The 72,089-nt window shown below is 36.1% G+C and overlaps 2 protein-coding genes and 1 long non-coding RNA gene across 3 annotated transcripts; 1 reads left to right on the plus strand and 2 right to left on the minus strand.

The window, feature by feature from the left end:
• Positions 1-15,618: 15,618 nt before the first annotated feature.
• On the minus strand, positions 15,619-18,388 carry LOC145556526 (uncharacterized). Its single transcript, XM_081618185.1, has 7 exons — positions 18,184-18,388; positions 17,965-18,086; positions 17,773-17,825; positions 17,448-17,511; positions 17,296-17,338; positions 17,140-17,187; positions 15,619-16,132 (listed from the first exon to the last, which is right to left on the minus strand). The coding sequence occupies exons 1-7, from the start codon at positions 18,259-18,261 to the stop codon at positions 15,971-15,973; spliced, it is 570 nt and encodes a 189-aa protein (XP_081474311.1). The 5' UTR covers positions 18,262-18,388; the 3' UTR covers positions 15,619-15,970.
• Positions 18,389-28,011: 9,623 nt separating this feature from the next.
• LOC145642237 (receptor-like protein kinase FERONIA) lies at positions 28,012-31,802 on the minus strand. The gene is made up of 3 exons (XM_081693347.1): positions 30,963-31,802; positions 30,164-30,571; positions 28,012-29,752 (listed from the first exon to the last, which is right to left on the minus strand). The coding sequence occupies exons 1-3, from the start codon at positions 31,790-31,792 to the stop codon at positions 28,141-28,143; spliced, it is 2,850 nt and encodes a 949-aa protein (XP_081549473.1). The 5' UTR covers positions 31,793-31,802; the 3' UTR covers positions 28,012-28,140.
• Positions 31,803-38,132: 6,330 nt separating this feature from the next.
• LOC145556527 (uncharacterized) lies at positions 38,133-38,673 on the plus strand. The gene is made up of 3 exons (XR_014091887.1): positions 38,133-38,221; positions 38,304-38,378; positions 38,467-38,673. It is a non-coding gene; the product is annotated as an uncharacterized LOC145556527 (long non-coding RNA).
• The last annotated feature ends 33,416 nt before the right edge of the window (positions 38,674-72,089 follow it).

A 72,089-nucleotide genomic window follows, 5' to 3' on the forward strand; every position in this document is an offset into this window, starting at 1 on the left:
TATATCTAGTAATTGCACACGATGAAGACATAACTCCTTCAATCTCCCACTTGTCTGAGACAAGGGTGCAATATTCAAATTCCTTAAGTCAATATACGTGTCGATTTGATAATATGATTGCTTCACATGTCGAGATCATATTAATCTACAAATCGTTTCTTGAAATCTGAGTTAGAATTACAAAACCAAATGATTACTGTGTAATGCATTTGAACGCAGCCACGTATTTCTGAATTCTCCTTCTTCAAGCGGCCATGACACATTTTCTAATTTAATAGGTAGACTCTATCCAATCTTGTGGTAACATGACTCCTACTCAACTTCTGAAATAACCGGGAAACACCCTTTATAATCTCTAGTTACGGATAGACGTTTGAGTGTACCATAGTCACAACATCCATTGAATGAAATCAATGTTCCACTCATGTCAAAGGAATCCACTAATATGTACGGAAGCTCTATACTTGAACTTCAAAGTAGGTCAATAGTTCGATCATGCATCATTCATGCATATCCAAGTGATTGACCGAGCATCACTATGCCCCTATAGCCCATGAAACTGCGCTATCTAATCAATCTTACATGCTAGTTCATTTATTGAAATCATTTATGTCCACTTTAATGATCTCGAACTAGGAACTTAAATAATATATGAATTTTGTTCACCTGTGGGGTTTCAATTCACCAGGTCATCAACCTGATGAGCCCATCAATTCATAATTATTTTGGACATTTTATTTAATTTCCAAAACCATAATTAAATAAGAGAAATAATAATTTCTATTTTAAACATAATTTTGCAAATTGATGCATTTCTTATGTGATATGTTTTCTCAAAACATATACAACTTAAATTACATAACTTGCTTCAATCCTAAGACTTTAATATGACTCTCATACCTTAGTCCATGGAAGGGGTTTATTGATTTCTCACTCATAATAAAACTTTGCAGAAGACGACCTTCCGCTGGTCAATGATCTCATAATTGAGGTGATATCTCATATCCTTTTGTTTGGATTCGTGATGTGACTCTGGCTACTTTGTTTTTGGGCAAAGGTGACCTGTTAGTAACATGACACTTTAATCCGAACTTCCTCTCAAACTATCTCACTATAGTTTAATACACATATTCTGACATTGAGTATGCAACAGTGCTCTGCTTTGAACTCTTCAAGCTCACTGTCCTTTTCCATCCAGACACAAATATGCATTTAGATCATCATCTAGAATCATCTTGCCTGTTTGGAAAACTTGCATTTGTGTAACCTTTTGACAACTTTCTTAAATTACCATTTAACACAATAGCTAGAAATATTCCTTTAGTGCTTCTCAAGTACTCAAGGATCTGTTCTTGGTAATTCTCCGTATGCTTATTCTGAATTTTCTTAAAACCTGCTACATATGCACAAGTCATATGCAACATTTTGCTTTGTACATTTTATGGCACATATGATGAACCTTTTGCAGAAGCATAAGGCACACTATCCATATAACTCAACTCTATTAGCTTTTGAAGGCACCGAGTCTTACTGAGTGTATTACCATGAAACATGGGAAGATATCCTATCTTAGAGTCTTGCTTCATGAACTTGTCAAGATCCTAATCAACATAAGTCTCTCGATTCATTCCAATCATTCTTCAAGATTCACTTCATGGATCTTAATTCCCAATATGTACTCAACATCTCCTAAGTCTATCATATTGAAACAATCTTTCTAACCACTGCTTATATCATTTCATATGAACTGTATGTCAACTACATAATAGACTAAAAGACCAATTGCTCCCACTAAACTTCTTGTCTCTACAAGAATTCTTTCGTTCTACTAAGGAAATCAAACTGTTTGATTGCCTAACCAAAACGAATGGTCCAACTCCTTAATGCTTACTTCAATCCATAAATGAATTTCTGAAGTTTGCAAAACTTTCTAGGAATTTCTGGATTTCAAAACTCTTAGGATGTATCATATACATTCTCACCATCAAGAACATTTCATGAAAGTGATTTTGATATCCATTACTAGAATAATCCGAATAGGCTTACTCAACTAATAGGTTTGACCCTATTTGTAAGACTATTATGGACTAACACATCTTTACAAACATGGAGTCCATACTGGAATTCATGGCTTTAAGCCATTTCCTGAGTTGGCATTTATCCAAATCTTGCTTGTAGGCATGGGTTCCAACCATTCCAATAGGAAAATTTTAGAATCCACCTTTTCTCAGAATTTCAACAAACTGTTTGTTTTGATCCCAAGTAACCTACGATAGGTATGAGCGACAATAGAATTATTCTCTTCAACTCTTTGAAGCCTTTCATTCTAGTGGGACGATAGAAGCCTCGCTAGTGGAATTAGCTTGCTTCGACACATGTTTTATCAAATTAGCTGATTTCATATGTCTTCGTCTCTGATGTAGTGTTATCCACATCCATTTGTTGCTCGTCTCAAATCTCATCGAGATCTAACTTTACTCCCACTTGGCTTTGTAGGAAGACATTCTTTCTATAAAGACACTATCGCGAGCAACAAACACTTTGTTTCTACGCGATTGTAGGAATAATACCTCTTAGTTTCCATGAGAAAACCCATGAAAAACTACATTTCTGATTTAGGGTGCATTATGTCATCTTAGTAAACATTTTACATTGATTTCATAACCCTTAATCCTGTTTAGAAAAGATAACTTTTGGAACATTTCCAAATCATAACTCTTATGACATCTTTTCTACTGCTTTGGTTAAGTTTCTGTTTACTATATTCGCAATTGTTGTTGTACTAATGCATATCCTCAAAACAATATTTGTAAATCATTAAATTTTGGATCGAACAATGGCAAGCAAAGTTCGATTCATTCTTCATAAACATACACTTTAGTTGTAAAGTTTCTGGATTGTGAATTAATTCAACAATTCCCTCTAGATGATCATTCCTTTTTGAGTTAAATATTTATCACAACAATCATATTGTGGTGTTAAGTTGTTTATCTCAAACTGATTTTACATTTCATTTTTGGAATTTTGAACATTTCAATGTTTCCAAGCTTTACTTCATTAAGTAATTATCGATATATTTACTTAAATCGTTTGTAAAAGCAATGAAATAGTTAAATCTTTTGCTAATTTTGAACTTATTGGTTCACATACATCATATGTATGAGTACCAAAAGGTCATTTTAGCTTCTTTTACCCTTTCTACTAAAAGGCAACTTGGTGATCTTAACTTATCAAGCATGACTTCTAATTCTCAAGTGATTCATAATCATATAAGAATGAGATTCCATCCAAAACTTTGAATGTGCAAATGGTTAATGTCACCTAACCTTACTTGTTATAAGTAAGTGTATTTTGAATCATCTAAATTTTACTTTTGTGATCTACTTATATCAATGTCATAAAACAAAATTAACTCATATCTAGCAAAATGAAAACAATTTATTACCTTGGTCATGGATCAACACTTGTCCAAGCCAAGTTAACCAAATTCAGTATTCAAAACAAGAAAACCGAAATATTGTCTCATCAAAACTGAAAATTGTTCTAAACTCATGATAAATAATCAAAATTTAAAACTATGAAGCTATCTCTGGCCACTCAAATATTTAGAGTGCACCTTCAAGCTCCATTTCCATGCTAGCTTCACTTATTTACAGTTCCTGCGCAACATCACTATGTTAAGCACTGCAACTTGGTATCATATACCTAAGTGAATGTTTAAAATGTTTATAACATTATACTTGAGGTTGATGCTCCATTCTTCTTGAGGAAGTCATGGTATTTCTAGCAATTTCGCTTCCAATGCCCCTTCTTCTTGTAGTAAAAGCATTCACTTTCACTTGCAGCCTTGGGCTTTGGAGTCGTCTTTGGCTTTGCAGGAGCCTTGGCAACTTGCTTGCCCTTGCTCTTAGCACTAGCCTTTTGCCCCTTCTTCTTGAACCCCTTTCCCTTTTGAATCATAAGAACTTCCTTCTTAGGTTCCTTAGGGATTTGTTTCTCAACACTAACCAGCATTGTATGCAATTGATTCATAGTCTTTGCAGTGGCAGTCATGTTAAAATTCATGATAAACTGGTTGAAACTTTCTGTTAGTGAATGGAGAATGATGTCTGTTGCCAAATCATCACTATATGGGTACCCCAGTTTCTCCATACTTTGAATTAGGCCGATCATTTTGAAAACATGATCATGAACTGTGGCACCCTTCTCCATCCTACAATCCAGAATCTCACGATGGAGCTCATACCTTTCAACTCTAGCTTGTTTCTTAAACAAGGATTTGAGTTCTTGCATGATTGAATAGGCATCCTGGTCCTCAAAACGCTTTTGAAGACTAGGCTCCATGGTAGCAATCATTAAGCAAGTGATAGGTATAGCTCTGTCATGAGCTTCCTTGTGCTTCTTGATCTCTGCCGCAGTTGGATTTTCTGGCAGAGGTCCTGGCGATGGGGTGTCAATGATATCCTTTTTACCCTCAGATTTCAGAACAAGTCTTAGCATTCTTTTCCAAGTGGAAAAGTTATCCCCTGTCAACCTATCCTTCTCAAGGAATGGTCGAAGGTTGTAAACGTTGTTGTCATTGTGATTACGGCTACCCATCTATGTCAAAATAAGGCAAAGTTCAATAATTATGTTTAATTTAAAATTAAAGTACCATAAACGCATTCATTTGGTAACTTTAAAACACTTTATTCAATAATTAATTGATCCCAATTGAATTTTAAGTGATTCCAAGATCCTTTATTTGTGTAATAATTGACCGGACTTTGGCCCTACCATCAACCATTACATTTTCAAGATGAGTAAACTCTTTACTGATTACAACTCTTGTAACTCTTTGTTGAATAATTAATCATCACATGTTTAATTATTACCCTTAGCTTCAAGGTTCTAAACTCTTTAGGTAACCTTGTTGAGCATAACCAATTAAAAATGTAAAATTTGTTTTACCCCCACTCCCCTAAGATATAATATGACACCCAGCTTTGGCATGACCCATCATAAATATCAAAGATTTCATCGGGTTTTTAATTGGAAAAGCAATCTCAATATTACTGGGACCTAGATTTATTATGTTGTGATTATTTAGTGAACTCTAGCGCATCATCAATCAACATAAATAAAATCTAGCATGCATAATCTACTAATTCAATAAATCATGACATAGTATGTCCCCTTAGTCCTAAGAAAACTAGAAATGAAAAAGCTCCCACTTGAATCATCATGGATCTCCATCCACCTTGCTCCTTTGGGCCTTCACTTCATGGGCTTCTTTGGACTAACACTATTTAAATAACTATTCTATTTACTTTAAATAAAAGTTACAAAAATACTTAACGGTATGCAGACCGTATTTAGATTACAAAAATGCATCACGATGCGCAGATCGTATTTAGGAATCTATGGGCCATACTAGTCTATATATAGCAACATAATATCATATATTATAAAAGTGCCATATAATAAATCACTCAACATGCTTGTCTAAACTACAACATTGAATGTTCATAATAAAGTCAATGCATTTCCTAAAATATCTTATATTTTAATCATAATTAGACAATATCATATATTATTCATGACCGTTTATTAAATATCATATATTTAATTTAGTCATGAGATAGAATCAAATCATATCTTAATCTAGAAAGATAAATCATATTTAATCTTTCATGATTATCCTAACATGTTTAGGAGATTCTATCCTAATTAATAGCCAATCAAATAATTTTAAAATCAATTATATCCTATTCTAATTATGGGATAATCACATTATTCAAATCAATCATTATCCTTTTGGAATATGCTCAGAATATCCTAATCAATCTTATCCAAAATTAACCACTTTAATTAGGATAATTACCAATTTAACAACTTTAAATACGGATAATATCAAATATAACAACTTTTGAATATTTGATTTTATCCTAAAATAATAGATTTTATCCAAATAAAACCAATTTTATCTTTTAAAATAAAAGATCATATTTTCAAAATATTTTAACTTATCCAAAATAAAACTGATTTTATCCCAAAATAATTCATAATTATCCTAAAATAATTTTTAAAATAAGATAATTAAATTTTTTTTTTGAAATACCGCAAGCCACCACCGCCGGCCACCGTGGTTGGCTAGCTGAAGCTAGCCACGGTGGCTGGCTGCCATAATAGGAGCCACTGCCGCAAGGTAGCAGCGGGCAGCTGCTCTGGCAGCCGTGGTAGCAGTCGTGCAACACTTGCACGCTGCTGCCCACAGCCACCCCGACCGCCTGCCCTCCCTCTCGGACTGCCACCTGGTCGGCAGCCGTCGTGGCTGCGCCACCCAGCCGCGGTTGCCGACCAATTTTTTTTTTTTTTTGTGTTTTAATTTAATTAAAATAACACTTATTAAAATTAAATTAAATCAGTCCAAAAGATTAAAATTAAATCACATTCAACTTTAAAATTAGGGTTCTTCATAAAATTAATCCCAATTTAATTCTAACTTTTAAAATTAAGTTGGTCATCATACATAAAAAAAAAAAATTTATGCATAAATCAATCCGATTAAAATTATGAATCATAAAATAAATCGAATTAAATCAAAATCAAGCACATAAATCATATTTTAGGGCTAGGATTTTCGAAAAATTCGAAATTTAGGGTTATGGGGTTCGAAATTTTCGAACATATTAGGGCTAAAATTCGGTCTCTTCATGGCTATTTTGAGCATAATTAAATCACATTTAATCGATTCCAAAAGTTTAATCACATTAAATATAATAATTGAACCATAATTAAATTAATTTCTCCCTCTTAATTGATTATAAAATTAACGTGGACCTCAAATAATCGTATTATTATGATCTAGCGCGTTCATGCAAGAGGCTAACTGATACCACTGTAGGAATTTATAGGTACTACGCAGCGGAAAAACATGAATCATATTCAATCAAGTACCAATCCCAAGAATCATGATCACATGCATAACACACAAGACACATAATCATACCTTTGACGCGTGAATTCCACGAAGCTATTCGACAGGCAAATCAGGGAGAGAATAGAGCCCCAAGCGTTGCTCCTCTACTTAGACCACGAGATTCGAACGAGCCGTCCACCAATACTAGATTGGTCGAGTGATTGAGGAAAACCGCGATCACCACCTTTATGGACAACCGACCACCGCACGAACCACCACCACCACGACACACCACCGACGCCTGGGAGGAGGAGAGAGTCGTGTGAGAGATAGAGGACTTTTAGAGGGTTGGGTTTCGTGTTTGCTAATTAGGGATTGATCACACTGATCAGTTAATTGCTTCCTTGCATGCAAACCTAGGCACTTAGTCTATTTATATATAATCACATTATAATTAGACTAGGGCACGAAGCCCAAAACTCCTTCTAATCCACAACATGGCCGACCACCTAGAGTGATGAGGCCCGTGATGGGCCTCGTCCTTTAATGCTCGATCTAGCCCCTTTGTGTGACCTTATAGGATTCGTCCGATTGGGCTTTGGGCTATTTTACTAGTCCAAAGATCGTTAGTACCTTTAGCTATGGTAAAACGACGACCAAATGTACGAACTTAATTATCTCATATAATTTGATCCATTTATATATCTAGTAATTTCACACGACGAAGACATAACTCCTTCAATATGATCATTATGTTTTCATAAATGTTCGTGGTAGGCTTGAATTCATGAAATCGGTGCAAGTTGTAAATCGGTAAATTGGTCGTTTAAAGGTGAATTGGATGGTTCAACCGAACCAATTGGAATCCTAGAGGGTATTAGAGACCATGGTAAACATTTTGGAAATTTTTATTTCTAGGCTAAAAAAGTAAAAAATTTCCAAAATTAAAGGCTAATATCCTCGCTTTTGAGAAATTTTGTAGGTTTTGGGGCTCGGTGTCGAAAAGGCTTGAGATTTTAGGGGATACATCTTAGAGTCATATAATGCCGTTTGGAACCATATATGCTCATTATATGTTGTCATAAATGTTCGTGGTAGACTTGAATTCATGAAATCAGTGCAAGTTGTAAATCTGTAAATTGACCGTTTAAAGGCGAATTGGGTGGTTCCACCCAACCAATTGGACTCCTAGAGGTTATTAGGGACCATGGTAAACATTTCGGCAATTCTTAATTCCGGGCTAAAAAAAGTCAAAAAATTCCAAAATTGAAGGCTAATATCCACGCTTCTTTAGAAATTTTGGAGGTTTCGGGGCTTGGTGTCAAAAAGGCTTGAGATTTTAGGGGATACATCTTGGAGTCATATAATGCCGTTTGAAACCATATATGCTCATTATATGTTGTCATAAATATTCGTGGTTGGTTTGAATTCATGAAATCAATGCATGTTTCGGCTATTTAAAGATATTTAAAGATAAATTGGATGGTTCTACCCACACAATTGGAGTCCCGGAGGGTATTAGTGACCATGGTTAAAAATTCCACGCTTTTTGAGAAATTTCGACGGTTTCGGGCCTCGGTGTCGAAAAGATTTGAGATATTAGGGAGTGCATCTCGGGATCATATAATCTCGTTTGGAACCATAAATGATCATTATTTGTTGTCATAAATGTTCGAGGTAGGCTTGAGTTAATGAAACCGGTGCAAGTTGTAAACTGATAAATTGGTCGTTTAAAGACAAATTGGACAGTTTCACCCACCTATTTGGAGTCCCGGAGGGTATTAGTGACCATGGTAAACGTTTCGGCAATTTTTATTTTAGGATAAAAAAAAAATTAAAAAAAAATCCAAAATTGAATGCATTTATCCACGCTTTTTGAGAAATTTCGACGGTTTCGGTTTCCGATTTTGAAAAGACTTGAGTTATAAGGGAATACATCTTGAGATCATATAATGTCTTTTGGAACCATAAATGATCATTATATGTTGTCATAAATGTTCGTGGTAGGCTTGAGTTAATGAAATCGGTGCAAGTTGTAAACCGGTAAATTGGTCGTTTAAAGACAAATTGGATAGTTCCACCCACCCAATAGGAGTCCCGAAGGGTATTAGGGACCACGGTAAAATTTTCTAAAATTTTTATTTCCGGATGAAAAAAGTCAAAAAATTCCAAAATTGAAGGCTAATATCCACGCTTTTTGAGAAATTTCGACGGTTTCAGGCCCCGGTGTCGAAAATACTTGAGGTATTAGGGAATACATCTCGGTATTATATAATGTCGTTTGGAACCATAAATGATCATTATATGTTGTCATAAATGTTCGTGGTAGACTTGAGTTAATGAAATTGGTGCAAGTTGTAAATCGGTAAATTGGTCGTTTAAAGACAAATTGGATGGTTCCACCCACCCAATTGGAGTGATGGAGGGTATTAGGGACCATGGTAAACATTTCGGCAATTTTTATTTCCAGATGAAAAAAAGTCAAAAAATTCTAAAATTGAAGGCTAATATCCACACTTTTTAAGAAATTTAGACAGTTTCGGGGCCCGGTGTCGAAAAGACTTGATATATTAGGGAGTACATCTCGGGATCATATAATGTCGTTTGGAACCATAAATGATCATTATATGTTGTCATAAATGTTTGTGGTTGGGTTGAGTTAGTGAAATCGGCCGGTGCAAGTTGTAAACCGGTAATAAATTGGTCGTTTAAAGACAAATTGGACGGTTCCACCCGCCCAATTGGAGTCCTTGAGGGTATTAGGGACCATGGTAAACATTTCTACAATTTTTATTTCCGGGCGAAAAAAAAGTTAAAAAATTCCAAAATTGAAGGCTAATATCCGTGTTTTTGTGAAATTTTGGAGGTTTCGGGGACAAGTGTCAAAAAGGCTTGATATTTTAGGAGATACATCTTGGGGTCATAAAATACCGTTTGGAACCATATATGAACCATATATGTTGTCATAAATGTTCGTGGTAGGCTAGAATTCATGAAATCGGTGCAAGTTGTAAATCGATAAATTGGTCGTTTAAAGGCGAATTGGATGGTTCCACCCAACCAATTGGACTCCTAGAGGTTATTAGGGACCATGGTAAACTTTTCGGCAATTTTTATTTTCGGGCAAAAAAAAGACAAAAATTTCTAAAATTGAAGGCTAATATCCACGCTTTTTGAGAATTTTTGGTGTTTTCGGAGACTGGTGTCAAAAAGGCTTGAGATTTTAGGGGATATATTCTGGAGTCATATAATTCCATTTGTAACAATATATGCTCATTATATATGTTGTCATAAATGTTCGTGGTAGTCTTGAATTAATGAAATCGGTGTAAGTTGTAAATTAGTAAATTGGTCGTTTAAAGGTGAATTGGATGGTTCCATTGCACCCAACCAAGTGGACTCCCAGTGGGTATTAGATACCATGGTAAAAATTTCGGCAATTATTATTTGCGGGCGAAAAAAAGTCAAAAAATTCAAAAATTGAAGGCTAACATCCACGCTTTTTGAGAAATTTTCGAGGTTTCGGGCCTGGTGTCGAAAAGTCTTGATACTCTATTGGATATATCTCAGGGTTATATATTGCCGTTTAGAACTATATATGATCATTATTTGTTGTCATAAATGTTTGTGGTAGGGTTGAATTAATGAAATCGGTGCAAGATGTAAACCAGTAAATTGGTCGTTTAAAGGCAAATTGGATGGTTTCAACCAACCAATTGGACTCCCGGCGGGTATTAGGGAGCATGTTAAACATTTCGGTAATTTTTATTTCCAGGAGAAAAAAAGTCAAAAAAAATTCTTTAATTGAAGGCTAATATCCACGCGTTTTTTGAAATTTCTAAGGTTTCGGGGCCAGCTGTCAAAAAGAAATGAGATTTTATTAAATACATCTAGGGGTCATATAATGATGTTTGAAACCATAAATGACCAATACATGTTGTCATAAATGTTCGTGGTAGGCTTGAGTTAATGAAATCGGTGCAAGTTGTAAACCGGTAAATTGACTGTTTAAAGGCAAATTGGATGGTTCCACTCACCCAATTGGACTCTCGAAGGGTATTAGGGACCATGGTAAAAATTCCGGCAATTTTTATATTCGGGCGAAAAAAAGTTAAAAAATTCCAAAATTGAAGGCTAATATCCACGGTTTTTGTGAAATTTTGGAGGTTTCGGCGGGAACAAGTTTCGAAAAGGCTTGAGATTTTAGGAGATACAACTGGGGGTCATATAATGTCGTTTGGAACCATATATGATCATTATATGTTGTCATAAATGTTCCTGGTAGGCTTGAATTCATGAAATCGGTGAAAGTTATAAATCGGTAAATTGGCTGTTTAAAGGAGAATTGGATTCTTCTACCCAACCAATTGGAATCCTAGAGGGTATTAGGGACCATGGTAAAAATTTCGGCAATTTTTATTTTCGGGCTAAAAAAAGTTAAAAAAAAAATCCAAAATTGAAGGCTTGAGAAATTTCGGAGGTTTCGGGCCCCGGTGTCGAAAAGTTTTGAGATTTTAGGGGATACATTTCGGGATCAAATAATGTCGTTTGGAACCATATATGATCATTATATGTTGTCAGAAATGTTCGTAGTAGGTTTGAGTTGATTAAATTGGTGCAAGTTGTAAACCGGTAAATTGGTCGTTTAAAGGCAAATAGGATGATTCCACCAACCCATTTGGTCTCCCAGAGGGTATTAGGGACAATTGTAAACATTTCGGAAATTTTTATTTCCGGGCAATAAAAAGTAAAACAATTCAAAAATTGAAGGCTAATATATCCATGCTTTTTGTGAAATTTCGAAAGTTTTGGGGTTGGTGTCAAAAAGAATTGAGATTTTAGGGGATATTTCTCGGGGTCATATAATGCTGTTTGGAACCATAAATGATCATTATTTGTTGTCATAAATGTTCAAGGTAGGCTTGAGTTAATGAAATTGGTGCAAGTTGTAAACCGGTAAATTGGACGTTTAAAAGCAAATTGGTTGGTTCCACCCACCCAATTGGACTCCCGAATGGTATTAAGGACTATGGTAAACATTTCGGCAATTTGTATATCCGGGCGAAAAAAAAAGTCAAAAAAATCCAAAATTGAAATCTAAGCTTTTTGAGAAATTTGGGATGTAACGAGACCCGGTGTCGAAAAGTTTTTAGATTTAAGGGGATACATCTCGGGGTCATATAATGTCGCTTGGAACCATATATGATCATTATATGTTGTCATAAATGTTCGTAGTAGGCTTAAGTTAATTTAATTGATGCAAGTTGTAAACCAGTAAATTGGCCATTTAAAGGCAAATAGGATATTTCCACCCACCCTATTGGACTTCCAGAGGGTATTAGGGACCATGGTAAACATTTCGGCAATTTTATTCCGAGCGAAAAAAAGTAAAAAAAAAAATTCCAAAATTCAAGGCTAATATCCACGTTTGAGAAATTTTGGAGGTTTTGGAGCCTGACGTCGAAAAACCTATAGATTTTAGGGGATACATCTCGGGGTCATATAATGCCGTTTGGAACCATATATGATTATTATATGTTGTCATAAATTTTCGTAGTAGGATTGAGTTAATTTAATCATTGCAAGTTGTAAACCGGTAAATTGGTCATTTAAAGGCAAATTGGATGGTTCCACCCACCCAATTGGACTCCCAGAGAGTATTAGCACTACAAAAAAAATGAGAATAGGCAACACTTAAGATTGCAACACTTACATAAATGTTACTCTTAATAATCTAACGCAACAATACTTATTTGTTACCTTGAACTAAAGTAATAACAGAAAAAAAAAAAAAAAAAAAAAAAAAAAAAAAAAAAAGTGTTGCTCTAGACTATATAAGGCAACAGTCGCTTAAAGTGTTACCTTTTTCTTGTCTAAGACAACAAATATAATAATTGTTGCATGAAAAGATAATAATAACAAAACTATTGTTTGAAAAATGTAAATTAATATCTATGTTGCCATCTATAGCAACATTTATATTAAAATGACAACACACACACACACACACACACACACACACACACACACACACACATATATGAGCAAGTTTGGTAGAGTTGGTGGGGAACTCACCTTGTGACTCTGAGGTCACAAGTTCAAGCCCTACCAACTACTAAATGCTTGGGAGTGACAACATTTTTCATTTGTTGTCTTTGTTAAAGTGTTGTCTTATGTATCATTTTGCCTAACCTTTCAAAATTAGTGCCTTTGAATAAAAATGTGTTGCCTTATGAATAGACAATAGGGGCATAAATTACGCCTCATATGTGTTGTCTTAGCTACAAGGCAACACTTTTTTTATATTAGGCAATGGTTTTGCATTGTTACTTTTGCTTTATTTTGTTGTAGTGTAGAGATCATGGTAAATCTTTTGGCAATTTTTATTTACGGGCGAATTAAAGTCAATAATTCAAAAATTGAAGGCTATATCCAAGCTTTTAAAGAATTTTTGAAGTTTTCGGGGCTCGGTGTTGAAAAGTGTTGAAATTCTAGGGAATACATTTCGGGGTCATATAATGTAGTTTGGAACCATATATGATCCTTATTTGTTGTCATAAATTTTCGTGGTAGGCTTGAATTAATGAAATCGATGTAAGTTGTAAAACGGTAAATTGGTCGTTTAAAGTTAAATTGGATGGTTCCACCCACCCAATTGGACTCCCGAAGGGTATTAGAGATCATGGCAAACATTTCTGCAATTATATTCGGGCAAAAAAAAAAGTTAAAAAATTCCAAAATTGAAGGCTAATATCCACACTTTTTGAGAAATTTCGAATGTTTCGGGGCCAGATGTCGAAAAGCATTGAGATTTTAGGGGATACATCTCGGGGTCATAAAATGCCGTTTGGATCCATATATGATCAATATATGTTGTCATAAATGTTCGTGGTAAGCTTGAGTTGATGAAATCGGTTCAAGTTGTAAATCGGTAAAGTGGTCGTTTAAAGGCAAATTGGATGGTTCCACCCACCCAATTGTACTCTTGGAGGGTATTAAGGACCATGGTAAACATTTCAGGAATTTTTATTTTCGGGTGAAAAAAAGTCAAAAAATTCCAAAATTGAAAGGTAATATCCACGCTTTTTTTTGAAAATTTGGAGGTTTCAGATAATGCTGTCAATTCGGGTTTGTGTCGGTAAGAGTGGGTTTGGTCATCTCGGGTCGGGTCAATTCGGATTAATTCCATCACCTATGCGGGTCGGGTTTGGGTTGGGTCATGCTTGTGTCGGGTCACGTCAGGTCATACTTCTTATCGGGTTTAGGTTGGGTTAATAAAAAGTCGGGTTACATTCGGGTCTGTTGAACTATAGGTCGGGTTTAATTCAGGTTTTCACGGTTTAAAACGGGTTAGGGTAATTCTAGGGATTGAGTCAGGTTCGGTTTAAGTCAATTATTTGCGGGTTAAAATTAGGTCGGGTCATTTTCGGGTTTTAGTCAAGTTCGGTTCAAGTCAATAATTTGCGGGTTATAATCAGGTCGGGTCATTTTCAAGACTAGTCATTCTCGGGTTGAAGTCGGGTTTGGTTCAAGTTAATAACTTGTTGGTTATAATCAAGTTGGGTCATTTCCAAGTCGGGTAATTCTCGTAGTCATGTCGGGTTATGTTCAAGTCAATAATTTGCAGGTTACAATCAGGTCGGGTCATTTCCAAGTCAGGTCATATTCGGGTTCAACTAACTATAAATAGATAATTATCATTTTTATCAAGCTAATTATTTCCTTTGACTATAATATATATGACAATATAATAGGGAACTATAGTTTATAATTTAGGAAGATAATTATCTCCTTTGACCATGCAACAAATTAATTCTTAAATTTGAGGATGATGCTCTTTTCTTTTGCTGGCTGGACCGACTTGGTCTCCCAAGGCAAAATGCTTTGATCAACAATAATAAGGTGGTCTAAATTGCATTTAAGGTGATATGAAATCGGGTCAGTAACAATTTGGGTTGAATTTAGGTTAGGTCAATATCAAGTCGTGTTGATTTCGAGTCGGGTTAGTAACAGATCGGGTTGAATTTTTTGGGTCGGGTTATTAATAGGTTTGGTAAAATTCGGGTCGGGTCAATAACAAGTCAGGTTGAATTTGGGTCAGGTCAATAACAAGTCGGGTTGATTTTGGGTTGGGTTTGTAACAGGTTGGGTTTAATTCGGGTCGGGTAGGAACGGGTCGGGATGAATTCAGGGTCAGGTTAGTAACAAGTCGGTTAAATTCGGATTTTGACGGGTTAAAATGAGTTTGAGTTAATTTCGGTTCAAGTCGGGTTCGGTTCAGGTCAATAATTTACGGGTTACATTCGGGTCGGGTCATCTCCAGGTCAATTCATATTCGGGTTCGGGTCTCACATACTCGGGTCAACTCGGGTCTAGGGTTGGTTCCAGGTCAGGTCAGGTCAGGTCAGGTCGGGTTTGGGTCACCATTTTTTTCGAGTTCAGATGGGTCAGTTAATAATCGGGTTTGAGTCGAGTCAACTTTTGACAGCTCTAGCGGTGAACACTTATCTCCTTGAATTGCTTCGTTATGGGGCACTTAAAGAAATCTTGATGCAAAATCACCAGCATGATCATTGATCAGTTCCAATTGCATTATAAGTGCAATATCCCCAACACATTCTGCGTTAGGCAGCAAGTAGAGGAAAAGAGGCTCATCAACATACCCAAGGCTAAAGCAGGACATGAGTAGCAAGGTTAAATTTTTGCTCGGCAACATCTAATAGTAGAGGAACAAGATATTTTGATATGATACATTAGGTACATTCATAAAATACATGAATTGTATGCTGTCAATTCGAGAGAAGTAGGAGAGGATATAGACCGGTTTTTTTTATCACAGCAGATACGTTTGAGCTTAAACATTCTGGCCTTTGCTTGGCAAATACAGGTAGAGAGCCAGATGTGGCATCAATGTCTCTGTTGTGTGCTTGACTATGGTTTAGCTCAGGCAAAAGAATGACAAAAAAGGCCATAACTCATTGATCCATCATTAACAATGACATCGTCAAAATTTCTCACATCGCGAAAAACCACTCCAGATTCGATATTAAAGATACACTTGCCAATGGCTTAGTTACAGATCTTGACACCATCTTCACCATCACCATTGTCTTCGTCATCTCTGCTCAATTCCGCATATTCATCTAGTGACACAGCAGAAAACAATTCCTCAACTTTCCCATCCTGAACGGCCGGGGTTTTGTCTTGCCCTTTGGCTTTATCCTTGTTCATCTGTTGCAATAAGTTGGCAAATTTAATGACTCAATGAAACATACAAATTGAGCAACACCAGCACTGATGTAACAATAATATCGAGTAAAAACTTTCATCAGTCATCAGCATAGACAGTAGCCGCCCAAAACAAAGTTGACAAAACTAATAACACGGGATAAGCTTGAATACTTGATACAGTACATTGTTCTCCCATATTGTTTACCAGAAAACCTTTATGACCCAGGTGTTAAGCAATTATAGATTTTTGGCTTGAGGATTAGGGAATTTGAAAACCAATGTCATGGTAGCGATATAACTGTATGTTGTTTGTAATATTACTACCACCCATCCCTATGTATTCATATTGTATAATAATCAATAAAGGTATGCAACAAGTAGATAGCAAGCAAAGTCAAAAGCTGAATGCATAGGTTCCACTAATATTATTCAAAAATTACAATATGAAGATTATGTTTACAAACATGGTGCTCTCAACTTATTCAATAAATTCAACACAAATACATTAAGTTTACGTAAGTCAAATTAATTTGAAGAGAACACAACCTATGACCATCATTTCATGCAGCATCAGCCTATGCATTCAATCTTATAGAAAAGGCTTGGGTTTCAATCTATACTCAGCAAGCTTACATCTAAGCATTGCATTTGGTTTTCTTTGTTGCTTTAAATGGACAGCTAATTCATATTTTCTCAGTTTGTTACTATAGTTTCATAAGGACGGCACAATTGAGCAATCCGCTAAATTAAAGTAGCAATTATCCAAGGTAGTAGGCAGACACAGTTACCAGCTTACCGCCAGATGATCATAAAAGTTCTATAACCAAGTTTAAATTATACATTCACGGTAGCTTTTATGTCATTGGGCTCATCCGTACACAGGAGGAACGTTAGTGAAGGGAGTAAGTTCAATAAAGGCAAGTTTCCCTACTATTACTGAATATAGTACGAAATGACTGCCAAATAATAGGCAAAACAGCAAAAGTAACAGACTGCTGATGACTTACAGATCGCAATAGTGTCCTCCTATCTCTCTCTCGAGCATTCTTTATAGCCTGCATTATGACACAGAAATCCAAACTATCAGATATCAAACGAAAAAACAACTACAATCTTTTCTCCCCACATTATTAGCTACTTATGTTAGAAGACAATGTCATTACCTCCTCAAGCACCTTCTGCTCAGCTTCTACTTCTGCCGCGTCCCTGAATAGATTCACAAAGTTCACATATTAAACAAAACTACAATAAGTAATATAGCAATTATAACAACATAGTTTACAATCTCAAAATTTAAGGAAAGTAAGATCAAAACCTTCCAACAAGCTGACCCACGCGACTACAACACTTAGCACATACACCCTGTTCTTTAGCACAGCCTGCAACCCATTTCAAAGACAAAGAATCACACTTAAGCAATTTTTATTTATATTATTGTGGGTTGTGTAAGGAGCCGCAAAAGCAATGATGTAGACGGGATTTGATCTAAATCCTTGACTAGTTGGGTATTACAATTTAAATTGGCAATAACAATTTCAATCTTTGAACCCTAAAATTTCAACTTAGCAGCTGCATTGCATAACATAATCAATAAAATTCTAAGCATTAAAATAAGTTTAATAAAAAGGATTAAGACAAACCAGGGCAGAGATTAAGGTAAGCTTGACGAACAGCCCGCTTAGAACACTTCTGACTGAAAAATTAGCACAATAAATCACAAATTAAATCAATACCCATTATTCATTAACAAATTAAATCACAACCTATAATCAAAATTCATCAATACACCCAATTAAAAGTATCTATTTTTAGAAAGGATGAAAGAGAAAAACCATTTAGAGGGTTCAACAAGGGGTTTATATTTGCCATATTTGCGCTTCCATTCAATTTGATCTCTACAACGAGGACAAACCCCTGTAACTTCTGGAAATGGCCTGAATCTTCCTCCTGGTTCCTGAATTTGTAAACAAATATATATTCTTCAATCAATTAGAAAAAAAAGAGAGAATTTTTTTTATAATTTGTTAGTTTAATTAATTGAATTTTTGTACCGTTTCATTGATTTTGATACCAAGATGGGGTTTCCATGCGAACTTGTTCTGATGCTTAGGTGGACCTTTCTTGCTCATCTTGTTGAATTAACTCAAGATTGAAGATGAAGTAGCGCAAATGAGCTTCAATGGCGGCTAAACGCTTGGTTTTGCACTAGTAGAACAGAAAATTTGTGAATTTGTTATTCTTTTTATCTTTTGGTTCTTTTATGAATTTCTGATTTCTGATACGTAGTATTTTTATATGGGCCGTTTTATGATAGGGCATGGAAATCGGATATAATGGTCCAATAATAATATCAATGAATTTACTATTGAATAGAAGCCCAATAGATGGCCCAAATGGAATTATTGCTTAATCTTTATGGGTGCTTATGAGACGAGGCAGCTCGCGAGTTCTTCGAGTTTTCAACTCAGTCAAAACTCAAATCAAGCTTGATATTTAAATGTTAATGAGTTGAGTCAAGTCGAGTAGCTCGTGAGGAGCTCGAATTCTTTTACTACCTTCTATTTTTTTTAGTTGCAACTTTGGAGTATTATTTGAGAGACATAAAATATTTCAAAGTTGTAACTAAAAAAAATCGGAGGTAGTATATAATATTATATTTACTAAAAATTTATTTTTTTGATTAAAAAAACTTTTTTTTATTTACATTAATAATTAACAAATAAAACATTATATTTCCTTAAAAAAAAAACATTATTCATGTACTCGTATCGTCATTATATTATATTTCTCAAATGAGAATATTACATAAATGAAGCGATTGTACACTAAATAGAGAATTCTAATATGATTGCAAGCTACTCGAGATCGACTCGGGCAAATTTGATCAAAGTTGACTCGGTCAAAACTTGACTCAATTATGCTCGACTCCATATGTTAACAATACAAGTTGAGCTACCCCAAGCTCGAAAACTTAAACTCGACTCGCATCATAAGCACCCCTAGTTATCATGTTTATTATTAGGGCGGGAGATTTTTTTTTTTTTTTTTTTTTTTTAAATTAAATGTGTGACAAACGAAGTTCTTTTCATTTTTGTACATAGGTCATAAATTTATTGGTTAGTGGACTAGTTATCCTCAAGCATGTTTTGTATCTTGCTATTAGGTTCCATTCCTAGCAATTTAAATGTCCGAGGCAGGATAATAAGTTTGGGCCTCTACTAGTCATCTACATAGAGTATGTTCGGCAAAATATAGATGTGAAGGTAGCTGTAGCTGTGGAGATCGTTGTTAGCTGTGTATGTAGCTGTCAACAAGTTGTTAGCTGTGAAGATAAATAATTTAGATATGATGATTCGGTAAAGTAACAGTTGACTAGCTGTTACCTATACAAATCAACATTTTATTTTTAAAACTATAGATTAAGGGCCTGTTCTCTTACGTTGAAATTCAATTCAGTTCAGTTCAGTTCAGCTCAGCTCCTAATTTCCTTCTCTAATAAATATTCATTTTAGTTCAGTTCACTAGTAGAAAAAGGCTCATTTACGTCCTCATTTATAGTGTATTTGCGTCGCTTCTAAGAGCGACGCAACTGCTCGCGACACAAATAAGAGTCATTTGTGTCGCTCCTTTATAAAGGAGCGACGCAAATGACTCTTCTGATAAACTTCTTTTTTGTTATTTGCGTCACTCCTTTATAAAGGAGCGACGCAAATGACTCTTCTGATAAACTTCTTTTTTGTTATTTGCGTCACTCCTCTATAAAAGAGCGACGCAAATGACTCTTCTGATAAACTTCTTATTTGTTATTTGCGTCACTTGTTTATATAGGAGTGATGCAAATGACTGAGTAGACACTACAAAATTGATGTATTTGCGTCACTTGTTTATTTAATGAGTGACGCAAATGAGGTGATTTTTTTTTTTAATTATAATAATTGCCTTGTATATGTTTGTAGTACCTGTTTTCCTTACTAGTGGTATAAAGTAATATGCTAATGCTAATATAATTGAAATTAAAATGCAATATTATTGAATAATGCAAATGTAAATTTCGGCAGACTCTCCTTTGTAATTTGGCCTACCCATAAAATTGGGAATGACGGCATTATATTAACAACCTGTCCAATAAATTACATCTCAATATCATAGACGTTATACTCATCATCCCAACACCAATTAACCAAATTCATTCATTTCAAGCCTATAATCCAAAACAAGAGTCCAACATGCGCTAAGTGTAAATCTAAAGTTCAACATTACATATAAAATACTCTGCCCAAATATCTCGAATCTCATTTATCTCCTCCTCGGTGTACGGTGTAGTTCTTGAAAAATCCTATCAACACAACAAATATACAAGAGGAAAGTTTTAATTCAAGATTGTAGCTAACAACAAATTGTATTTATCAAACAAAAATGAAATATTTGACAACTCATACCTGAATAAGATCCTCATTGCTATGGTGATGTTCAAGTATTTCGTACATATAACGCATGACGTAGTAGCCACACTCACGTCCACCCAATTGTTGAGGACACTACATGTAATATATTTATAAGTTAAATTAAATTGCTATACTTAAATTATTAAGAAACTAAAAGTTAGGGTAAGAAATTAAGGTAACCTGTCCCAAATGCCATGTCAATTTACTTCCCCTAGATTGTCCACTTAATGCTTTAAAACTTCGAAAGGCACTACACATTTGAAACAAATAACATATATATTACCCTTACACACCAGAACCTCGTATATATACCACAAGTGAAGACAATCTCATATGCGTACTACCGCCTTAATCGTTTGTCCACAACCAGAACCTCGAGCAACTTGTGGAATTCACTTCCGCATAATTAAGAATCTGCCATAAAAAATTACATATATTAAACCAACATAGTTGATTCAACTTAATCTGCCATGTGACATAAAAGTTGTTATTTGGCATTGCTTATTAGCCAATCATTGTGTAAAACTTGAAGACCTGAAACGAGTGTTAAGCCATCCGCAGGTATTTAGATCTTATACTAATCAGAAAAGTACTTGGTACTCCGTATTAAATAAGCAGACAAGATAGTTTGAAAACAAGAAACTCAAAAGACCATACAAACATCCAAAGACTTGCAAAGCAAAACTGTATGGCAATCACCCCTCCAGAAGCTCCACAAAGAGCTGCCGGTATAGTAAACAATTGCAAAAACAGCCTCTTTATACTTGAAAGTATCTCTTGACATTACCCAGTGGGCTGTGGCATTCTCATAACACAACAGATCTAAGAAGACAACATACCAATGATCCAATAGCAACCAGGGCACGAAATTTTGAATCTAGATCAATACTCTCTGCTTCAGCAATCTGCAACCAGAGAATAAATCAAACTTTTTACCCAGCAAATAAAAGTAGCACTTCTGCATTATTATACTTAAACAATTTGTAAGCTCAATCCATGAGCATCGCAAATACTCCTCGATTTTAAATTATCTTTTAAGTTTTCCAAACAGATTTAGTAATTGTTGGCCACTGTATACAATCAAAATTTATTAATATATTCCTACATTCTCAAACATAAATGCAAAATGATCCCATTGAACAGTTGAATCTGAGCAAGCATTATAAGATTGCTATAGTTTTAATTGCATCAACACATAAGACAGAAACTTAATACAAAGGGCAGTTGAAAGGAACCAGAGGATTTTAGTATTTTACCTCAAGTGCAGCTGATAGTACTTGTAATTGCCCTTCTTCATCTCTCTTTTCAATCAACAGCACAGCAAAGCTAATACAATTACAATGGTCAGGCAACAAGATTTCATAGTATCAGTCCACAGAAAACCTCAAAAAACATTCTTCTAACATATATGTAAACACTGACTTCCAACTAAATAAGAGACCCAATAACATATATGTAAACACTGACTTCCAACTAAATAACATATATGTAAACACTGACTTCCAACTAAACGAGTGCAAGTCTTACATGTATTTTGTAATTTATTTAGCAGCATTTTTACAGCAAATTAAAGATAAGACAGTTGAAAAACAAGGGTCAATGTTACTGAATTTAATGGCCAGGGTGAAGATCGACAGCACGTGGCTTATCTATTTTTGCAAAACCGCTCATATAGTCATACTATGCACTCGATTTCAGTTATATATTTGAAATCAGTAATATATTGCAAACCAGCAGCACAAAAATCAACAGCTCAAAGATGCAACCAGTTATATATTCAACTAAAATCTGCCATATATATTTTCTAATTAATGAACTAACACTAAACCTGAAATTAAACTAAGTCATTGTTCAAGTTAAATGCTACATTCTATCTACCATGAAAAGAATGAACATAAATAGAAGCAATCTTACCTTAGGTGAAATTGACTTCACAAATTCAACAATGTCAAGCCGAAATCCCCCCTCGAATTATTGTTGCTGTAATTTCTTGACTGAAATTCGAACAATTTCTATTTATGACTGAAATGGGGGATTTCGAACCCTTAAACCCAGAAAAAGACGTAATTCGAACAATTATTGTTGCTGTAATTTCTTGACTGAAACTATTGTTGCTGTAATTTCTTGATTGAAATTCGAACAAAAATTATTTATGACTGAAATGGGACGAATTTCTTAGGGTATATTGCGTCGCTGCCAAAAACCCAAGAAATCCCCCCTCGAAATCCCCCAATCGAACTTGAAGACCGAAATTGAATTTTTTGGGGTTTATAGGGTTCGAATTCGTATGCTTTTGAGTTGATTTTTTGCTCGAAATGGGGGATTTTTGGTCGGAAACAATCAATTTTTCTGGGTTTAAGGGTTCAAATTTCTTAGGGTTTTTGGTCTAAATTTTTGCTCGAAATTGCTCGGATTTGCTTCAACTTGACTGCAATTTTAATTTAGATGTTAAATTTGCTGGGGAATCGCAGTTTTTTGGCCTAATTTGTTGGATTTCAGAGACGAATTTGTGGGTGTTTTGCTGTAGCAATTCACTGGAATTGAAGAACTTTTTTTTTTTTCTTTTTGTTTAGTGAATGTAGGCGTATGTGATGAAAAACTAAGGTAAAAAAACGCAGAAAACCTAAAGCCAAAAGAGTTATTTGCGTCACTTTATTATAAAAAAGCGACGCAAATAACCTTGTTTATGATATTGTACACAGCTCATATGCGTCGCTCATGTAGTAAAAGCGTGACGCAAATTACTTAATCACTTATTTGCGTCGCTTGTTAACAAATGAGTGACGCAAATAAGTTTATTAATTGCGTCGCTTTAATAAATAAGAGAGACGCAAATGAGAGAAAGCTGAAATGCACTTGAGTTTTGCGTCGCTTCTTGAATAACATGCGACGCAAATAACTTAAAAGGATGGTAAAAATAAACATTTGCTTCGCTCCTTAGAATGAGTGACGCAAATATGGCGATGCAAATGTACATTTTTCTACTAGTGGTTCAGTTTAGTTCAGCTCAATTCAGTTCAGTTCAGTTGAGTTCAGTCAATGAGAACAGGCCCTAAATTTTCAACAGCTACCTGAAAAGCTACCTCTAATTTCAAAAGCTAATCTTTCTAACTTTTCATAAAAGCTACCTCAGCTCCATCACTAAAAGCTACCCAAACCACTATTTTGCCAAACACTCACATTTTTTGTCAAGTAGTGATTTGACTTGGTCAAACCACTAAAAGCTACTCAAAATCTAGCGCCGAACACGCCCATAGCATGTACGAGCATTCATTTACCACTTCCTCCATTTTTAACTACTTGTTTCACTTTTCTTATTTAACTACTTCCTCCATTTTTATATATTTGCTTCATTTCTCTATGCATGGAGTTTTAGGAGAAATTGGAGAAAGTAATAAAATATGGAAGTAGTGGGGTTGGTGGAAGAATAAAAAATTGTAAAAACCCAAAAGTAGTGGAGAGAATTGAAGGAGAGATAATATGGTGTGAAAATTAATTAAATATTGTAAAAGCTTTCCAAATAAGAAATTGGAGCAATTATTTAAAAACGGTCGGAAAAGGAAAGTGGAGCAAATATTTTAAAACGGAGGGAGTACTTGCTTCACTTTTCTTATACATTACGACCACATTTTATCGTTTGCTTCATTTCTTATTTTTTAAAATTTTTAACCACATTTTACCATTTCCTCCCTTTAGTGGTCTCCTCATATTAAATTTTAATATTTTTCATATATTCTCCCCCCCTCTTCACTTATACTTACTTTTTCCTTTTTATAAAGTTTTTTTTTTATTCTTCATTCAATAAACTTCGATTCCATTATTTTTCCTATAAAAAAAACCTCCAATTCCATTATAAAATATCTATTAATTATTACTAAAACAAAAGTTGATGATGTCACCAAATGCCCACGTGTCGCTTTCTCAATAAAAAAATTCCCGCCTAAATGCAATAATGATGTCTTCTTTTTTTTTTTTTTTTTTTTTTTTTTTTTTTTTTTTTGTAGAGATATCATATTTAACATTTAAATGTTGGAAGCTTCTACATTACAATTAAAACCTATCAATTTATCGTAGAAAATTGAAACAATTTTAAATAACACACTAATAAATGACCTCCTAAATTGAACTATGAATTATATTAGACAACGTTGAGCACAAATACTAAATTATAATTTTGATGAAAATATTAAAATTTAAAATTATAAAATATACGTAATTCTTATTTATATTCATGTATAATAGCGATTTATTTTTAAAATGTACAAATTAAAAATAGATTTTATATAAATTGTGCATCGCACAGGTTCTAACCTTTTTCTACTATTTTTCAAACTTCATGTCCTGAAAAATGGAGCAAGTAATCAAATACGAAGGGAGTATATATATTTATATTTATATATATATTTTTTTACACATACTAGTTTTAGATATCACAATTTCCTTGAAAAAAGATATACAAAACTACTCCGTAATATACTATTTCTTTTTCAAATTATGTTTAATAATTGAATCTTTTATCTCTCGCAAAAAAATTAAAAAATCAAATGAATGGGTATAGTATTTATGAATATTGAATGACTTGTAATTATATGATTTGTTCAGTTATTCAATAATATAGCTAGCATAAGGTGGCAAACTAATTAATGCAAAACAAATTAAGTGTTTAAGAAGCTCTAGTTAAACTCAGGAGAGCCAAAATTTGAATAACTTTATACTACCGAATAAGTTGTTGCTTCTCGTTACTATCTAAAAAATAAATTTCTTAATTCGCCCAAACTTAAAGATAAATCATCTTTTTTAGGTATTTGATGAAATTATTTTTGTATAAAAAAATAAAAGTATTTGATGGATTTTATCATTAAAAAATGGCTCCAAGTTTTTTGGTGTTCATATGGGGTGAGAATCGATCCCTAGATGTTTTAAAACCGGAAGGAAAACTCTAACCACTTGAGATATCCCTTTCTCTCAAAGGCTCCAAGTTTTTGAAAACTTGAGAATAATCATTAAATCCGGGTCGTAGACTTCTTGTACTCAAGTGAAAGAGGCAAAACAATGTATGTCCCTTTACTCCTTTAGACAATCATAGACCTTTCTCATCCTGCATATTGTACACAAAAATATTTGGGTGATTGTCATCTTTATTAATTTTGTTGGTACATTGGATTATTGTCATCTTCATCTTTGTTATATTCATGCTCAAATCAGATCAATTGCTCATTGGTAACATTACATATGTGCCCATTCTCATGGGCACGTAGACCCACTAAAATCCTTACTCTAAAAATTGCAATAAAATCCTATAATAATATTACAGTTAGAAGAGATCAGATGGGTCACATGCATGCATACTATTCGATTGTAGTCATACTTACGATGTATATCTTAGTTACTGTATTTTGATAACAGATAACGTCACGTATATAGAATCTTATGGGTAAAAGACGTTCTACCAATCTACCTTAATACTCAGTGGTCATACTCTACACGAATTGAAGTTCATTGATTAATGTAACATTTTCATGAAAATTGTATTGGTCCATAGCATAGCTCCAGTCGTACAAGTTAATGAATATTTGTCTTGTTCAATATGGCATACAATATTACAATTTAATGTTTAAACTTACCAAGTACTACGACGACGACCATTGACTATTCAAGTCAATTACATGATCACTTTAATTTTGTGCAACTTGTACAATCACTATACGTTATAATCAATCAATTCAATGCCACAATGTTGTACTGTAAGGAAGAAAATTCAACATTTGCATGGAATTTGCTATCCACCACTTAACGTACTCTTGATAAATATCTAACTAGAGGACCATTATTTATATGAATGGAAATGACAAGAAAAAGTAATATTATTATACCATAAAGCTGGCTAATTGTATGGGTTCGTTGATCTTGACTCTTGACTCGTTATGATAATTTAAACCGTCCTTTCAATTCATCACTCTCACTGTTGATCAATCTTTGTAATATTATTGAGCCACTTGTAGGACACTTCTTAAATTTGCTAGTCTCTTTTACTTTTATATGTCTTTGCTTTGTTTGTCTAGTTCTAATAATTCTTGGTACCCTTCTTTTACTTCTCTCAAAGAAAGCTGGTATTGAAAGGATGTTGTTTGGTTTCTTTTTAAAAAGCAAAAGTCTAGTAAACAAAAGCAAAGAGATATAAGGTAAGAGATTTATTAAAAAAGTGACTTAAGTTCTTTAAAAAAGAATAAAAGTGACTTGAGTTCTTTAAAAAAGAATAAAAAGTGACTTAAGTTTTTTTCCTCAAGTTTGAGTATTGAAATACAAAATGAGTTGTTTTTTACCTTTAATGGTGATACCATACCCACTTCTCAATGGTGAGACTCTCTAAAATATACAAATGTCACTTTCAATTTATGCCCACCAAATCCATTTCTTTTTTAATACTATCAAATATGGGAAAATACAAGTTAATCTGCCAGATAAACGAATTTTTGTTAATTTGGTGACATTTTTGTAAATATATTGAAAAAGCAGGGTCATTTATTCAGTACTTTTGGTGAGCTGTCCAATTACTGTTTGCCTTTTGCTTTTACTGTTTGGTGAGGAAATTATATATGTACCCCTCAACTAATACATGAAAAGACGCATATACCCCTCCACTGGTACTTGAAAAAACAATTACACCCCCAGATAAACAAATTATGTTTATCTAGGGAATTGACTGGATATCCCTCATCAAATATTGTAAGATTAAATAATAATAATAATAATAATAATAATAATAATAATAATAATAATAATAATAATAATAATAATAATAAAGGTAAACTTAACTAAATTATAAAATATATTAAAATATTGACAAGGGGCTCACACTTTTCGTCAAATGAGACTCAAAGTTGAATATCTAAACTTAACAACTTTCTTTTGGAGTTGCTAAGTTTAGATACCAACTTATTGGTATACATCATAAAAAATAACTACTTTCTCTCTTCTAAAAATACTCACTTGAGTTTCACCATAGGAGAGAGTTTAAAAGGAATAAAATAAAAGTGAGTAGAACTTAGATCGAGTATTATTTAAAAAAAAAAGAACTTAGATCGAGTAACTAACGAAAACCTAAAGTGAGTCGAACAAAATTAGGAAAATGCGGGGTTAAGTATTCCTTTCCATTTTATTTTTATTTTTATTTTATTTTATTTGATTTTTTGTTTAGTCCATTTTTTTCACCTTATTTCTATGCAAGAAAAATAAGCTCATATAAGATAGGGAAAAAAAATTCTTACAAAGGTTTTGACTACCGAAATTCAATTTAAAACTTATAAATTTATGATAATTTCATTTAAATGAATTGAGTTAATATAGAGCGCACTTTAGATACATGTTTGTTATTGCCTAAACCAAACCTTAGAAGAAGATTACTACTCCTTAACAAATATTTTGCTCAAAGGATGAAGTGATTTGTAATCATGATGTATATATCTCATATAGTCATATACATGGCAAAAATAAAAAATTACATGAAAGTTGTTTATAATATAGCAATATAACTAGTTTCTTGTAAAAAAAGATGGAATAGATTCATCTTGATGTCGGATGAGTGATCTCAGAAAAGACTGAACCAGGTTTGGAATGAGCAAGATAATCCGAAGATGAACTCGTTGTAGATTTACTGTTACTGTCCATAAACTTCTTTGAAGTACCTTCGACAACACTACTTTGAAAAAAGTTTTCTCCTGAGTTTGTCGATGTATCATTGTCTGTAAAACCAACATCGATAGCACTTAGATAACTACTACTTAGATCGAAACTTTCATTTGGTGTACCATTTGCAATTTTGTTATCCTCGGCACTTTCTTGAAGTTGTAACGCAAACTCTAACCCCCACACTATGTCTCCCATCGAGGGACGCTCGATCCCCCGATCACGAACACACATGTTAGCTATCTCACCGAACTTGCTTAGACTCTCGGGTGCAATCTGCCCCGTAAGGTTCGGGTCTATAATAGTATGGAGGGTTCCTTTTTTGTAATGACTTCGTGCCCATAATGCTAAATTTGCTTGTTGTTTAGGAAGGGTTGGGTTCACTGCAGCGCGAGCACATAAAACTTCGAACAAGACTACTCCAAAGGAGTACACATCGGATTTCTCCGTCAATTGGTGACATCGATAGTATTCAGGATCTAAGTACCCTGCACTCCCTTTGACCGCGGTGCTAACATAAGTAGCACCCGCTTCAGTATGGTCAGGTCCAACCTTGGAGAGGCCAAAGTCGGAGACTTTGGCCGTCCACTTTTCATCGAGAAGGATGTTGGTAGACTTGACATCGCGGTGGATGATAAGGTGTTTTGCACCCGCATGTAGATAATGTAGGCCGCGAGCTGAACCTAAGCAAATCATGAGGCGTTGCTTCCATGACAATGATGTGTGACTTATTTGAGGGTTATGCTTATACAACAAGTGATCTCGTAGAGTGCCATTTGGCATGTACTCGTACACGAGGATCATCTCACCAAAGTCTTCACAGTATCCAATCAAGGACACCAAGTGCACATGTCGTAGCCTCGACAACATCTCGATCTCAGTTTGGAACTCATGAGCTCCTTGCTTCGATGTCGAGTTAAGGCGCTTGATAGCCACAGTAGTGGTTCCATCTGTTGTCGGTTTCTCTAAAACTATTTTCTCTTCTTTAGTTCTTTTATTAGCTTCAACACCATCATCGATAGTACCCTTGTAAACTTTTCCAAACCCACCAGTTCCTATAATAAGGTCTTTGTCGAAATCACGAGTGGCGGCCTTAATTTGGGCTAATGTGAAATACCGGCAAAGATCAGACGGTAGTTTAGAAGCCACACTAGCTGTAGTTGCCGTGGAGCCGGCGGAATCAAATAATGGTAATAACCACTTCAACTTGCTACTCTTCTCCGTGGTGGTTGTACTCACGTATTTTTGCTTCTTCTTATTCATTCGATAATATATGATGACAAGACATACAAATATCGAAAGGGAAACTAGAGTCGCTCCAAGGATGCTTCCGATGATTAGAGGCAAATGTTTTGATTTTGCTGGTGTTTGTGTACTACTAGGAGCTTGTATCATACTTTTGGGGAGAGCAGGATTTGGTGCAGCTAGCGAACCATTTGTTGAGCTCAACTTGAAAATCTCCAGCCCATTGAGCAAGGCCTCGGCATAGCTAAATGCAACATAAATTATCAAGGATATCAAGTTTTGCAAATTAAAATTGCTTCAGTCAGAAATTAAAGTAAATACTTTAAATACTCAGATTTTTTTATTTTTTTTTTTATTTTTTTTTATTTTTTATTTTTATTTAAAATAAAATAATGTAGCAATTTTAGCAAGGCATAATCCTTCAAAATAGTTGTACACGAAATTTTGACATGCAACCGTTGTAAACATATGTTGTACATATACTAAATTATATTAACAAACAAATTCGTTTGTCTATTTTAATCTACTCGCTTAATTAGCTTAGATGGACACAAAAAGTATGTTACCGAGTTAATTTTCACGTATAGATTAGTTGCGCAGTTGTTCATTTGATCAATTGTTTGTTGAAAAAAATGAAATAGAATGGAGAACTTACTATGTATCAAAGTTGGGAATAAGGGACACCGAGAGAAGAACTCTGCTCCGGCTACTAGTTTCATTGACAAGAATTACAAAATCTGTATGAATTGGAATGTACAAGCCGCCAGCAAGACGAAGGACATCCATATCACGCGAGGCCATTTGATTGTTGATGTATATAGAGAACAATCTACGTTTAATATTGTTGAAGAAGGTAGATTCTAACTCACAAAAATGGAGTCTCACCAGATAATTAAATCCATTATCAACCTCGAACTCCCATGTCATGTTCTTCTTTAGGCGTTTGTAATACGGCCCCATCGTCCTCATCGTGGAGTAGACTAAATTAGGCGCTAGTACTGTGTAAGGGATGTGTTTACTAGAATTGTAAGTGACTGTGTAGCTTGGGGTGCCGTCAAAAGAACTGTAAATCAACACAAGAAAAATATTTAATGTTGTGCAAATGTTGTAACATAACATGATTCAAATTAAAACCACTTTCTTTATAAAAATATTTTATGATAGTTAAATTAATTAAAGATATTATAATTCAAATTTCCCATTAGATGATGTGCTAAACAATAAGTTTTGTGTAAGACGGGTGTACATTAATTTCATTGTAAGACGGTCAGTTTAAGGGTAACTTTAACTATTTTTATGGTAAATTTAACCCCTTAAAGTGTAACTTATAATTGTATCTTATAGTTTCATGATTACATACTATAAAAAACTAATACTTGTAAGATAAATTAACATACACTTGTCTTTTTGGAGAATTTGGGAATAAACAATACAAGAGAAAGAGAAGTAATTACCGCACAAAGTTAACGTCATTATACCAAGTCCGGTCAATCCCAGTGTCTTCAGAAGGATCCACAGTGTATCCACCAACATTCAACCGTATAACATTTTCCATAGCTAAAGAGTTTGGAAAATCATAAGGATCCAACACATAACCTGGAGGACTACCATTAAGATAAAGAACTTGTTGCGGGTTATCCGATGACCGGTTAATGTACAGCCCCTCAGGCACAGATATAATCTCTACGCCGTTGATGAACCCAAACCCATTAGAACTGCTGGGAGAGAAGGTTAGGTTGATAGATTTTTTACTATGATCTCGTTCTTCTGCTACGGTGACGTAGATCTCCCTCACAAGGCCATTAGTTACTTGCGCTGTGGTATTTGGGTTGACATTAGCGTTGGAAGCAACAAGGTATGCGCTAAAGTTGCGTAGTACTTGGAATCCATTTATTATGAGGTTGAGGGAAGATGTACTGGTGTCGATAAAGGGGTTATAGATTGTCAAGGTTGGTGGGTATAAGTAGAGGCGGACGAGTTTAGGCCCCGAAGAATTGACGGGCATGGAATAAGTGACAGTGGCTCGAAATATTCTGGCCATGTCATATGGTGATTTGACCCCCACCGCCGTAGCTGATGTGTTAGCAGCTACGGCGGATGGTGGATCAACGAGAAAATCTTCGTCGCTTTGCCATTCAAGGGATTGGTCAAATTTAGAGAGGCCAAATTTGATAAAATAATGGTCTTCTGGATGGTACGATTCATTATGTTGGTAAGAGGTAGCAATTGGTAGGAAGAGGAGTAGTGAGAAAATTAAAGGGAGAAGCTGAGAGTAGATAAGCATTGTTGATAGATTGAATTATCTGCACAAGAAAATTAAATTAATGATGGGTAGTGCTAATTAGGATTTCTGGGGAATTGAAATTTAAGGCTAGTGTTAACAGAGAGTTTTTGGTTTTTGATTCATCTCTTTACTTTGGAAGTCAATGTTTTTCTACGTTTACTATTCAAACTTAAAAGAAGATTATTATTTTTTGAAAATTTTGACAATTACCATCTACTGTTATGTCCATTTTAGCAATTACCACCTTCTATTTTTTTTTTTTGAAAATTACCACCTTCTATTTTCAAAAACATCAAAAGTTACCACCTTCTTGCCTCCCAACTACCACATGACGTCATTTTGGCCTCATTCTTTCCCTTTCCTCCCTATTTCCCTCACATTTCTCATTCCTAACTCGATTCTCATCTCCCCTTTCACTTTTTTTTCCCCAAACAATAAAAAACACTTTAATTCTCTCCTCCAAATCAAAATTGACGAACAATTATTGGTGGTTTGGGGGAAAAAAAGTGAAAGGGGATATGAGAATCCACATAGGAATGAGAAATGTGAGGGAAATAGGGAGGGAAGGGAAAAAATGGGCCCAAAATAACGTCACGTGGTAGTTGGGGGACAAGAAGGTGGTAACTTTTTATGTTTTTGAAAATTACCTTTGAAAATAGGTGGTAATTTTCAAAAAAAAAAAAATTATAGAAGGTGGTAATTGCTAAAATGGACATAACAGAAGGTGGTAATTGTCAAAATTTCCTTATTATTTATTTATTTATTTATTTTTACCTTCAACATTTGGAGGAATATTGTATTGAGACTAGGGATGTCAATGTGGCGGGACGGGGCGGGGCGGATGTTGGCCTTCTCATCCCCACCTAATATTTTCATCCCCATCCCCATCCCCGCGGAGGGTCCAATTTTCATCCCCATCCCCGCCCCACCGGGTACAACTCCAAAACCATCCCCGCCCCACCCCCCACTTGGATAACCATCTCCACCTAATCCCCACCAAAGACCCGCTTAATCCCCACCCAAGATCCACCTAATATCCGTATTTCAAATACACAATCTTACATAATTAATACGAATTATAAAATAAAACATTCTATACACATTTTTGTGTTATAATATAAGTGTTCTACAAAGTATTATAATTAATATTGTATTTCATGTAATTATTTTATAAATAGAATAAAAGTATGTAATTTTGCTTTAAAAGATATATAGATGTGGGTATGAGGTGGAGATAGGACGGGTACGAAGTGGGGCGGGTGGGGCGGGGCGAGGATAAGGCGGGTACAACTTAAAATCCACCTCCACCCCATCACCCATGGCGGGTATGGTTTTTATCCCCATCCCCGCCCCACCAACCGCCAAACCGAGACCCATCCCCGCCCCATTGACATCCCTAATTGAGACTTTTCTTTTTTTAGGAAAATATTGTATGGATAGTTAGGTGGTAGGGTACAAAGTAAAATCTACTATTTTTTGTGTTTTATTTTTTAACCAGCTAAAGAAAAGCCGTAATTTGCATGTTACAAGTATTATTTTTACAGAAAATTGTAAAAAATCACCTTTTAAATTTTGTTTTTTTTTTTTTTGCATATAACCACCTTTTAAAAAAAATATTGCAAAAGACCATCAAATTTAAAAATTTTGTTGCGAATAACCACTTTGTTAGCCAAATTTATCAATTGTTTTACATTGAATTGGTGGTAAGTTGTAAAAAAAAATTTAAATTGGTGGTTTTTCGCAACACTTTTTTTAAAAGGTGGTTAAATGCAAAATAAAAATAAAAAAAAAAATTAAAAGGTGGTTTTTTGCAAAATTTCCTAATTTTTATTGTATCGTGCTTTTTAAAAATCAGTTACACTTTATTGGATCTTCCCCGAATACCAATTATATAAACATTTTTTCATATATATATATATATATATATATATATATATATATATATATATATATATATATATATATATATATAGAAAGAAAGAAAGAAAAATTAAAATATATAGTTTGATTGTTTTTTTTTTTTTTTTTTTTTTTTTTTTTTTTGTACAAACATGAATGTAATAATGACAAATTGATAATGTTAACTGGTGGCGTTGCTTGGTTTATAGGCTTGGAGAAATTGAGATATTGTCATATTGAGATGCATCCTTATCTGTTTGTTGTGTGTCCAAGACAACCCTGCGGACAGACCAATTATGTCTTTGCTCAGTAACAATTCTGTCACTCTTTAAGCACCATCACACGGCCTCCATTTTTTTACGCCAATGTCTATCCAACATGTATTCCCAGCCAGGAAAGGCCTTCATTTGCGTGCCATTATTTTCGAACTTAACCAAGATAATAGTATGGGTATTAGACAATATGAGTGTCTAATAACATATAGTACGCACAAAGTGAGTATAAATTAAAAGAAATGGATATATAGACTTAAAAAAAAGTACGAAGTGTCATATTTGAATGGAATTTTTGACAATTATTACCTTATGTTATGTCAATTTTAGCAATTACCACCTTTTATTTTTTTAAAAAAAATTACCACCTTCTACTTTCAAAAACATCAAAAGTTACCACCTTCTTGCCCTCCAACTACCACATGACGACCTGTCAAAAAAAAAAAAAAAAAAAAAAAAACTACCACATGACGTCATTTTGGGCCCATTTTTTCCCTTTCCTCCCTATTTCCCTCACATTTCTCATTCCTGTTTGGATTCTCCTCTCCCCTTTCACTTTTTTTCCCCCAAACCACCAATAATTGTTCGTCAATTTTGATTTGGAGGAGTGAATTGAAGTGTTTTTGATTGTTTGGGGGAAAAAAAAGTGAAAGGGGGGATGAGAATCGAGTTAGGAATGAGAAATGTGAGGAAAATAGGGAGGAAAGGGAAAGAATGAGTCCAAAATGACGTCATGTGGTAGTTGGGAGAGAAGAAGGTGGTAACTTTTGATGTTTTCGAAAAAAAAGAAGGTGGTAATTTTTTTAAAAAAAATAGAAGGTGGTAATTGTTAAAATGGACTAAACAGAAGGTGGTAATTGTCAAAATTTCCTATTCGAATTGAAGTACTTAGGTATTGAAACGATAAAGGCCAGGGGTAAGTTTGACAAATTGACGGATGTTCTTATCATTCCATCTTTTTGAATCTACAAACATCATATCCATGATAGATTACATACATTTAATACCAAACTACTAAAGCATGAACAATATAACAAATTACACTTTCGGTTAGGGCACTTGCTCATCTTGATCGATCTATACTTGATGCACCCTGATCAAACTCGCACTCCTACAAACACTCAAATTCTCATGACTTATTAACTCTTACAAAATTATTACAAAATGTCAAAATACAAACTACTGTGTGAATGTTGAACAGGTTTTGATCGAGGGACTCAAATAATTAACATCAGACGATCCTGGTACATTTACTCAATACTCATCGGAATTAGACCCTGGTGTACGAGTGCATTTATTGTACGGTGTGCACGTACCAGTTGACCCGCCTCCACATAAGCAGTTTACATAAGCTCCAGTCCCACAGATTGGACTCGGGTCATTAGTTTGACTAATGCAATTATTGGCAACGACAAGGTTGGTGCTCAAACTGAAAACTAGTAGGATCAACAGAAGAATTGAAGGGGAGAAACAAGGACGACGAACGAACAGAATGTTACTCTTCCTCATGGTGTTTACCTCTCTCGTATGATCGATTTAATTTCTTTTAAAAATGGAAAAAATAAGTGTATTGTAGTATGTGATTGGGAGGTTACTTCTGAAGATATAAAATATCAAATGAAGCTTATATAGTGAATTTGATACAGTACTAATCCTACATACTTTAATTTGATGTCACTTTAAAAAAAGATTAACATGATAAAGAAAAAGTTGGCTGTTCGGATAAGAATTGTAAGGTCACTAAATAAGGTGCTGTGGTAGGCAATTGGCTTTTTATGGTCCCTTGTCGACTATATTGTAGATGCAATTATGTAAATAGTACTTGACCCACCAATTATTTTATGTACTTTGTACAGCTTTATCTAATACTCACTTATATATGGTCTTTTATTTGATAAATTCGGCTTCATCTTTAGTGAATAGTAAAGGCAACAAGCTTCACCATAGTTGATTCGCCAAAAAGTGTAGAAAGTTAGTTTAAATGAAATACAATATTGTACAAGACTACGAGTGAAATTTGTTGAAGGATTAATAAAAATCGCGAAATACAAGTTAAGCTCCGTGAGAAACAAAAAATGTTTCTCACAGGGGTAAAAATGTCATCAAAAATAAAGTGCAGGGCTGAACTTGTAATTACATAAGTTAAACGAAGAACGTCTTCTAAAGTTTGACTAACGGTGAAGAACGTCCGGTAAACGAAGTTAACCGCATCAAGCCCTAGGAGAGAGAGATGGCGAAACTCTGAGTACGAAGGGGGGAATATCGACAATTGGAGCTGGATATGAGTTCATAGGAGTTGGGTTTGTGTTCATTGGAGGTGTTGTGGGCGAATTTCGACAATTGGAGTTCAAAGGAGCTGTTTGGGGAGAAATAGTGAGAATTTGAGTTCAAAGGACCTAGTTTGTGGCAATTTGCGATATTTTGAGATCGGTTTGGGGCGAGTTGCAACAATTTGAGTTCAAAGGAGCTGTTTTTTGGCGAATTGCGACAATTTGAGTTCTAAGGAGCTGTTTCTTGGCGAATTTCGACAATTTGAGTTCAAAGGAGCTGTTTTTTGGCGAATTGCGACAATTTGAGTTCTAAGGAGCTGTTTTTTGGCGAATTTCGACAATTTGAGTTCAAAGGAGCTGGTAAGTGGTCGAATTTCTGTCGGAATTGGTTGTTGAGCTCGTTAGTATGTGTTCTGCTGTTATGTGGTTTAGTTCCATATTGAAGTGTTTGTATTCAATCTTGATATGTTAATTCCAGAGTGAAATGTTTTGTATTCAATTTTGCCGATGAATCATATTTGCCTTTATCGATTCCAGACTGATGATATCGATTTATAATGTGATATGTTAAATTTGGATGTCATAGGTTTTTCCATTGATTTTGTTTTCTCAATTTTTGTAGATAATGAGCTCTGTCAAACATGAAAGAGGGATGTCATCAATGGTAAATAAGAATTAAATTTCTTTTGTATTCACTTTGTTCAATTTAGCAGTGTAGAAATTATCTACATAATTGGTCAATTATCTTGGTAACAGGGCAGAAATGGATTAGCAGATCCGTGGGGGAAAGTACTACCAACTGAACTTTTTGTGGTAAGGATTTATAAGGAGCGTTGTGTTGGATTCAAATATTGAATTTTTTTATCTTAATTATGGTGTTTTTTTGAAGGATGATCTTATTAGCGTAGGCGGTCAAGTTAAGAGAAAGGGTGAGGTAATCAAGAAGCAAGGGGAATTGTTTGGGAGGGTATGTGTCACTACATTGTTGTGTATGTTTTGTCCTAGCTATTTTAAAGATAGTGAGTGTGTTTCTTATAATTTTGTGTTTCCTCCCTTTTGAATTGCAACCTCCAAATATGAACTGCCGTATTGAGACCTTTTCTAGAATATGCCACACATTCGATGAGAGAAGAACTCATTGGGTTAATGAAATGGGGTTAGGTGGGTTATTGAGTATTCCAAGCAACATACACTTACCTCGACAGTTAGGGTATTGGATAATGACTCGTATTGATCCTATGAATAAGGTGCTTATTGCTCCGGATGGCAAACAATTTAGGCGAGCTGCTAATCAAGTGCATTGGGTATTGGGCATTCCTAATAGGGGCCTTACTGTCCCCACTAGTAAATCGATGTCACCTATGTTGCATGATAAGGTTATTAGCATCCAGGAAAAATACGGTCAACCATCTAAGACTAGGTCAAAGAAGTTTGCCGGAAGGGTTTACACATCTATAGGCATACCTGTGAATTCCAAAATTATGGAACGGGTTGAGGGAAAATGGGAGGCGCATGAGGAGGAGGAATTTAAGACATTATTCTTGTTGTTGTCACTTGAAATGGTGTTATGTCTAACACAGTCTCCAAGGTTGGCCTGTGATTTGTTTCCTACTCTTACCTGTGCAATGAATGCTTCTTGTTACAATTGGTGTGAGTTGGTGTTGAATAAGTTGATGGAGAGTGTTGCCAGTTTTGCAAGGCATTTTTACTCCACTGGTGTAGCCGGCGGATGTGGTGGTTGTACAATATTTGCTGTGGTATGTAATTCAAATTTCAAAACAAGCCAACCTATTTTTTGTTTTGTTCTGATGTTTATATTGATATTTCATATTTTATGGTTGTGATAGGTATTTTATCTTGACAAGTTAAACCAGTTTCCTGTGCAATGGGGTGAATTTCCTAGAGTTAAGGTGTGGAACATGAATAAGATTGGTGTTGCTGTTAAGCGGGATCGGTTTGCAAGCGGAGGTGATTATGGGAAGTTAGGGGTTAGTGTACAATATATGTTAAAGGTTTCCTTTGGTTGTTTTCACCATTGTGATTAGTGATTATGTCCGTTAATTGTTGTAGAGTTTAGATGTAGCATATGGCGAGAATCATCCCAAGGATGCTAGGGATAGCAATGGCCCTGCGTCTATGATTGAGGTATATTAATTGTTTTCTGTAACTTGGTTTGTATATTGTGAATGTCCTTAATTATGATGGAGTTGTATATTGTGAATTTCCATTTTAGGGTGTTATTCATGAGTTTGTTTAACCTCCCGGCTATGATAACACGAGGCGGAGGCGTGGTGCTCCAAAGAATTCAATTTCAAATCAAGTAAAACGGACTAAACGTCGACGTCGATCGACTTCTGAAGCAGGCTCTGTGTCTCCAAATCCAACCAATTCCAGTACTCAACCACCATGTGATGAAGAACCTAACCGTTGTCATGCTATTTCTGCTGTTGGTGCCGGTTCAATGAATTGGTAGGTAACCATGCTAATTACTTTGTAGGTGTTTTGTTTGTGTTGTATGTTAGCTCAATTAGCTGATTTTGCTCTCCTCTGATCTCAATTGAAGGACCATTTCTTCAGATTTGGAGTGGCTATTAACTCGACTCCTTACATGGGTAATGTTTATGGAAACTCAATGTTCATAATTCTTTATTAATTTTAAATGTCCATCGCACTTATGGTTTTGTAAACAGTTTCATAATGTGTGTAGGATGGGATTATGCGACGGTCGTAATCTTGTGAGAATGGCTGCTAGTACGCAGACTGAGGTGTTGTTATGTGGTGGTGCAAATGGATTGCAACTGCTGCGGATTATAAATACCTTTATCCAATCTCCATGTAGTCAGTATCTGGCACTCGTTGCACAGGTTAGTTTTGTGTTTTATTTTTTTAAATGACATGTTCCTTAGAAAATCGGTTGATTTGGGCTTATACGATTGAAACTTATGGACCAGACGCAGGACCGCGATGTTAGACGTAGTTGTACTTGGCTTGTTGCAAAATCAGGAGCGCTATCACTAAATGGAGAGCCTACTCAGTTATGTGTCTTGAGAGCTGACTATCCATCAACATCCTATCATGTTGTAAAGAGCCGTGTAAGTCTGTTAATCGTTTCATGTTGTGGCAGAAAGGAAGATGATACGATCTTTGAATGCATTATGAATTAATCAACACTTGTGTTTTGTTTTCAGGGAGGCTCTGCAAAAGAATTTTATGCTGCTATTTATGATGAATGGTCCAAACATATTCCATGTGACGTTATTGTTCTAGCTAAATAAGGTCTTCCCTATATTCATTAATCTGATGGGGTTTTTTTATACTGTTTATTTTATAAAGTACAATGTGTTACTGTTTTTTTTATAAAAGTACAATGTGATGTAATGTACCCATAAAATTTCATTCTTCTTTTTCCGTTTCTTCTTTTATACTCTTGGGTTAATGTTAAATTTTTGGGCTGGCCCACAGTCCAAAAATAAATTTTTGGGCTGGCCCACAGTCCAAAAAGATGTAGGTCCAAATTAACCAATTTCATTCTTCTTTTTCCGTTTCTAAAGAGCTCAGTTTATTCCTTATTGACAAAACAAGTAAAGATGATACTTTTGTACCAATAATATACACGTAATAAGAAATAATGTACTCTAATAATTTCTACTTATTTGGTAAAATAACCTTGATCAAATCTGAACATATTGATCAAACTGGCTAAAGTACCAATATTTTTTTTTTTTTTTTTTTTTTGGGCCAACCCGGTCAAAATTAATTTGACCAACTTGCATTCTTTTGTTTCTGTTAAGAAAGAGCTCATTTTTCAAATAAGTAAAGGACAAATAGTCTGACCTATAGTACCTAAATCCGAGATAATGCACCCTATTTTGTATTTGAACCTTAATTGGCAAGAAAATATTTATTACTTAAAAGAATATCTACTTCAACGTTGGAATAAAACATTGCCTTCATCTGAAAATATTGACCATAAATACTAATGATAAGTCTTGGTAGACTTATTGTGGGAAATATTTTCAAGCCTTTAAAAATCCCACTAGCTTGAACCCCACTGTGATCATACACTAAAGTACGGTGGCGTCCAAAAGGGAAGAAGATAGAGCAAAAGAGTCGCCAACAAGTTTTTAAGGAACTTGTAAACCGTTCACGAGGTGAAGGTTACACCCCTTAACGATCCAAGAGATCGTCAACTCCATAAGGTCATGAACCAAATAAGGGTTCGGGGATGATGGTACAAATCCAACCTAAAAGAGATTGAACCTGCCCTAATAATAGGCCTCTACTTTATTCTGCTCGTATTCATGTGCGCTTTCTGACTAACATACAATCAATAGGATTAACCCTAAACCTGTTTAATCTATGTTGGTTGAATTTAATGCACAAATAAATCTATTATTGGCGATCACTTGAATTATAATCACAATTAACCTAACAAGATTATTAATTATCTTATTAAGCGTGATTGCAAATACCAATTCCCTTTAACATGCAATAAAAGGTGATCAAGCAATAACAATATAAAATATAATACATATCAAGCAACATAATAAATAATCAATCATAATAATAATTATAATAATATCAATCATAATCATGTTAAAGCATAGCAAGATCCTAGGCATGATACTAACAAGATTAATAACAAACCCTAGCATGTCACTAAACAATAAAAATCAAAGCTTTAGCCCTAACATGATACTAACATGAATTTACATCAGAAAGAATATAGGAAGCATCGTAGCAATCATATTTAATATTAAAGATACCCTAGACATGATACTAGGAATCATAATAACAATCTAAACATGATATCTACATCATAAAATCAATAAAATCAATAAAGTACTTACTTGGATGCCTCGTACCTCTTTCTAATAACAAAATACACACGTTAGTAACTTCAAGGAAAATAATAATCAAAACAATTAAATTAAATAATTAAAAGAGAGATTTGGGACCAAACCCTCAGAAATTAAAACCTTTCACGTCTAGGGCGAAGGCAACTTCGAATATAGCTAGGTGTATCAAGATCTTGTGAATGCGGAATTTTGTGTTAAAGAATAAATTTTAGAAAGAATGAATGAAAGATTAATGATTCATAAACTAATTTGTTGACGATTGAAGATTGTAGATGAATGAACGAAAACGAAATTTATTAAAACTTAAGAACAAAGAAGTGGTGAATGATAGATGATAATCCCCCCTCCAAAACGGAGTTTTTGATACGATATTTATAGAGAAAATCAGCCAAAAAAGATAATTTATCAAAACAGAGTCTGAAGATCGCAAAAACAACTTGGCGCCAGCCCTGGCTCATTGGCGCCAGGACCAGTGGCTAGCGCCAGGCGCCAATGGCTGGCGTCTGGCGCCAAGGCCTGGGGTTGGACGCCAAACCGGATTTTAACACGTTTTCGAAAATCTGATAATTTTACCGTACTGGAAGATAAAATAATATAATTTCAGTCGAAAATGCTATTTGATCTTGATTAAAACTCTGAAGAGTCCTAATTGAATTAAGAATGATAAAACCTTCTAGAATGTTCTAGAAGACCGAAACCATTCCTAATTACATTAGGAATGATAAATCATATTAGGCCCTCCCCTAGATCATTGGGCCGTACTTAAAACTCAAACCGGGCCCAGTTTAGTAAATTGGCCATAAATTCCTCAATACTCATCGGAATTGGGCTTATAATATATCGTTGGAAAGGTCTTTACAAGCCCCATCCAACTACACCACTATTGGACCCATATCATGGACCAACCAAACTGGATTGGCTGTTTTCTTAAAATAAAGTTTTCAAAAACAGAGAGAAGAGAAAAGAAAAGAAATAAAACTTTCCGCAACACTAGACCTTTCCACACTTTCGTTTCATTCGATTATGATTCGACGTGAAAGGCACTCATCACTGGGTTTGGTTTTGGGGAGACACAAATGGGTGTCTACAGAAGCCCCCACTTTGACAGAGTTTGGAGAAACGCAAGTTTCGAAAAACGAAAGTCAAAGTATCGATAGGGACGGAGAATGATTCAGAACGTTTTGCGATCCTAAATCAATCTTGTAACGCCGATACCTGCAAAACTAGCATTAGTTAAACAGATAAAAGAGTTAAGAAACGCGTATCTTGCACCGTCGAGCACACGTCTCTGAAAGTAACCATATGTTGTTGTTGCTGTTGTTTAAATGACCTCCTGCAAGCTAGAGAATGCCATCCCGCTTGAAAACTGCTACGCCTTGTAACTGCTTCCAAATTAGAAGATTGCTTCGCCTGAAACTATCCTCTCCGCTGTGATAATATTCCACGTCCAAGGGAATACCATCGAAAATTATTTCTCTTGAAATAATTCTCATCCGCATTATGATCACGTTCCATGCCTCAGGAACTATGATCGAAGACAATTTCGCCCGAAATTACCTTCAGCTGTTTGTGACAACTTTCCGCAAGCTAGGGAATGATGCCGAAGACATCTTCTCTTGAAGTCATCCTCATTTGATGCGATAATCTCCCAAAGGAAAATACCGAAGATCCACGCCCGTTGATCTTTAAAAGTTCGCCTGAACTTTGCTTTTTGCTATGCCTGTACGTCGGCGCTCTTTGCTCTTGAACCTATACGTCGGTGCCCTTTTTTGCTAATGAACCTGTATGTCGGTGCCTTTTGCTAATAAACCTGTATGTCGGTGCCTTTTGCTAATGAGCCAATGCTTAGGCGCTTTAAGCTAAGTGAGACGATCTTTTCATCAGGTCGATCACTTCATGTAATCAAGCCGATTACCTAATCATGTCAACTTGCTCAGAGGGGCTAACTAGCGTACCTAGGAACCTAAAATATATTGCAGAAGGCTAGCACTACCCCAAAAGGTGGCTGGCTGCTTTGGCGTCGCTGAAAATCGATCAGCGCCAGCTTTTCCGTATTAGCGCCATGCGCTGAAATTGGTGTCACATAATGTGGCGCCAGCACGGGAATCACCTTAAATTCTCGTTTTCAGTTCATTTCGTGCTCTAGTTTGTTGCGAACGCTGCTCGAAAGAAGTCGAAACTTCAATTGATCGTTGCTTATTCGTTTCTCAACCGAATTCGCTCAAATTTGTCGCAAATCAAAGCTCTTTTCATCCATATTCCCGATCTATGTAAGTTTCCTTCCAACTCACACTGGTTTTTATGAATTATTGGCATATTCATTCACGAATTTCATGAAAATTCGAAACTTATAATGCTCAATTTGCTTTGTTTATCAAGTTTTATGCCATGAAATTGCTTGTTTATGTTTGTATATTGCCTTGGGAGTAATTTGAGACTTGTTTGACCCAATTTGGCGAAGAAATGAGCAATCCGCCATTGTTGGACCTCCTAAGGTCGTGAAAAACAATGTGGCTCGTTCTTGATGTTTTTGCTAGAAATTCTTGTTCAATTTGTCACAATGATCACTATAGTGTTGCAAGAAATTGTTTGATTGCTTGAAAAAATGCTGTCATGATCAATTTGAATTTGTGCTCTATTTTAGTACTACGTACTCTGTTTTCGCAAACATAGTATCATGTGGCTAGGCAAACCTTTGGATACTATAGAACCTTGATTTATGATGATTCTGCACCATGTAGCATGGCTAGACAACGAGGCTCCGGTTCACTGTCCTGAAACACTAGACGGGAGCATGAGCCCGTGGAAGACGACACTACACCGTCCACTTCGTTTGGTCAGTTCCCAGAGTGGGATGAGCGGACCTTATTCTTTGCCCCTGTCCACCATATTTCTGAGAGGGTGAGACGGGGGACCGAGCCGGGAAGGACACGACATCACGGCTCTGGCTGCGATGGTCTCAGTGATTTGTATAGGATGCATATCGCCAGAGATCGAGAGACGAGACTCCTATGGGAGTCTTGCGGATTGGTTGCCCTGTTTGAGACCTCCGAGGCTATGGTTGCCTCCAGCGGGGGTCACCACGTAGTACGCGCTCTGGTGGAGTTCTTTTGGGACACCACCAACACATTTCATTTTCCATGGGGTGAGATGATGGTCACTCCTACAGACTTCAGTCTCATCACAGGACTGGAGTTCTCTTCTGTGCCACTGTCATTCGACGGCGGTATCGACGTCTTTTCTCCAGAGGTCGAGGAACTACTGGGGCCGATTGCTGTTCAGGCCCGAGCTGAGGTCAAGACGACTCAGTTTAGTGCTAGAGGGATTCGCCGCTCGACGCTGGCAGCGGCTCTTGATGACGATGCGACCACCCGAGAGCAGCGGGTGCGCATCTTTGTGCTGATGTTATTGTCAGGGACATTCTCCCCTGATAGGGGTAGTAGGGCGTTGTTTTACTATCTCCCTGCTGTTCGCGATCTCCGGCGGATCGGGACTTATGACTGGGCCAGCTTGGCCTATACTGACTTCGTTCGCGCACTGAGGGACTCGTGTCGCCACCGGTCTCTTAGGACGAATGTCGCTTTGTCCGCTTTCTGGAAAGTTGTAGAGGTAAACATTATTCCCTATAAAATTTAGCCCTATATGTTTAGTTAGCATTTACTCATGCTTTACCCTTTTGTAGATCTGGTTCTATGAATACTTCCCTTCCATTGCGCCGGCGAGACCATCGCCGAGGGGGTATCCGGTGAGCGCCTCTTGGGACGGCCACCATGTGGACCTGTCTACTGCACGTGTCCGGAGTCGGATCATCTCGGTGCGTTTTTTGGTGCTTATCTTGCTCTTCTGCGACGTTTTATACATGTTCTTACCCGATTGATATTTTTTATAGGGACCTGAGGTAGCATACCGGCCATGGGGTGGTTGGACAGTCCCTGGATTAGCCGCACAGTACTCTGCTGAGCGCCGTTATTTTCTGGGGACCTACGGAGCAGTTGCGTATTTAGGAGAGAGAGTTGCTAGACAGCACTCTTCCGATGTCTTTGTCGTTCATGTTCCTCCACCACGCCACATGTTCGACGAGAGAGAGTTGTCGAGCATGGCTGAGGAGCCTGGTTCTCTTTGGCGGTCCCATGTGATCCTTGGGCGGAGTTATGCTGAGGAGCTACTTCCTTTGTTAGCTCCAGCCCCCGTGCCGGCCGAGGATGTGAGGGTAAGATTCTTAGCTTTTCGTTTTTCGCTGAGTAGCCCCCAAGTAACATCTTACTGATTTCTTTTCTGTTTTATCAGGATGGTCCCACTGAGTTTGTGCCACCCCGTATGTCCATCCACTACCAGGGGATGTACGGGCCGATCGAAGAGATGATTTCTCCGGCTCCTGAGGGCGAGCGCTTCGTGGAGCAGTCGATTCCTCGTCACCAGACCAGGGTAAGTCTAGCTCTAATTCAGAATTTTGTATTCAGTTATCATGCATTTTTACTGACTCAACTTTCCTTGACAGTTCTCACGCGAGGTGGTTTCGGCTATGGCACAATGCATAGATGCCTTCCGGAGCCAACTCGTCCGGATGAGGAATGCAGCTACCTGTCGTCGAGACGACGCTGTCCGAGAGGTAATTTTTCTTTACTTATTGTTTCTGCACTATGCTTCAGTTTTCACCTTGTTTCTGATTTAATTCTTTTTGCAGGGTCAGCCGATTGCTTCTCACACCCGTACGAGGCCTGAGGGGCGAAGAGAGCCGGCGAGGTCTAGCTCGAGACGTCGTCGCACTTCATCAGGAGGTAGAGGTGGTCGTTCCGAGGCTGCTCGAGCCGACGTTGCTGAGGGCTCAGGGTCTTCTTCTGAGGAGGTTACGACTGCACCGTTAGGAGCGGCTACCTCGGCTTTCAGAGGTGGTGGGATGTACGAGGTTGGCTCGTCATCGCAGCAGCCTCCGCGGTCTCAACCCCAGGTTGGCCTTGGCTAGAGCGGTCCTGTTTTGAGTTTCCCTCCTCCTACGGAGATTGGAACTGGTGCTGAGGCCGGAGCTGGTGGAGAGGTGACTCCTCGGACGGCGCAGTTTTATGGCATGATGGGCCTGCGTCCTCCGGCGCTGTAGTTTATTTCTGTATATGCATTTTATTTTGACTTTTTATAGAACTTTGCCTTTGACTTGTTACTTAGACACTCTATTCTGTAAATCTATTATTATGTATTATTATTATGTTATTGTATGTTAGTGTGTGAAAATGTGATTCCGTCATTTTTATTATTGATGGAGGGTATTATCCGACTCTCTCCCCCAAAAGGAAAAAATAAAAAGGAAAAATAAAAACGGAGAGAAAGGCTGATTTTTGAATTTTAATATAAAATCCAAGAAAGGCTGATTTAATATCAAAATGCAAACTGAGCGCACGCGGCTGTCCTGCTGACTTGGCGCCAGCTGGCGCCAGCCTGTGGCGCGTGGCGCCAGGCGCTATTGCTAGCGTGTGGCGCCAAGAGCTGCTGTGTGGCGCCAATTTCGGGTGTGTGACGCCAATTGACACTGACTACGTATTCCATTCAGGTTGAAATTCCTCGCAATTTGTGCATAAATAGCCCCATGCTCAGCCGATTATTCACATAATTCCAGCGAAAAAATTATTCATCTCTTTAGAAAAAATAATAATCATGTCTTTAGCCACTAAAACCTTCACCCAGTATTCTCATGAATGGTGTCGATCTCTCAATGCTAGAGAAAGAAAAGAATTGGATTTATTTCACTTGGGGGGAATATATGGCATTAAAGGGGTAGATCTAGATATAGACTTCATTCATACCGCTTTAGAATATTGGAACATTGACACACATTGTTTTAGAATAGGGTATGATGAAATTAGCCCTTTGCCAGAGGAATTTGGTGCTATTTTAGGCTTCCCTGCAATAGACCTGATAGTAATCCCTAGAGTAGATGCATATTACTATAAGGATTTTGAGCGCTTCTTTAATTTGAAGGAAAGGGATTTATCAAGGATAGTGAATGGCAATGCAGTGAACTTAAAAGAATTCGCACGCTATTATTTTGATAAACCGCTTTCTGAATCTTTTCACATATATAGAAGAAGGGCGTTCTTATTCTGCATGCTTAATCAATATTGTCTTAGTAGTGGTAAAATTAACGAGGGTCAATCAATTATAACCACTGTGCTAGAACAAATTGAATCAGGGAGAAATCCAATGCCGTTGATAGTTGGAGAGACTATGATTAGTCTAGATGAGTTGAAAAGGGACCCAAAAGCACCTCTTCGCGGTTCTCCAATTTTATTACAGGTAGAAAAATAATATTTTTAATTACAGAAATCAAAAAATATATTTTTGTATTGTAATGTTAATTTATTTGCATTGGAAATTTTTTACAGATGTGGATAATGGAAAGGTTAGGATTAATTAGCCCTCCAGATGATATTGAAAATTATACGCCCACTTGCTTTGTAAGAAGAAAGAAGCGCATCCCTAAAATTGGGCGCCATGGGTGGAAGAAAGTCTTTGAATCACGTGACTTTGCTATCAAGTGGGTCATCCCATGGTGGAAAATAAAAAGGATGGTTGGTGTTAACAAGCAACCTTTCTGTCGTCTTCCAAGCTTGTCTCTCATGACATATTATTATCCCTGTAGAGTAAAGAGACAATATGGCTTGCTTCAAAATATTCCTTCCGGGGATCTTCGTCCTCCCTATGAGTATCCTATATCTCAAGAAGTAGATAAATTTGACACGTACTGGAGCGCTAGACCTTTATGGGAAGTGATTACCCAAAAGGTTCCCCCTTATTTGCCTAATGATGTAAAGAAGTGGTTGCTGAAGAAGTCTTTAATTGATCAGGGTAGGACCGATGTGAAGAATCGTCTAGGTGACAGGGTGACACCGGCCAAGGAACGCTTAGGTGCAAGAATTAAGTTCAAGACACCTATAATTCCTAAGAAGAAGAAATCTACTAAAGACAAGGGGAAAAGGAAAGCTACCACTACAGACAAAAAGGTTTGGGTGGAAAAGAAGCATGGGGTGCTAGCTGAAGGCGAAACAATCTATTCTAAGATTGAATGTAGGTCCTCTAAAGGATGCCTACTAGCCAAAGTAATGGATGAAGAGGAGGAGGCAGAAAAGAATTGGAAAAGAGCAAAGAAGGAGAAGAAAGATTAGAACATTGCTTAGCTTTCGATTTATTAGATTCTTAGTTTTTATTTAAAGTTAATTTATTTCAGCTTTATTTAAATTCCATTAATAATGCAATTTTATTTTATTAATGAAATTTCAGCTTTCAATTAAATTGTTACTTTAAATTTGTTTTATTAAAGCAATGAAAAACCGAAAAAATTGATTTTTTCTAGAAATTCTTCGAGTACGGAAGTCGAAAATTTTCCGAAAAACGCCGAAATTCGCCCAGATTTTATTACTGAATTGGCGTCAATAATTACGAATTGGCGCCAGATATTGAGGTCTGGCGCCAGGCGCCAATACTGTCGTCTGGCGCTGATGGCCTTTTGCTGGCGCTAGGCTCTGTTCTGCGACGCCAGTTGCTTTTCCGACTTTTGTTGACTTTTTTGTTTATTCTGGAATGCGGATATGTCGAAAAATAAAGTGGCCGCACCCGTAATGGGTTGCCTACGTATCCTTTCCTAAGGAATCAGGCCGAACGTAGCTCTCTTGAGTGTCCTACTCAAGTAATTATGGGTTGTATTTTTTAAGTTGGTCAAGATTGGTCATGTTTGAGAATTCATTGCCATCCATGTCAGTTAATTTTGCTGCACCACCTGACAGGATTGTTTTGACAATGTAGGGGCCAGACCAATTAGGTCTAAACTTTCCCCTTGGATCTAAAACATTTTTCCTTAGTGCCTTTAATACCAGATCTCCTATTTTGATATTTCTTGTCTTGACCTTCTTATTAAAATGTCTAGCCATACGAGTTTGATAACACTGAGTGTGATGTAGAGCTTCTAGTCGTTTTTCGTCGAGTAGGATCAATTCTTCATATCGTGCCCTAGTCCATTCGACTTCATCGAGTTTACTTTCTAGCGCAATACGTAGAGATGGTATTTCTAGTTCGACAGGTTGTACGGCATCCATTCCATATACCAAAGAAAATGGTGTATTTCCTGTTGACGTACGGATTGACGTACGATAGCCCCACAATGCAAAGTGAAGTTTGTCAGGCCAATCCTTGTAATTTTCTGTCATTTTCTCGATGATAGTCTTTAAATTTTTATTAGCTGCCTCGACTGCTCCGTTTGCTTGAGGTCTATAAGGGGACGAATGATGATGTTGAATACCATATTTATGTAGCAATTCTTCACATTCGGCTTGAAAGTGAGTTCCATTGTCACTTATCATTTCATGTGGGACTCCATACCGACAAATGATATTTCTCTCGATAAAAAGTGCTACATGTTTTGCGGTGAGTTTAGCATATGATTGTGCTTCAACCCACTTCGTAAAGTAATCAATCGCTACTAGAATAAATTCATGGCCTCCTGTTCCTGGAGGAGCGATCTTGCCAATTATGTCAATTCCCCATGTAGAGAATGGCCATGGTGATGTGTAGGTATAGAGCAAAGATGGAGGAACGTGCTGTAAATTGGCATAAATTTGACACTTAGGGCATCTTTTTACATATTGATGGCAATCCCTATTCATGGTAGTCCAATAATACCCTTCTCGCATTATTTTCTGGACTAACATTTTGCCATTTATATGAGTTCCACAGATTCCTTCGTGGACCATTCTCATTATTCTTTGTGCGTCCACCTTCCCTACACATAGGAGAGCTCAACCTTTAGGTACCCTTTTATGTAGCTCGTTGTCTATGAGTACATATTGAGAAGCCAAAAGTCTCAAGGCTCGCTTAGCTCTTTTGTCAGCATGAGGAGGGTATTCTCCATTGGTGACATAATTGAGAATGTCTGTGTACCATGGTTTTTCTTCTCGTTCTTCATCTTCGTCTTGGACTGGATTGTCATCTTCTATAGCCTGTATATATGCCGGTTTGTGCCTTTTTTCGATAGTTAGAGGCATTTGCTCGATATCCGTGGGAATCCTAACCATTTAGGCTAATCTTGCCAAGGCATCAGCAAATTGATTTTCTTCTCTAGGTAGATATGTGTATTCTACCTTCTCTAACTGATCGGTAAGAGTTTCCAGATAAGTTTGGTAAGGAGCTAGGATTTCACTCCTTACTTTCCACCTTTTAGATATTTGATTGATGATTAGAGAAGAATCCCCGAATATCCTTAACTTCTTTACTCCCAATGCCAGGGCTGTTTCAAGGCCTACCACACATGCTTCATATTCAGCAGCATTGTTGGTAACGTCGAAATCAAGCTTTATTGAGATTGGGACGTGTTCTTCTTTAGGTGATACTAGTAACACTCCGACACCACATCCCTTTTGGTTTGAGGCTCCGTCAAAATACAAGTTCCAAGTATCATCTTCAGTGACCATCAAATCTTCATCTGGAAATTCACTGTCCTGTATTGGTGTCGAGTCTTCTATTGGAAAGTCTGCCAGAAAGTCTGACACCACAGATCCTTTAATAGCTTTTTGTGGCATAAACCGTACATCGAACTGGGCTAAGTTGACTATCCATCTTGAAATACGTCCATTGAGCGTTGATTTCTCGAACAAGTATTTGAGTGGATCCAATCGAGATACCACGAAAACGGTATGCACCAACATGTAATGTCTCAACTTAGTTGTGGCCCACACCAAAGCGAGGCACAATTTCTCGAGTGGTGTATAGCGTGTTTCGTATTCGAGCATCTTCTTACTTAAGTAATAGATTGCATTCTCTTTGTTTTCTACCTCTTGTGCTAGCATGGCTCCCATTGTCTCTTTGGTAACCGTCAAATATAACCTAAGAGGTATTCCGGGAAGTGCTGGCGCTAATACGGGAGGATTTGCGAGATAGGCTTTGATCCGGTCAAAGGCTTTTTGACACTCGTCATCCCATATTACTGGTACATTCTTCTTGAGCTTTTTGAAGATTGGTTCACATATCGTTGTTAGTTTTGATATGAACCTACTTATGTATTGTAACCGGCCAATGAATCCTCGAATCTGTTTCTCGGTCTTGGGCGGTGGCATTAACATGATTGCTTTAATCTTGGTTGGATCTATCTCTATTCCTCTAGAGCTTATGACGTATCCCAAGAGCTTGCCCGAGGTAACTCCAAAAGCGCATTTTGAGGGATTTAACCTCATATTATATTTTCTTAGCCTTTCGAAAAATTTCCTTAAGGCTACTTGATGGCCTGGACGGTCTTTTGATTTCACAATCATGTCGTCTACATATACCTCGACTTCTTTGTGCATCATGTCATGGAGCAAGGCAGTTGCTGCACGTTGGTAAGTAGCACCTGCGTTTTTCAACCCAAATGGCATTACCGTGTAACAGTAAGTGCCCCATGGTGTGATAAAAGTTGTCTTCTCCATGTCTTCTTCCGCCATGAGAATCTGATTGTACCCTGCGTATCCGTCCATGAATGAGAGGAGCGCGTGATTTGCTGTGTTGTCTACTAGAATATCGATGTGTGGCAAAGGGAAGTCGTCCTTTGGACTTGCCTTATTTAGATCTCGATAGTCGACACACATCCTTACCCTTCCATCTTTCTTTGAAACTGGGACGACGTTAGCGACCCATTCGGGGTATTTGGATACCTTGATGAAACCTGCAGTTATTCGTTTTTGAACTTCTTCTTTTATTTTAAGTGCTACGTCGAGTTTCATTCGACGTAGCTTTTGTTTTACAGGTTTCATTCCTGGAATTAATGGTATAGTGTGTTGAGCTATTTCTCTGTTAATGCCTGGCATATCTTCATATGACCAAGCAAATACATCGATAAATTCTTTAAGCAAGTTAATTAAATCGGTTCTTTCTTGTTTATTCAATGTTAGTCCGATTTTAACTTCTCTTTTATGAGTTGAATCATTTGAGATGTCAACTGTTTCAGTCTCTTCAATTACTGGTGTTTTCTTTTCAAGTGTTTCCATTGCTTTAATAAATTCTTTATCTTTTTCATCGTTTGCTAAGCAATGTTCGTCATCTTGGGTTAGGGAAGAACACGAGAAGTAAGGAGAATGAGCAATATTATTATACTCTGAGATCATTACATCAAAGAGTGATATGTCCTCAGGGACTGGATCACTAGCTATCCTAGGAGAAGAAACAGGAAGGGAAGGCGTTATAATTAAAGACTTAGAAGATTCTAAAGGGAAAGACTCTGACTCAGACTCTGACTCTGACCCTGACGATTCTTCAAACATTGGCCCTTGTCCTGTCGTGATTGATATCTTCCTCTCACTTGGAGTAATCACCTTGATAGTCTTGCGCCACCCTTGCAGTAATCCTTCAGCTGGAGTAATTAGCTTCGAGGGATCGAAGTTTTCGCTTTGTAGGACCGTTTGAATGAGTGAGGAATTGTCTTCCTCATGAACTGGCTCATTCTTTTCTCGCCCAAACAGTAATCCCATGACGTTAAAGTCAAAGCATGGAGGTGCTTTCTCTTTATGGACGGGAATTGGGATTTCATCAGTGAAATAGCAATCCAAGAAAATCTCGAATCCTAGTTGTCGAATGCCATTTACAACAAATGGTTTGGGAAATTCATGGCATGGATAGTCCTCTCCTTCTTTTATAAACTGACCATTAAGCGTAAGAGGGTACTGATCCATTGGAATTGCTTTCTTTTGAATGCGAGCGTCCCTACGTGCTTTCAATTTGTCCCGGGCTCGCTTGAGATCTTTCCGAGTCGGTTCGAAACCAAGTCCGAAAGTATCTAGTTTAGGGAGGCCAGGTGACTCTATCGATTTTGCTATCCCCTTCTTCTTTCCTAAGCTCATCCCAGGGAAGTGTCCTTGTTTTTTCAGCATAGTGTTGATAATCATGTTGGAATGGGGGTCGTGGCAAAGAGATGTCCTTTCATCCTCTTGGATTAAGGAGACTTCTTCGTTAAAGCCCTATAGATCTTCATCATCTTCATCGTGCTCCACGTTGATGATTGGATTCTCTATTGACTTGATCCTCATTGGCGAAGCATCAATGGTGATGGGGATTCCTCCAATTATAGCTTTCACTTGTTGGTGGAGAGATGAAGGGACGGCCTTTAGATCATGGAGCCAAGGGCGTCCTAACAACAGATTGAATGAGGCTTTGATGTCTACCACTTGAAAAGTAGTAGCATGTTCTATTGCTCCTGCCGTCACATTTAGGGTTATTTTGCCAAGAGCTTGACGTCGAGTATTATCGTAAGCTCTTATTCCCTGTGTGGACGGAGTTAAATCCTCATTCTTTATGCCGAGCATCCTCGCAGTCCTAAGTGGACAGACGTTGATAGCCGATCCATTGTCTACAAGCGTCATGGGAACATTCATTCTTTTGTAGACTACTGTGAGGTTTAACGCTTTGTAATGTTTGTCACCTTCCGGGGGTAAATCTTTATCAGAGAAGGTGATTAGATTAATTGGACTAGGGAGATCACTCGTGAGGAAGTTAGCTAGTCCCTCAGGAGTGGTGTTAGAATCTATCCCGATTTTATCCAAGGCATTCATCACAGCCAACCTATGTTCTCGAGATGTTGCCAGAAGCTTCCATACATTCATCCCAACTTTTGTCTTCTTGAATTGTTTAACAATGTCATTGTCCTCGATGATAGGTATGGGAACTTGTTGTACGGTAGGCATGGGTTGCGTTGAAACAAGAGGTTGTATTCTCCCGGATCTTGTGAGGACGTCTATTGATGCATCTTCTTCAGCCCAAATGTCGTCTGTGGTGTATGATATGGAAGGTGAAGGTTCTAATATGTCTTTTAGATAGACATCTTCTTCATCACTGTCCCATACTCCATTAATATTTATATCCTCTTCTTGTTGAACTTGGACTAATTCCTTTCTATCAATCATTTTTTGCACCAAATCCTTGAATTTGAAGCAGTTTTCTATGGTGTGTCCTCCTGACTGATGGTATTGACAGTAATATCTATATGTTCTTTTTAATGATTCAAATGGTCTCGGTTCGAGAGGTTTGACCTTACCACTCTCGGAGAGCATTTTAAACATTTGTGCATACGGGATCCCAATTGGAGTATAAATTTTATTGCTCTTCTTGGGTCTTTCGGTGACTTGTAAGGGAAAGTATTTTGCCTCATAAGTCGTTTTTACTGGTGTGAATTCTTCCTTAGGTTCTTGATCATATTCCTTGCGAAGTTCATGTCTCCCTCAGATATAGTGTGAGTATTTGTATCTCTACCTCATTTGCCAGTTCTGGAGGATTATCCTCGACATCGAAAAAGATCTCTTCTTCTTCTTCTTCGGTCACTTTGATAGGCTTAATGAGAGATGAGGGGTCAACTTCGCTTTCTTCATCGGAGATAACCAATGTGTGAGCTAGAGGTGCATTATCAATACTCGGTTTCTTACTGGCAGGAGGCAACGGCAGCTTATTACTGTCAATCAGGTCTTGGATAGCTTCCTTAAGTTTCCAACAGCTTTCAGTAGAATGGCCCCTACCTTGATGATACTTGCAATGTGCATTGGGGTTCCAATTAGGCGACCTTTTCTCGACCGGTGGATCTCCGAATGGTCCAATAGGAGTTATAAGACCTTTTGCATTTAGTCGATCAAACGCGGTGTCATAACTCATGCCAATAGGAGTGAAGTTTCTCCTAAACAGTTTCTTTTGTCCTTGGTTGTTCATGGCAAGGACTTCTCCTAGATTAAAAGCGCTAACATTATTTGAGTGGGCGGTTTTAGAAGAAGAAGGATTAGCGTTCTTCCTTCCTTTCCAGCCACTGTTGGAGTTATTGTTGGCAGCTTTAGATTTAGCTAAGTCATCTTCAATATTAATCCCAATATCATAAACAGCCTTAAAGGTATGAAGGTTATTTTGATATTTAAGATGTTTTGAATATTTTTCTTGGAGATTTTTAATGAACAATCTCACGGACTCTTTTTCACTTGGTACCTCAATCATTTTAGCTGAGGTTTCTCTCCATTTGTTAAAGAAAGATGTGAAGCCTTCATTTTCCTTCTGTTTGAGAATTTCAAGTTCTCTATGGTCAGTTTCGACTTGAACGTTGCACTTGTACCTATCAACGAAAGCGTTTGCTATGGATTCCCAGGTAGAGGTCTTTTCTTTTTCAAGAGAAAAGAACCATTGTTGGTAAACGATCTCGAGAGATAGCGAGAACAGAGAAGGGAAAATTTTCTTATCGATACCCTTGATACTCATTATTGTTTCAAATGCTCTTAGATGGAAGTAGGGGTTGTCGATTGCCCTAAACTTTGGGATGTCGTTGGCACTGAATTTCTGCGGAAGAAGATCCTTATCCACCGAGACCCCTTGGGATGTGAGTTCTTGAAACTTGTAGTCACTGGACAACTTGCTTAGGCTTTCTTGCATGAGGTCCATTTGTTGTTGCTTCGCGGGATCCTCGATCTTAAGTGCGAGAAGCTTTAGTGTCTCAGTTACAGTAGCCAATTGGTTTTTGAGATCGTTAACTTCTTCCTGAGTTGCCATTATAACTCTTGCTTTCCTCTTGCGAGCTATAGGTTTGTTGAAAAGTTGGACTTGTACGAAGAGGTTATCTTTGATTAATCGTCCTTCCTTTCTTGACCACGCGCTGTAGATTAAGCCAGTTTGCGTTTTAATTATTTGACTCGAATCAGTTTGACTTTATGGCTTTTGTTTAAGAAAAGTAAAAAGTATGCATATTTTTAGGGAGCAATAATGTACATGTGTTTAGGGAATTTAAGTACTATTTATTGGAGGATTAATATCCGACTTACCCCCCCTAAAAAAATGACGAAAAATAACGCGCGCACACAAGACTCCCTTAATCATGGTCAAGGCATGTGTAATGGTGTGTGTATTGAGTGTAAGTGACATGCTTGGACTCTTGTGTAAGACCATGGGACTTAGTGCCTAAACTCGAATATTGATTCAATTAAGCATAATTAACCGAATTAAACAGGGAACTGATTAATTAGACATTAGGTGATGACTCGACAAATAATCCGAACTGTCGGCCAAGCGACAGGACTGGCGTCACAATATGGTGGTTGGCGCCAGACTTTTTAGTAAATGTCTGGCGCTACACACCATACAGTGGCGCTACAGCTCAGATTTTGGCACCAACTTTGGAGCCTCGATCCGGGACTGTTTTCGGTATTATTAGTCAACTGGGGTATGCCTAAAGTCGTACTAGGTCAGTTCCGATTAAAAGAAGAAAAACTTTATTAATTAATTAATTAATTAATTAGGCAAAGTTCTTTAAGTCATTAATTATAACCTCAACACAAATCAACAAACGGTTAGGAGGAGCATAGAATATATATGCGCAACAAATAATGCACAATTAGTCAAGTAGACACAATATGATGCAATGAGTTCGCAACCTAACTATGGCGCTAGTTCTCTAAAGTTCGGGATATGGTTTAGTCAAATAGGGTCCATGGTTAATTATTCAGATGCACCGCGTAGAAGCCTAACCGTGAAGGGTTAACGCGTGTGGATAGAACACCGCGAGTTTTTTAGAAAAAACTCACTTCCATGGTTTGGTGAATTCAACCTCTCAGATGTACCCTTTGTTGCCAGGAGCGTTCAATCGGGTAGATAGAGCATGAATTCCCAGAAGGTTATGTCCATATGTAGAACACATATGGGTTTCAGAAAAATGAGAAAAAATTCAATCAGGAAGTAGGATCGAGCAAACAATACGAAAAAACCGGTCGAAATTAGAACGCATATTTCTGGCTCGGTATTGGGAGAAATTGGCGCCAGCAAACAGAGACTGGCGCCAAATTTTAACTGTAGCGCCTGGCGCCAATACTGGCGTCTGGCGCTACGGCTAAAAGTATGGCGCCAAGCTCTGGCCCCTGACGCTACTTCCCACATGCCTCAGCAGCTTTCTGTGCTCGATAAAATCATCCAGTTTCGCGCGGTGTTATTTCAGTCCTAGTTGTGAAAGACATTTCTCAAATTTCCTATGTGTAAAATCCTATGTTTTTGACTCATTACCGATGGTCTTTCCAATGAGAACCTTTTTATGCATATGCCACAATGTTAATCAAAATTACGCACATGAAATACTTAGAACTTTTCGAGTCTCATCCACTCATTCTAAATCATTGCCGAAACAAATTCAGGAATTAACATAGAAATCCTCCCCAGTGGAGTCGCCAAAAACTGTGGGGAAAATTTTCAAGCCTTTAAAAATCCCACTAGCTTGAACCCCACTGTGATCATACACTAAAGTACGGTGGCGTCCAAAAGGGAAGAAGATAGAGCAAAAGAGTCGCCAACAAGTTTTTAAGGAACTTGTAAACCGTTCACGAGGTGAAGGTTACACCCCTTAACGATCCAAGAGATCGTCAACTCCATAAGGTCATGAACCAAATAAGGGTTCGGGGATGATGGTACAAATCCAACCTAAAAGAGATTGAACCTGCCCTAATAATAGGCCTCTACTTTATTCTGCTCGTATTCATGTGCGCTTTCTGACTAACATACAATCAATAGGATTAACCCTAAACCTGTTTAATCTATGTTGGTTGAATTTAATGCACAAATAAATCTATTATTGGCGATCACTTGAATTATAATCACAATTAACCTAACAAGATTATTAATTATCTTATTAAGCGTGATTGCAAATACCAATTCCCTTTAACATGCAATAAAAGGTGATCAAGCAATAACAATATAAAATATAATACATATCAAGCAACATAATAAATAATCAATCATAATAATAATTATAATAATATCAATCATAATCATGTTAAAGCATAGCAAGATCCTAGGCATGATACTAACAAGATTAATAACAAACCCTAGCATGTCACTAAACAATAAAAATCAAAGCTTTAGCCCTAACATGATACTAACATGAATTTACATCAGAAAGAATATAGGAAGCATCGTAGCAATCATATTTAATATTAAAGATACCCTAGACATGATACTAGGAATCATAATAACAATCTAAACATGATATCTACATCATAAAATCAATAAAATCAATAAAGTACTTACTTGGATGCCTCGTACCTCTTTCTAATAACAAAATACACACGTTAGTAACTTCAAGGAAAATAATAATCAAAACAATTAAATTAAATAATTAAGAGAGAGATTTGGGACCAAACCCTCAGAAATTAAAACCTTTCACGTCTAGGGCGAAGGCAACTTCGAATATAGCTAGGTGTATCAAGATCTTGTGAATGCGGAATTTTGTGTTAAAGAATAAAGTTTAGAAAGAATGAATGAAAGATTAATGATTCATAAACTAATTTGTTGACGATTGAAGATTGTAGATGAATGAACGAAAACGAAATTTATTAAAACTTAAGAACAAAGAAGTGGTGAATGATAGATGATAATCCCCCCTTTCAAAACGGAGTTTTTGATACGATATTTATAGAGAAAATCAGCTAAAAAAGATAATTTATCAAAACAGAGTCTGAAGATCGCAAAAACAACTTGGCGCCAGCCCTGGCTCATTGGCGCCAGGACCAGTGGCTAGCGCCAGGCGCCAATGGCTGGCGTCTGGCGCCAATCTTGGTTCCAGGCGCCAAGGCCCGGGGTTGGACGCCAAACCGGATTTTAACATGTTTTCGAAAATCTGATAATTTTACCGTACTGGAAGATAAAATAATATAATTTCAGTCGAAAATGCTATTTGATCTTGATTAAAACTCTGAAGAGTCCTAATTGAATTAAGAATGATAAAACCTTCTAGAATGTTCTAGAAGACCAAAACCATTCCTAATTACATTAGGAATGATAAATCATATTAGGCCCTCCCCTAGATCATTGGGCCGTACTTAAAACTCAAACCGGGCCCAGTTTAGTAAATTGGCCATAAATTCCTCAATACTCATCGGAATTGGGCTTATAATATATCGTTGGAAAGGTCTTTACAAGCCCCATCCAACTACACCACTATTGGACCCATATCATGGACCAACCAAACTGGATTGGCTGTTTTCTTAAAATAAAGTTTTCAAAAACAGAGAGAAGAGAAAAGAAAAGAAATAAAACTTTCCGCAACACTAGACCTTTCCACACTTTCGTTTCATTCGATTATGATCCGACGTGAAAGACACTCATCACTGGGTTTGGTTTAGGGGAGACACAAATGGGTGTCTACACTTATTAAGCTATGTTGATGTAGTTAATTTCATTCACCTAATAATATTATGTAATGGTCCACTACTTGCGAAACACAAAACACACAGATCATAACAAACAGTGGCAATTAGATTGCCTTAATTCATTACTAACACAAACAAGGGCAATTAGATTGCCTGAATTCATAGTAGTGCTAAGAGGAGTTGTGGAGACCGATTACCACAAACTTGGAGCAAAAGCCACAGAAGTTTTAGTTAATACAAACCACCTAAATACGAATTACATAAACTAAAAACCATAAAAAGAAACAAATCCCACATCCGGGTCAGCAGCAACACTTTTTTAGAAATTCCACCTCCAACATCAAGGACCTCATGATCAGATCCTAGGCATCTCCACCATCAGCAGCGGCGGCCGAAGCACTACTTTTGTCGCCAACAGTGGCTGTTGAAGAACCACTTGCCTCACCAGTGGCTGGAGTAGCAGGTTGCGTCATAATTAAAACAAAGTAGTTAGTAATAAGCAAAATTATCATATCAAAATATATTACAATAGATAAATTAGGGGGAAATTTGGATTGAATACTAACCATAAGAACACCCAAGACCCTCAAAGGGCTATCACCCATTGCAGCAACAATGAACTCTCCCGAAGAAACCTTCTTGTCATCCCAAATTACAGCCGCGCCACCACATATCCCAATGCTCTCGTCCAGGGACCAGTCAACCTCATATTCAATGACCTTAACAGCTTCTTCAAAGTTCTTCCTACCCACCCTTACTTCGGTTATTATGAAAATGATTGGCTTGTGGACAACAACAATTTCAACCAAATTCCACTTAAATGAAGGGCGGGTAACACCACGTGCATTCCACACAACAATGGACGACCCTAAGTCAAATGCTAGACTCCCTGTTTTGAAACTACAATCAAGTGCAACATCCACGAACCTAAGAAAAGGGTCAATCTTAATCTTACCAGCAAGAACAGTAATCACAATTTCACTCAAGTTAGCATGAACATAGTACACTTGGAACCCATCACTATAGCTAGCCAAAGAGGATTCTACCTTCCTAGCAGTTAGGGGGTACACTGGACCAGCTACATCTATGTTAGGGGTAGGGTCAATAATACTCTCAAGGAATCGAGGAATGACCTCACTGACAAACTGAGTGTCATAAGACACATCACCCTTGTTTAGTTTCTGAAAAACATCAATAAGGTCGATTCTACCAACAATGTCAACTAAATTTGGTAAATGAGCGGGACAAGGGATACCTGATGGACCAATCATCTACATTACTTCCAATTTCGACTCCCACGGGCTTTCAGGACTACGAATGATGTCTCTGATGCATTGATCACTCGGCATTTGGAGCTTGCCATTTTTACCCGTAGGGCCAAAATACATGTACTTGTTGAAGTTGATTTCAGGTTCACCTGTGTTGTTGGGATCCTTAAAGATAACTTGGGTTGGAGGTGAGGTTACAGCGTAACAACCAGGTGGGTACACTGGGTTTTTGGGATCGAATGGTTGTTGAGCCATTGAAAGGAGAATGTTGGTGTATTGACTCAGCTAGGGTTTTAATGAAAGGAGAAATGAAGCACAATTTTGGGTGATCTGAATGTTTTCTTTTATACTAACACAAGGATGCAAAGGACACGTGTCCATAATTGTTGTACACCTTAAATGACACGTGAGATTGGGATTACTAATTTTATTTTTTAAAAAGAAGGGTTATATAACATAATTTATTTGTGACAAAAATTACTATAATCACATTATAATGTAATACAGTCTGCATTTTATAAAAAACAATTGCCTTGATCAGAAATAATTTACTTTGTCATTATATCTTGATTTATGTAGTTCCTCAAATTGAGTAACCACATCTAATTTAGCACACATAATATAGCACACATTTTAATTATGATAATACATTTGGAAATACGGGGTACTTGGGTAGTCATAATATTCTACAATCATCTCTTGTTTGATGTCGTGGGCACGAACGCTACTATTCAAACCATCCGTTATGTGACAATGGCTAAGATTATTGCTTTCATCCCATACAAATTTCAATGTTGCATTCCATTCAGTCTCTCCCAACCGCATTCGCACCGGCGTGTCATCCTGAAATCTAGCTAGGTGTTCACGTGCAAATTGGAGTGGCACATACTGTATTAAGATTTATAACAGTAAGTACAAATATTAGTAAAACTTTATTTCTAGTGTTATAAAGCGCAACATAAAACAAATGTGACCAATAATAAACAATTTAAACAAATGAAATTACCATTAAACCAAGTTCAGTGTAATATCGTTCTACAGATGCCTTAAACCATGGGACCTCTTCAACGTTTTCTGTGGAGTCGCTACTAATTTCTTGTGTATCGATGTTGTTGATTTCTAACCCAGACCTATATACTCTTAAACGAATGGTTGATATGTCACACAAGTAAATCTTAAGTTGGTCTCTGATGATAATCTGATTATCGTTTACAAAGCCTTCCCAACCATCTTCAATAAAATACTTCCATGTATCCCCCATTTCCACGTTTCGAACAATACAATTCCATGGTTGAGCACATTCACCGCGATACACATTAATGTTTCCATTGTGAGTACGAAAGAACTGCCCCAACGATGCTGGAATACGCTGCCATGTACAGATCGAAACATTAAATCAATGCCTAAATTATCATATTTATGTTATATGTGATCAAACTTATTCTGTACTTACCACACGTAGTCTACGTATTTGGTTCATTTCTATTTCGAAGTGAGGGTAATTCCAAGCGGCCATCTTATTCGCATCTGCAATTAAAATTAAATTTTTATGTTAAACACAGTGGAGTACATAAACTAATTACAAATGCAAAATTCACAAGTAGGTTATCACTATGAATTTAGTTAATTCGCATGCATTACCTGTTCTATTGCTACTATAAATGATTGACGTGGTTGTTGAATTGCAGCTCCCAAAGCCTCTTTATAGGCAAAAAAAAAAAGAGATTTGTTCGTACAATTATTGCCTTTAAAAAAATTCCTAATAGGAAATGACAATACATTCAGGGTATCAAACATCTACGTAGGTGGCTTTAATACATACTCTACTTCTTGGTATATTTAAAAGCTATTCTTCCTTTTTAATAATTTGTATTTAAGTATATTAATCTTGTTCACTATGGAAAAATATCTGAAAAACTAAAAAACGACATTATTATTTAGTGTTGCTTTGTCTTCATTTTGATGGCCAAGTTTTACTTTTACTATAAACTAAATGTTACCATTTTATGGAAATCAAATTTTAGCCGCAATCGGTTTCTTCTAATAACTATTTGAAACAATTATTTAGATTTGGACGTATAAGTATCTCTAGTTATGGGCAAACTCAATTACACTTAAAAGTATTATTCAAAAGCAAATGTTTCCATAAGGAATTAATTCAGTTGCAAATTTGGTTGTAAGCAAATTTAGTTAAATTTCGAAATATCTATATTAAAATTAAATCAATATCATAATTATTTACTTTGTATTGGTATGGCACGCATGAATATTTAGTTTCAATTTTCAGATTTAAAATAAACATAAAACATAACAATGGATACGTTTTAGTACTTTAAACAATTTTTAAAGGAAATTTTGTCTTGCACCTAACATTACTTTTCTTTCCCAACCACAACTTGAGATTCTATTGTTCACTCATTACATATGGTCACAAGCCGACTGAATAGACCAAACATAACATACTTTCCCAATGCATAGGTCACAATATTTTCAAAAGATTTGCTCAATTCTAATGGATATGTCTTTGTACTTTGTAATTAATTAAAAATCATCTAAGTGTTAGAAACCGACAAAAAAGGTAGGGGTTTATTGTTAAATACTGACAATTATGTTGAATATGCGTTATTTACATACATTTATATTTCCTTAATGTCACCGAATACTCTTAAAAAGTTAAAGTCTTCTTATTATTAAATTTTATGTCCTTACACTAAATCATTTATTTTTAAAAAAATAAAACTCAGCTTCAATTAATAGCAATTACATTGATTTTTTCCTTTAAATAAAGCAATCTAATTGCCAAATTAGTGACAAACTAATTTAATCTGAATCATGCAAAAAACTAAATCATTTGCAATTGTTAATAGTCCCTAACCGAACTTTGACTTAATAATCTTTATCTCAAGAATCTCAACCATCCCCTAAATTTTGCAAATCAGGTTATTCTTTCTATGAAACTTGTCCTTGAGTGATATGACCATTCAAGAGTATATGTCCTCACCTTGTGTGCAGCTGAATTACACCCTTATACAACTTTATCAAAACCCTTTTTTTGCTTTCTTAATATCCAGTGGATAAAAGGGAAAATATAATGTGTATTTCAGTAGTATGCATATTCATGATGGAGTAGTATAATTCTTAGAACGAAATAAACCAAATTAACCAAATTATGAGCATCATGGTGAACTTGTTTTTTGGTGAATTTATATCAAAGTTAAGGGAATACAAATGTATTCACGTATATGTAGATTTGAACTTTAAAATTTATTTATTTATATTAAGGAAATAACGATGAAACTTCAGAAGACTTAAGAAGACTATGTTATAAAAACCGTACAGAGTACTTTCAAAGAAGATAAATACATAAAGCAAGGATAATTTGGCTTAACAAGCAAGCAAGTTTACTTTTGCTTTTCAGTTTACAGCAAAACCTTGTGTTGTCAAATCAATACAACGTTTGTGAGGGGAATGCCAACTGAATTTTCTTCTTCTTATGCGCAACCTATGACCTTTGGTCATCTTCCCAATGTGACCTGCTAAGATCTGATTTTGTCCTCCCAACCATACAAAAGTAACAACTTAAATTATTTATAAAAAAAACATGTACGATTTTGCTAGTTAAGATCACACTAGCTTGTATTTTTGTTAATGAATCCAAAATAAAATGAATAGTGCGTAAAATATTGTCGTTATTAATGCTTAAGGGAATTAGTGATATTGAAAGATTATAAGAACACATTATGAACGAATTAATGAATATGAATATAACTAAGTTAACAATGTTTTTGGAAGATATAGGACATATATCTGGATAATTTGAAGCCAAAATAAAAAACCATACAGAGAATCTTAGTGAAAGGATTTATTAATTAGTTATCTAAAGGATTTATTTAGCTTCCTAATTACGTGCCTATAATCTGGTTTATAAATGTTGGACATTTATTTATTTAATTGTATTTTCTTAATTGTTGCCAAAGAAAAAAAAAATTAAACACAAAACAAGTTGTTGTAAATTGTTAGGATCATTTCAATTAAAAAAAAATATTTAAGGAAAATTCAATCCATTCTAAGGATCAGAAGTAATGCTATGATTATACGTCAAGAATTTGTTACTTTTTAGAATGAAGTATTATATGGGTATATGCTCGGTTTTTAAGGAACCAAATTGTTGTAGGTAGTTCTAATAGTTACATATCAACTACATGCAAAATGATGTCCAAGCTGGCAATCCGTTTATCTAACACATCTAATACTGTAGCAACTTTATCATGCATCAATCCTAGGTGGCAATCCGTGTATCAGTTGTTGAAGTGCATCGTTGACCGTTGATAGCTTATGATCATCTTTGTTGATGAATGCTAAGGTGATAACCATGTTTAGTATATCCACAATTGTATTTAATTAATAACAATACCGTGTTTTGTAGTTATTAAATATTGTTAAAGGGTTAAGTTTGAATGTACGTATATAAAATGTCATTGACACAGTTCCACCTTAGGTGTAGTCTTTAACAAACAAGCGTCTGGGTTTAGAGTATAGGTTTAAATTCTAAATGGTCTTAGTAAATTACATGATCTACGTTGAAAATACATGATATTACATCAAACTATGTTAACCTAGCTTTGTTGATCATACAAAATTACCAATCAAACCATTCATTGGTGCAATCGATCGAGTCTTGGGGTATTATATGTTCGGTTTAGGGTATCGCCGGTAAAATGACATTGACCCAATAAGATTATAATCAATTGAATGATACAATCCAGGGTTAATCGAACGTAATAATAGTTGTAGTGGGTTTAACATCCATGTTGTACTGAATTTGTCTTCTGAGTTATGATTTCAGGTTTACGGTTGAGGGTTTATGGTATTGGTGGTACGGTTTAAGGATAATGATTAAGGGTTTAGGATTTACAGTCCAGGGTCTAGGGTTTTGGTTTTTAGTTTAGTGTTTAGGGTTTATGGTGTAGGGTTTAGGGTTTACGGGTTTACGGTTAAGGGTTTAGGGTTTAGTGTTTAGGTTTAGGGTTTTAGGGTTAAGGCTTAAGGGGTTTAGGGTTTAGGGTTATGGGTTTAGGGTTTAGGGTTTGGGTTTATTTAGGGTTAAGGGTTTAGGGTTTAGGGGTTTAGGGTTTAGGGTTAGGGTTAAGGATTAAGGATTTAGGGTTTAGGGTTTAGGGTTTAAGGGTTTTAGGGTTTAGGGTTTAGGTTATCGCCGGTAAAATGACATTGACCCAATAAGATTATAATCAATTAAATGATACAATCCAGGGTTAATCGAACGTAATAATAGTTGTAGTGTGTTTAACATCCATGTTGTACTGAATTTGTCTTCTGAGTTATGATTTCAGGTTTACGGTTGAGGGTTTATGGTATTGGTGGTATGGTTTAAGGATAATGATTAAGGGTTTAGGATTTACGGTCCAGGGTCTAGGGTTTGGGTTTTTAGTTTAGTGTTTAGGGTTTATGGTGTAGGGTTTACGGTTAAGGGTTTAGGGTTTAGTGTTTAGGTTTAGGGTTTTAGGGTTAAGGCTTAAGGGGTTTAGGGTTTAGGGTTATGGGTTTAGGGTTGAGGGTTTAGGGTTTAGGGTTTATTTAGGGTTAAGGGTTTAGGGTTAAGGGTTTAGGGTTTAGGGGTTTAGGGTTTAGGGTTTTAATAGACACGTTTTAGGGTTTAGGGTTAGGGTTTAGGGTTTAGGGTTTAGGGTTAGGGTTTAAGGGTTTTAGGGTTTAGGGTTTAGGGTTTTAATAGACACGTTTTAACTACAAAACGAATTATATGTCTCGTTAAATAATTTTTAAAAATTGTTTAATCATTTGCATGGACTAAATTGGTTTAATATTTTTTTTTGTTGAATTAATTTAGCCCGGTTTGCCAGCTGTTATGATGAAGATCAACGAAATCGCTCTACACGGTGTGGAGGACACGGACAGCGATTAGTACGAGTTCTTCTAATGTGTCATAAGGTAGATATGTAATACCTTTTGAACTTTAATATAAATTTAAATATTTTGTCTTTTGGGTGCAAATTCATGTTATCTTTTACAATATTTCAATAGTGAGTAAAATAATCATGTTTAATATAAAATTATTATATTGATTAAATTATTTTATGTAATAATGGGATTATCTATTAGACTATTGATTAAAATTACTAAGACAGAACCATAAACTATTTGTTACAATTTGATTGCTAATTGAAATGGCATATTATCATTGCGAAAAAAATTATACAACCGAACTAGCTCTAGTTTAGCAAAACTGATGCACGTAAAGATGATGGATGATGGATTGTTTTATCCAATGAGTATTAAGCGGACCAAGACAACAAAAGGATATGATAATATAAAGTTGGCTAAGGGTCAAATTCAGCTGAACAAAGGTCTAATTTTGAAAGGTCTTATCACCATCAAAATATAATTTTGTAAAAAAGATAAAATTTCCATGTTTTAGGGGATGGTGGTAAGTACCTATTTCCATGCAATTCTTGGATTGGTACTTTTCAATGTTAAAAGCAAAATTGTAAGCAAATTGTACATAGATATTTGTATCTTTACACCAATTTGGCTATTGTTAATATTTGTTAATATTTGTAAAGAGTAAAATGTGTGTAAAGACTGTAATAGTGTTGTCTCTAATATTTGATCCGAATAACATTGAAATTAATAGTCTGATCATGAAAATTATCTAATAAAAAAGGTTTATGTATTATAAGAGTAACAACTTGAAAACCCGGACCTCATAAAAAAACAATGAAAAGATAAAATTTGTGGGTGAAAGAAGTTTGAATTTGTGGGTGAAAGAAGTTTGAATTTATAGTAGTTTGATCGGAATAACAATCAAATTAGTAGTTTGATCATGAAAATTAACTTCTAAAAGGATCCTAGGCATACTAATTATTTGCTAAAAATAATCTTAATCCCAAAAATACTAAGATCCGTATTTTAAGAGTATGCTACGCTTTTATTCGTGGGAATAAAACTACACATAATTATATAGTGTTATCATATTATGAAACTCATTTGCTAATCAAGGCGTTGTGAAATATTAAAGCAATTTCCCGCCTTTCACCCTCCAATGTGTCAAGTGGTCATTGGATGTTCATTAGTATAAATGTAATGAAGGTGGGAAACTTTGTATTCACCTCCCAAACATGAAAAAATCATCATCTGTGCTTAGGGCCGGGTTTCCATGGCTTTACAAAACAAACCTGTTTCTTCTCCCTTGGGACCCAACCACATCAAACGCATCCAAAGACCCAAAATGTTAAGCCTTCTTGTGACCGCCAAAACGGCACGACAGCCACCTCGTCCTATCAAAAAGAGGACTCACAAGAGGTTATCTCGGAAGCAGAAAAATCTGAGGGTTTGGAGCTTGAACCATAATGCCTCAATGAGGATTATGGAGCATGCACCAGCCAATCGTTCTCCCCATCATGGGTCAAATGCTGCTACATCGAAAGTAATGCAGCAAATGAACGAGGGCGTGGCATTCGTCCAAGCACTGAAAGCAAACAATGATGGTGCTGCAGATGGGAATGAGGGTCCTGTCGTTGAGCAAGATGTGAGGCAGCATGAAGTGGAGGAAGAAGGCGTTGTAAATTCACACACAATAATTGTGAAGAGTAGACAACAATATGACCTTGGAGTTGTTTATGAGGTAAAGGATGATGAAACATTTGAAGCCATTTATGGTGATTATGCTTCCCGTGTGGATCTTTCAACCACGGAGATTGTTCTGAAGAAATTTGGCATGGTAATTGCACCTACGGCTACCGTTTCTAGTGCAAGAATACGTACAGGAGACATAATTTATGTCAGTGGAGTGGTAAAAATGCTTTACTTTGTTTCTCTTTATCTTTTGTGTTCTTATTATTTAGTAAGTAGATTAGATTTATTTTGTGAATATAAGTGGTGATTATCTTTGTTTTGTGAAAATTCTGTGATTTATTTTGTGAATATAAGTTGTGATTAACTTTGTGTTTTGAAAAATTTGTGAAGGATCCTTCGAAGAACATGAACACCAGGTTTAAGTTCTTCTACATCAGGAACACTTGTGCTCCTCCGACTGAGTTGAGGGTGTATGGGAAGCTGACTTCTAAGTTATGGAGATTGTTTGACAAATGGGCTGCTGAGGTGAACAAAGACCCGAATTGCTTGAAGTTAATGAAATGCATCTGGAATTGAAACGCGATAAGACCATTGGACAATCTGGGATTAAGAACTCAGACTATGTTTATGCTTTCCTTGAATTCTAAGTGGTTCGTTTAAGTAGTTATTGGTGGGCAATTAGTTTAAGGTTTGTGTTATGTATGGGTCCATTCTATTTTGGCCCAAAAGGTTTCCACATTGTTTTGGGCAGTTTTCTTTTTTTTTTTGGATTAGTTGATGTACTGGAAACCTTTTAATCCCTTTTTTTTATATATAAAGATTACTAATGTAATGCCACCTCACTACTTTAACTGTTATTATGCAGATTGTTTTAGAGTTTATTGGTAATTTATGCGTGTATGCTTATTAAATATTTATAAAAAAAAATATAAGTTAAGAAATACCATTTCATAACTAAATTGATCGACTAATTCGATTGAAACTTATGAAAGTTATGACAATAATAATATTAAAATTATTAAACAAAAAGGGCAAGATAATATAATCACATGCTCTAAATAACTTAGGATACTTAGCATAGCAAGTTGCTATTTTACATGATATAAGTCAAAGTAACTGTAATGTTTTGTTAATTACATACGTTAAGTGCCATTGTTTTCCAACCAAAATAGACCCATGCAAAGCAGAGTTTTGATTCCCCAAAATGTAGCACACAAATTAATTAAAAAAAAGGGCATACGAAACATCTAATATAAACATACGCTACTACCGAGTAGCAGCGGCAACAAAATCCCTCCATCTTCATCTTTTCATTCCTCAAAGAACAAATCGGCTTCAGGAAATTCAATTTGGCGCATTCTGCAACATGAAAATGGATCTTGTTAAACAAAACATGATTAAGACTTGGAGTTTATAATCAGAACAAGGCTTGGAGTTTATTACCTGCAGCTACCTCGCAATACAACCGTCAAATAAACATCATTATTAAGACTGGGTTTGGAGTTACGCCAAAGAGCTGAACCTGAACTTTGTCATCAACTTCAACCTCCTCATCACAAATGAACTCCAACACTCCTTTTTTGATGCTGCAAGAAATAATCTTCCTCCTTCGATCCCTCCTGATGTGCATTGTGCCTTCATACTTCTTAAAATGTACATACATATGTACTTTGGTTTCCTTTTCAATGCCGTTGAAATGCTTTTTGGCAAACGGTAGAGGGATGTTCTATGTCAGTAAAATGAGGAAAGAAAGTTAGAAACGATCATATGATGATATTAAAACAAGTTACTAAACATGTACATGTAAAAAAGAAATCAATTTGAACTTACAATTGTTGGTTTCCACCAATAGTTGTACTTGAACTGGAATTTGAAGTGTGAATCTTCGTCTTCACTATCTGATCCAGCATCAGTTTCGGTTATTTCCAGGTCATCCCTCCAAATCCTAACCCGGTATTGCAGGTCCACATAGTTGTACAAGGACATGACAATACGATCTCCAACTTGTAACCTGTTTGAGCTCACAAATTCACCCCAACCTTTGTTTAAAAAAGTCTCTTCTTTCCCATCACCCCAAACAATCTGTTTTAGCTTGACAATCTGTTTAGTGTTGTTATTAGTTCCACGTTGCAGGGTCAGAACAGGCTCTCCACGGTTCACATCCCACGTGGTCCACGCATCCTTAACCCCACGAGCCATACGTTTTGGAATAGGCTAATAAAATTAACCAAGGGTATATCATTATGTAGCAAATGAACATAGTTTCTTATAAACTAGATAATCATAGGTCAATCAACTCACCACATTTTTAAGTCGCCTAGGAGTATCGATAGTGAATTCAAAATGGTTAACAGACATTGTGCCACCACCTATTAAGCATTGATTCCGAAATGAGCAAGTGCTTACAATTAAGATTAAGGAATTACAAATTAAAGCATCGAATTTTAAACATTAAGGAATAACAAACACCAGAATTATATTTGATTTAGTTAAAATTTAAAAATACAAACATTTAATCATGCTAAAGCGGAATCAAGCTAAAAGAACCACAAGAATACAACTCTATTACTAGAAATGGTAGATCACCTGAAGACTAGTCATTATGTACTTCCCAAAAACAGATCTAAAAAACTACCTATTCAGGAAACGACATGAGTCTCTTAAAGCAGTTAATTTTAACTTACTTATACTTGAAAAACACAAAATTCGCCCTCAAACAAGAAATTAGCAAATTAAATAACCGAAATTAATTAATTTTCAAAGGAAATTCCAAACTAAGAATGTAACTCATGTGAATATACCCATTTATCAAAATCAGCGCTAGACTACATATAAGTAATGTAAAATCAAATTCCTTTCATCAATCCAAAAAAAAAACATGTCCAACATTCGCAATTTACTAAATATCAAAAAGAACACTTCAATCACATAATGCATGTCCATTTAAAAAAGCAAGAAACCAACGGCTTGAGAGGTCGGAGTATTACCTGGTCGAAGTAAACTGAAATAAAAACGCAAGTTCACAATTGAGAGCGACAGAGTAGATGATGAACAGTGCTTAGGGTTTTGGTTTTGTAACGATGATGGTGTTGGTGTTATGTTTGCAAGGCAAGGTATAATTAGTACTTAAAATTTGAAACGCCGCTCCCAAAAATAAATTTAAATAAAGAATAATGAAAGATGCCACCGTATAATTACATTTTTTAACCATATTGAATCACGATCGTGGAACCGTCCCAATGGTCATTAGAAAACCCCCTACGTCATTCATACCCAACACATCAAAGGTTCGATTCCTGAGAACCCCAACCCCCCCCCCTTTTTTTTTTGGTATTTTCTGTATATTAATGTTGTTGTGTTGAAGTTTGTGCTAATTGCCGTACCTGCTTTTCTGCTTTTTTGATAAAAAAAATTGGTTGGTACTATTTCTATTTGTAAGTTAAACGAATGTAATGAATTTGTTGTAAATTAGGATGGTTACATATTAGAATCGACGGAAAGATTATGTTGAAATTTTTCAACTAAGTTCTGATTAAAAGACTAACTATTAAACTTACTTTGACAGACATGGTACTCTGTTTCTGTTTAGGAACCAGAACCCGGTTCTCAAATCTTAGGAACCTGTTGCAACTAAAAATTAAATTTCAAAGTGTTAAGTGAATAAAAAATCTTAACACATTGGACTAAGTAAAAAAAAACAAAAAAAATAAAATAAAATAAAAAAATTTGGGGGGGAAGAGGGCTTTACCATGATTCGAACCCTTGATGTGCTGTGTCAGATTAGTGTGTATGAGACTGTGCCATTGGGACAGTCTTTGACCGTGAAAACTTTGGCTCCACAATTTATTTTATATCTAACTTAGTCACGACGAAAAGTATTTTTTGAAAAACATCGATTTATTAAGTTAAATTTCAAAGTCTGAAGTCAATAAAAAATCTTAACACATTACAGTAAGT

The sequence above is a fragment of the Chenopodium album genome, chromosome 8, assembly GCF_948465745.1.
Source record: "Chenopodium album chromosome 8, dcCheAlbu1.1, whole genome shotgun sequence".
In the NCBI taxonomy this organism is placed as follows: Eukaryota; Viridiplantae; Streptophyta; class Magnoliopsida; order Caryophyllales; family Amaranthaceae; genus Chenopodium; species Chenopodium album.

What these genes read in the sequence shown, in the direction of transcription:
- LOC145556526 (XM_081618185.1), bottom strand. Translation starts at nt 18,261, where the DNA reads ATGAGCAAGAAAGGTCCACCTAAGCATCAGAACAAGTTCGCATGGAAA. An exon ending in GTATCAAAATCAATGAAACG is followed by an intron (nt 18,087 to 18,183) that starts GTACAAAAATTC and finishes TTACAAATTCAG; the next exon opens with GAACCAGGAGGAAGATTCAG. An exon ending in CTTGTTGAACCCTCTAAATG is followed by an intron (nt 17,826 to 17,964) that starts GTTTTTCTCTTT and finishes CTAATTTTTCAG; the next exon opens with TCAGAAGTGTTCTAAGCGGG.
- LOC145642237 (XM_081693347.1), bottom strand. Translation starts at nt 31,792, where the DNA reads ATGCTTATCTACTCTCAGCTTCTCCCTTTAATTTTCTCACTACTCCTC. An exon ending in AATGACGTTAACTTTGTGCG is followed by an intron (nt 30,572 to 30,962) that starts GTAATTACTTCT and finishes GTTGATTTACAG; the next exon opens with TTCTTTTGACGGCACCCCAA. An exon ending in ATTCCCAACTTTGATACATA is followed by an intron (nt 29,753 to 30,163) that starts GTAAGTTCTCCA and finishes TGTTGCATTTAG; the next exon opens with CTATGCCGAGGCCTTGCTCA.